This window comes from Dipteris shenzhenensis, chromosome 5, assembly GCF_047967505.1.
Source record: "Dipteris shenzhenensis isolate YYH24624 ecotype China chromosome 5, Dip_SZ_1.0, whole genome shotgun sequence".
Classification (NCBI taxonomy): Eukaryota; Viridiplantae; Streptophyta; class Polypodiopsida; order Gleicheniales; family Dipteridaceae; genus Dipteris; species Dipteris shenzhenensis.
In genome coordinates this window covers 25,005,469-25,077,557 of record NC_141600.1, presented here as the reverse complement: position 1 = coordinate 25,077,557, position 72,089 = coordinate 25,005,469, and the positions used below count along the sequence as shown (strand labels likewise).

General features: G+C 41.9%; 1 protein-coding gene across 1 annotated transcript; it reads right to left on the bottom strand.

Annotated features, from left to right (window-relative positions):
• Positions 1–40,672: 40,672 nt before the first annotated feature.
• Positions 40,673–42,427, bottom strand: LOC147901783 (UDP-glycosyltransferase 85A7-like). The gene is made up of 2 exons (XM_087374906.1): positions 41,929–42,427; positions 40,673–41,800 (listed from the first exon to the last, which is right to left on the bottom strand). Exons 1-2 carry the CDS (start codon positions 42,404–42,406, stop codon positions 40,812–40,814), a joined length of 1,467 nt encoding a protein of 488 aa, XP_087231032.1. The 5' UTR covers positions 42,407–42,427; the 3' UTR covers positions 40,673–40,811.
• Between the last annotated feature and the right edge of the window lie 29,662 nt (positions 42,428–72,089).

Below are 72,089 nucleotides of genomic sequence, written 5' to 3'. Positions count from 1 at the left end.
AACAGGTCGGATATACCCCCAACCTGTTGCTCAAGCAACAGGTTGGGGAGTAACTCCAACATGTTGCACAAATCGAGAATTTTCTTGATTTGTGCAACAAGTTGGGGGTATATCCAACCTGTTGCACAATCAGGTTGGATATACCCCAACCTGTTGCTCAAGCAACAGGTTGGGGGGTATATCCAACTTGTTGCACAAATCGAGAAAATTCTCGATTTGTGCAACAGGTAGGATATACCCCCCAACCTTGAGCAACAAGGTTGGGGGTATATCCAACCTGTTGCACAAATCGAGAAAATTCTCGATTTGTGCAACAGGTTGGATATACCCCCCAACCTGTTGCTTAAGCAACAGCTGTTGCACAAATCGAGAAAATTCTCGATTTGTGCAACAGGTTGGATATACCCCCCAACCTGTTGCTTAATATACCCCCAACCTGTTGCTTAAGCAACAGGTTGGGGGGTATATCCAACCTGTTGCACAAATCGAGAATTTTCTCGATTTGTGCAACAGGTTGGATACACCCCCCAACCTTGAGCAACAAGGTTGGATCCAACCTGTTGCACAAATCCAGAAAATTCTCGATTTGTGCAACAGGTGGGATATACCCCCCAACCTGTTGCTTAAGCAACAGGTTGCGGGTATATCCCCCAACCTGTTGCTTGAGCAACAGGTTGGGGGGTATATCCGACCTGTTGCACAAATCGAGAAAATTCTAGATTTGTGCAACAGGTCGGATATACCCCCCAACGTGTTGCTTGAGTTGGGGGTATATCTAACATGTTGCACAAATCGAGAAAAATCATAAAATTTTGATTGTATTTTAGGGTTAGGGTTTAGGGTTTAGTATTTAGGGTTAAGGATTTAGGGCTTAGGATTTAAGATTTAGTGTTTAGGGTTTAGTGTTTATGATTATATTTTTAGGGTTTAGGATTTAGGGTTTAAGAATTAAATGTTTAAAGTTTAGGATTTACGGTGGTTAAGATGTTTTGGTATTAATTATTTAAAGTTTAGGATGTAGGGTTTAGGTTAATGCCTTCTCTCCTAGTTTTGATATAGAAGTTATTAAGTAATAATAAGCTCAATGATTATTTATTAAATGTTCATTTTGAGTTGCTAATTTACTTTTATACATAAAACAGGTATTCACCCTAACAGAGGGTATGGATGTGGTGTTATATGAGAAGAATGAAGTGGTGGCTTTTGGACGAATTCATAGTCTTGATCCTATGAATGTGTGTCATTTTCAACGTTGTGGTGAGAGAAGATGTGTAGTGATAATCACCAACGTTGTAAATCCTGAAGTACATTTAAAATATCCACATGGAGACTTTGAAACATTGGGAGATATCTTACAATGTGATATATTTGATATGCAAGCACACAGAACACTCTGGGACCAAGACGAAATTGTTCCAAAGACATACTTTCAAGATATCAAGAAAACTTATATCCAGGGGGAAAAAGTACAGATGTTATCTCGCTTCGGAGAAGTTTTAGCAATTGGCAACTTTAAGGGCTATGCTCAGAGTTTTCTCTGTATAGTGGAGATAATTAAGTTGACTAGTGCAGGTGTCATTCAAAATGCAATGGATAGTACTTCACAATTAGACGTCCATAATACTACGTCTCAACTACAAGTTCATAGTACTTGTAAATGGGGGTTAGCTTTCTTGAAATCAAGTTTGCCCAAGACAGTTTCCTTCAATGTCATGGAAGACACAACAGAATATTATCAGAAGAAAAAGACTATAACACAAATGGGATCCAAATTGATAAGAAGCTATAGTAGTAATCAAGAGTATCATAGTGGCATGCTCACAGGTATCGAGGACATTATAGTAACAGATGTTGATGCAGAAAAGGTTTCTTGTGTTGCAAGTGACTCAAATATACTCACTGGTATAGAAGACTTGTCTTGTGTTGCAAGTGACTCGAACAGGCTCACTGGTATAGAAGACTTGTCATGTGTTGCAAGTGACTCGAACAGGCTCACTGGTATAGAAGATTTATCCTGTGTTGCAAGTGACTCAAACAGGCTCACTGGTATAGAAGACTTGTCTTGTGCTGCAAGTGACTCAAACATGCTTATTGATATAAAAGACAGAAGATGTGTTGAAAATAATAAGATGGGACCACAAAGAAAAATACACGCAAAGATCAATGGGATAAGTGATGCAATAACAGGAATTGATGATATTAGTGACAATGATCATGATGTTACCACTCGAATACAAGGCAAAAGGGGCAGAGAATCTGAGAATATTGTTGCTAGCATGCCAGAGAATATAGATGGGAGAATCTTGAGTTACGAAGGAGAAACAATTCAACCACAAAATTCAAGAGGCATTAGCAACAAATTGACATCAATGAACATGTCGACGAGATTGCCATTTCCAAGATATTATAAGGTATCAAATAATTCTCAAGCCTACACAGCATTTGATTATAAAGATGAAGATTCAAGGGAAATGGATTCGAGGTTTGATGGTCTTACAACTAGAAAACGCAAGACACTATTTACAAAAAGAAAGTATGTGAGTGTGAAGAGGCGAAGAATCATGGCATCAATTCCAGAACCAAAGAGACATGTGATGCTATCCGAGGAGAATATGGAAAGGATGCTTATGCGAGTTTGTTGCAAGAGACTTTGCATTAGAAAAGTTGGGAAAGATGATTGTGCAGCCATACGCCTTGGTATTTGGAGTAAGACAGCGCCTAATAGACATAACTATCTTCTTCAAGAGTTTTCATGCTTTCTTCATCAAGGCACTAATCAAGATTTGAGCACAGGACACTGTAAACCTAGATTGAAACCCATGGTTAATGGGAGACCCATTTGCAATCGAGGATATCAATGGTTAACTGGACTATCACATGGCACATATTGGACCATCTGGGCAGAGGTGAAAGAAAAAGTTATTCATACAATTCATGGAAATACGTACAAGCTTAAATGCCATGGAAGCACTATAAATGCAACCGCAACATTAAAGCAAGTTCTCGAAGACCATGCATTACCGCAGCCTCATCTTCAACAAACAATGCTAGATGGACGTGTCGAATGCCAACAACATCTTCCTTTGGGAATGACAAAGAAGGTCGTCCTAGAGACTGTCAATAAAACTTTACAAGACAGAGACGAGAGCATGATTTCACGATCAACCTTGTACAAAATTTGGCGTAGAGATTTTTGCCATGTCAAGACACCATCAAAGCAAAGGATGTCAAAATGTAAGACATGTGATGAATTAAAAAATGCCATTGAACATAGTAAATGTGAGCAGCAGCGAGGAAGATATATTAAATGGCGATCAATCCATTTACGTCATGTGCAGGATGCTCGAAAGTTGTATGCTTCTTGGAGAGAGGAAGCTATTTCACATGTCAATAAGTCCATGTGCATCACCATTGATGGCATGGACCAGAATACAACCACTTTGCCACGATATAGACGTATCCCACCGGCATTGGAGGGCAAACGTGGACTAAAAACACACTTGTGTGGAGTATTAGTACATGGATACCGAATCTTTTGTGATGTATGGATTGATAGTTTGCATGACCATGATAGTAACCAGGTTGTTACATCAATCATGAAAGCAATAAGAAAGGTCAGAGATGCTCGCGGATGTTTGCCTAACACATTGCGAATACAAGCTGATAATTGTTGGAGAGAGAACAAGAATAAATATATATTTGCTTTATGCTCTATGTTGGTTGGTCTGAAAATATTTGAAGAAGTGGAAGTTGGCTTTCTTCTTGTCGGCCATACACATGAAGACATAGATCAAATCTTCAGTGTTATCTCTGGTGAGTTGAAGGCAATGGATGTTTTGACAATGGAGGATATGCTATTTCGAATTGGGAAAAAAATTGGAGGTTCTCGTAAGGAAGAATCAGAAGTGGCTATCTTAGAGAGGATGGTAGATTGGAGAGCATTTATAGAGCCACATTTACAAACAGGAGATGATGCCCTAATAGGACACACAAATCCACACTACTTTCGGTTTCACATGCATAACAATATTCCAGTGATGCAATGGAAGCACTACTCAGTAGATGGAGATCATTTATGGAGTGAGTCATATGCTTTGTTACAACGAATAATTCCATTGGAGGAAACTAGATTTGTTCTTGCAAAAAACAAATCACTTGACATAGATGAAATGAAAGGCTTGAAAGCCTTCATTAAACATCTTCAAAGTATGATGCAGAAATATCCTGAGCAATCAACTAAGAATTTGGAGACAATTAAATCAACTAAAGCACTTATCCAATCTTTAGAAAGACAAGAAAACTTAATGAGCATTGAATACTCTGAATCCTTTTGGCCGGAACAAGCTAGGTCACCAAGTTTTCCTTTGGATATAAATATGTTAGTAGATATGGAGGAAGCAGAGGAATGCCTTTTACCTCGAAAATATTGTGGCAGGAAGGGAGACAAACCCTTACCAGAGTTTATACCATGTAATGAGATTGAAGAGGGTCTATTTGTTGCAGTTTGGGCATGTGATCCAGGTTCAGAGTTGGATGACCAAGGTGGCCCAATTTGGGTTGCAAAGGTTACTAAGATAGAAAGGGATGACAAGGGAACTCCTATAACATTTACAGCTTTATGGTATGAACCAAAGCCATTAAAAAATCTCCCGAGAAGATATACAATAAAACAACTCTATGAGGGATGCTTGCAAAAGAAACGTGAATGGGTTCCAAATAATGAGGGATTAACAGAGGTGGAAGTCAGTAGCATTATTCATTGCTGGAAATCGAGGACACGAAGTTTTAAAAATAAGCATGGATACAATGTTGAAAAATGTATCACAATCCCTGATCCAAGTCGTGTCCATATTAAACATCATTTGGCAAGACTTGACCCATCAAGCTCAAATACATTACATGAGTCTGATGACTCTGAACGAGATTCAGATGCATAAGATAATGTTTTGTATGCTTTTTTCCATACAAATGGTGTATCTATACACCACCAATAACGAGATTCAGATGCATAAGATAATGTTTTGTATGCTTTTTTCCATACAAATGGTGTATCTAATGGTGTATCTATACACCACTTATATGTTGAATTCAACAAACTCTTTTCATATGGTGTCATATTTTCACTTCATAGTGTTAAAATTGAACTTGAGTTAGGAGACTACTATTATTATTATTATAGTTATTGGATGGAGGCACCATGCATGAGTTTGGGAATTATAGCTTCAGCGAGCCATTTTTTTTAAAATTAGAGGTTACCACTTGACTTTTTACTAGCTTAATAAGGCCATATTTGTATATAAGTGACCCATTAAGTGCTCAAAAAACCCAATTTTTTAGCTCACTAAGTGAAGTTGAGTGGAAAGGATATGCTCCAAAAAAAAGTCCAAACCAAGAGAGAAAGTCCAAAAATTTTGAATAGTGTGTTAGTAATAGTTTTAATTAGAATTCATAAGTAATAGTGGAATTGATAGTTGGGAGGGTGGTAGTGGGAGAAAGGGAGAGTGGGAAAGTGGAGAAAGGGAGTGTGGGAGGGTGGTAGTGGGAGAAAGGGAGAGTGGGAGAGGGAGTGGGAATGGGGGAGGTGGGGGTGGGGGTGGGGGTGGGAGGATGGGAGTGGGAGTGGGAGAGGGAGTGGGAATGGGGGAGGTGGGGGTGGGGGTGGGAGAATGGGAGTGGGAGTGGGAGAGGGAGTGGGAATGGGGGAGGTGGGGGTGGGGGTGGGAGAATGGGAGTGGGAGTGGGAGAGGGAGTGGGAATGGGGGAGGTGGGGGTGGGGTGAGGGTGGGAGGATGGGAGTGGGAGTGGGAGGGGTGGGGAGTGGGACTGGGAGGATGGGAGTGGGAGAGGGAGTGGGAATGGGGGAGGTGGGGGTGGAAGTGGGAGGGGTGAGGTGGGAGGATGGCAGTGGGAATGGAGGAGGTGGGGGTGGAAGTGGGAGGGGTGGGGTGGGAGGATGGGGGAGGGAGTGGGAATGGGGGAGGTGGGGGGGGTGGGAAAATGGGAGTGGGAGTGGGAGAGGGAGTGGGAATGGGGGAGGTGGGGGGGTGGGAAAATGGGAGTGGGAGTGGGAGAGGGAGTGGAAGGATGGGAGTGGGAGGGGTGAGGTGGGAGGATAAGGGTGGGAGAATGGGAGTGGGAGTGGGAATGGGAGTGGGAATGGGGGGGCAGGGGTAGGGGTGGGAGGATGGGAGTGGGAGTGAGAGGTGGAGGTGGGAGGATGGGAGTGGGTGGGAGAATGGGAGTGGGAGTGGGAGTGGGAATGGGGGAGGTGGGGGTGGGGTGAGGGTGGGAGTGGGAGGGGTGGGGTGGGAGGATGGGAGTGGGAGAGGGAGTGGGAATGGGGAAGATGAAAGAATGGGCATGGGCGTGGGAGTGAGAATGGGTGGGAGGATGGGGGTGGGAGTGGGAGTGGGAATGGGGTGGGAGGATGGGGGTGGGAGTGGGAATGGGGTGGGAGGATGGGAGTGGGTGGGAGAGAGAGAGAAGATAATCTAATAGAGAGGCCAATGGGAGAGGAGATAATGTTATAGAAGGACCAATGAGAGAGAAGCACTTAAAACCCTAGTTTTTCTTATATATACTCTCCTTCTCTCATTGTTTCTCTCATTTCAACAAGGAAGAGCAAGAGGAGAAGCAAAAAGAGGAGGAAGAGCAAAAGCAAGCACAAGCATAGATTTCAACTTTTTTCCAGGTACTTTTTTTAAAATTTGTATTCTTTGAAATTTTATTATAGAGAGAGAACTTAGAGAGAGAAAAGTGAAGGAAAGATTTTTAGAGAGAGATTATAAGAGAGAGAGTCTTGCTGCCTCGGCAGCAAAAGAGAGAGAGAGAAAGAGAGAGGGAGAGAGAGGAGAGAAGGGAGGGGAAAGAGAGGGGAGAGAAAGGGAGGGGGGAGAGAAGGGGGAGGGGGGGGAAGAGAGGGGAGAGAGGGGGGAAGCCGCGAGGGGGGGGAGAGAGAGAGAGGGGGAGGAGGCCGCTGCCGCGGCAGCGGAGAGAGGGGGGGAGAGGGGGGGGGGGGAGGGAGGGGAGGGGAGGGGAGAGAGAGAGGCGGCAGCGAGAGAGGAGGGGGGGAGAGAGAGAAGGGGGGGGCACGGCAACGAGAGAGAGGGGGAGGGAGAGAGAGAGAGGGGGGGCCGCTACCGCAGCAGCGAGAGAGGAGGAGGGGGGGAGAGGGAGAAGGGGGGGCAGCGAGAGAAAGGGGAGGGAGGCCGCTGCTGCGGCAGCGGAGAGAGGGGGGGGAGGGAGGGGAGGGGAGGGGAGGGGAGAGAGGGGGGGGCCGCTGCGGTTGCAGCGAGAGAGGAGGGGGGGAGAGAGAAGGGGAGGGGGTGCAGCAGCGAGAGAGAGGGGGAGGGAGAGAGAGAGAGGGGGGGCAGTTGCCGCGGTGGCGAGAGAGGAGGGGGGGGAGAGAGAGAGAAGGGGGGGGAGAGAGAGAGAAGGGGGGGGCTGCTACCACGGCAGCGAGAGAGGAGAGGGGGGGAGAGAGAGAAGGGGGGGCGTGGCAGCGCGAGAGGGGGGGGAGAGAGAGAGGGGGGGAGGCCGCTGCCGCGGCAGCGGAGAGAGGGGGGGAGAGGGAGGGGGGGAGAGGGAAGAGAGAGGGGGGGGCCACTGCTGCGACAGCGAGAGAGGAGGGGGGGTTGCCGCGGCAGCAAGAGAGGAAGGGGGGGGAGAGAGAAGAGGGGGGGCGCGGCAGCGAGAGAGAGGGGAGGGAGAGAGAGAGAGGGGGGGCCGCTGCCGCGGCAGCGAGAGAGGAGGGGGGGGAGAGAGAGAAGGGGGGGCAACGAGAGAGAGGGGGGGAGAGAGAGAGAGGGGGGAGAGGGAGGGAAGGCGAGGGGAGAGAGAGAGGGGGGGCCGCTGCCGCGGCAGCGAGAGAGGAGGGGTGGGAGAGAGAGAAGGGGGGGGCGCGGCAGCGAGAGAGAGGGGAGGGAGAGAGAGAGCGGGGGGGCCGCTGCCACCGCAGCGAGAGAGGAGGGGGGGAGAGAGAGAAGGGGGGGCAACGAGAGAGAGGGGGGGGAGAGAGAGAGAGGGGGGAGAGGGAGGGGAGGGGAGGGGAGAGAGAGGGGGGGGCCGCTGCCGCGGCAGCGAGAGAGAGGGGGAGGGAGAGAGAGAGAGGAGGGGGGCCGCTGCCGCGGCAGCGAGAGAGGAGGGGGGGAGAGAAAGGGGGGGAGGAGAGAGAGAGAGGGGGGGGAGGCCACTGCCGCGGCAGCGGAGACAAGGGGGGAGAGGGAGGGGGGGGAGAGAGGGAGGGGAGGGGAGAGAGAGAGGGGGGGCCGCTGCCACGGCAGCGAGAGAGGAGGGGGGGGAGAGAGAGAGGGGGGTGCGGCAGCGAGAGAGAGGGGGAGGGAGAGAGAGAGAAGGGGGGGCCGCTGCCACGGCAGCAAGAGAGAAGGGGGGAGAGAGAGAGAAGGGGGGGGAGGGGGGGAGAGAGAGAAGGGGGGGAGAGAGAGAGAAGGGGGTGGGAGAGGAGGGAGCGACAGAGAGAGAAGGGGAGGGGGGGCCGCTGCCACGGTAGCAAGAGAGGAGGGGGGGAGAGAGAAGGGGGGTGGCGGCAGCGAGAGAGAGGGGGAGGGAGAGAGAGAGAAGGGGGGGAGGCACAACAGCGAGAGAGAGGGGGAGAGAGAGAGAGAGGGGGGGGCCGCTGCCGCGGCAGCGAAAGAGAGGGAGGGGGGGAGAGAGAGAGAGAGGGAGAGAGAGAGAGAGGGGGGGAGGCCGCTGCCGCGGCAACGAGAGGGAGAGAGGGGGGGAGAGAGAGAGAGGGGAGGGGAGAGAGAGAGGGGGGGGAGGCCGTGGCAAGTGAGAGAGAGAGTGGGGAGCGCAAGTGAGAGAGAGAGAGATAAGGTGAGGAGAGAGTGGGAGAGAGAGAGAGAGAGGGGAAATGAAGAGGAGGGGAGAGAGTAGACTAAGATGAGAGGAAACGTAGACTAGAGCGGAGAGGAAAGAGAGAGAGAGAAGAGTGAGAGAGATGGACGAGAGATGAAAATTTAGAGAGGGAGGACACAAGAGAAAGTATGATCGAGATAGAAAATCTTACCAACGAAGAGGAGAAATGAGTGGGCGACGATCGAGAAAAGATAAAGGAGAGATGTTTTGATGGAAGAATTTGGGAGCTACAATCAATGAGGCATATGAGAGGAGATTGGTGTGTGATTTAGTCGAAACTTAAGCAAACAAAACTATAAACCTTGGTGTTTGATGAAAATTTAGAGAGGAAGGGCACAAGAGAAAGTACGATTGAGATAGAAAATCTTACCAATGAGGAGAAAAAATGAGTGGGCGATGATCAAGAAGAGATAAAGGAGAGATGTTTTGATGGAAGAATTTGGGAGCTACGATCAATGAGGCATATTAGAGGAGATTGGTGTGTGATTTAGTCGAAACTTAAACAAACAAAACTATAAACCTTGGTGTTTGAAAAGAGAAACGTGTGGAAACTAGAATTTCAAATTTCCCGCCTTTTTTTAAACTATGAATCCTTGTGTTTGAAAAGATAAACGTGTGAAAACTTGAAAATTGTGATAAAAGACAACCTTGTGTTTGAAAAGACAAATGCGTGGATGTGAAAAGACAAATGTATGCTAAAAGCAAAACTTGTAGAAACTTAAATTTTAAATTTTTCTTTATTTTTGAATTTAAAATGAGTTTCACTTTCATTTTCAATTTACTACTTTAATTTAGACTATAATGCATTTTGTTTGGAATATAAAAAGTATAATTTTAATTTTATTACATTTTAAATTAAAATTTTAAAAGTAGTTTAACTTACATTCGTTATTATTACTTTAATTTATTTCTTTTTAGGGAGAATTAATATATTCTTCTAGGTAAATATTAAATTTTTAATTTTAAGTCTTATTTTCTTTATTTTACGTTATTTTTTCATAAACTTTAAGTTAAACTACTTTATAGATTTTATTATTTAAATTCAAATTTATTAAGATTTTAACTTCTTATTAATGTGAATGTTCAATTCTTATGAGTTGTAAGTAAATTAGTTTTTGAAAATATAAATTTTATCTTTTTTAAAATGAGAAGGGGGAGGGAGAGAGAGAGAAGGGGGGGGGCCGCTGTCGCGGCAGCAAGAGAGAAGGGGGGGGAGAGAGAGAGAAGGGGTGGGAGAGAGAGAGAAATGGGTGGGAGGATGGGAGTGGGAGAGGGAGTGGGAATGGGGAAGGTGAAAGAATGGGCGTGGGCGTGGGAGTGAGAATGGGGGAGGTGGGGTGCGAGGATGGGGGCAGCAACGAGAGAGAAGGGGGGGGAGAGAGAGAGAAGGGGGGGGGAGAGAAGGGGGGGGAGAGAGAGAGAAAGGGGTGTGAGTTTAAAAAAGATAAAATATAAATTTTATCTTTTTTAAACTCACAACCTTAGTGTATTAAAAAGAATAATGGAAAATAGATTATTTTTTGCTTTTAATTCGCAACCTAAGGATATTGAAAAGAACAATGGAAAATAAATTATTTCTTGCTTTTCTTCGCTTCGACGGTTGGTGGTCTAGATTAGCATAGATTAGTTTGTCCTTAGAGGAGAGAACTCCAAAAAAACCAATCAAAGCCATGCTCAAAATTTCCCAACTAGTTCCTAATCGGAGTCAATCCATTGTTCACATTCGGTTTCACAGTCACAACAACCCTACCATTTAAGCAACGATTAAGGTTTTTAAACTTTCAAGATGATTGAAAGTTGTATCAGTGGACATGACAGATTATAGTTGTGGAAGTTGACAAAGCATTTTACACTTATATCAGTTGCGGGAGTTGACAGAGCATTTTGCACTTATATATGACAGACTTTAAATTTGTATTCAGAGATCATTGTAAATCCTTATTTTTTTTCACATTTATGCTCTAAGCCTTGTAAAGCCTTTTAGGCTATTCCCAAAGCATTTATGCTCTAAGCCTTGTAAAGCCTTTTAGGCTATTCCCAAAGCATGAAATTGATACTTATGATTGGGAAGAATAAAAACTTGAGGTGTATTAATGGGACTCATTGTACTTTTGATTTTTCAAAGTAATTGTAGTTTGTCAAAGTACTTAAAATTTGTGTTGTGCTTGAATACAGGATGGATCTTGAGGCTACATCATTTGTCAATGGTATGACACTGAAATACAATGGAAGAATTTATGCCCCAAAGGACTTCACAAACTAGACAGTTGTTGACACAACAAAGAAAGCATGGTTCTTGGTCTTAAGTAAAGGAAATCTCATTCTAGTGATGACAAAGAGAGAGTTGGAGAAAGATGAGTGGACATCAAATGTATCTTTCTCAAAGAGCAATTTGATTCAAGGGGGCACCTTAGTAGGAATAAAAATTGAAAAAGACAGCAGTACAATGATGATTTACACAAAGTCAAGAATGAGCAACAGATCGTTTCTTCTTTCTAAGAAAGATGCAATGCACTTTGTGATGCCGCCGCCAAAAGCACCTAGATTTCCTGAATTGGTTCCTGCATAGGAGATCCTTCAACATGTGTGGGAGGAATTTCCCATTGAGGAAGCAAGAAAAATGCAGTCAAAGATTATCCTTGAATACTTTCAGGGTGTCATCGAACAAGGTTCAACTTCATTGGAGGGACCTAAGGTGCAAGAATCCACACATGAGAAAGGAAGTGATGAGACACGCCATGTAGACCTGGTTCATGGTAATACAAATGAGAGAGGAAGTGAAGTGGATGAGACAGAACACATTGTAGCAATGGATGAGGGTCTTGTACACGTGGATGCTTACAAGGGATCTACATCTGAGACAGGAATTGAATTGGTGGAGACCGGACATGCACATGCATCTCAGATAGAAATTGAATTGAGTGAGACACGACATGCATCAGATAAGACAGGACATGCACACACATCTCTTGTTCATGGTATTACTCACTTAGATGGTGTAACTCATGAAGTTGATGGAATAACAGAACAAGTGAAGCCCTTAAGTATACCTGAAGTTGAGGCAATAGAAGAAGAAGTAGGGTGATCTAAAGCAGTTCACATTGAGCCCCTAAAAAATAAACCTCGACGTCAAATGCAAAAGGCAAGTACTTCACGAGCTACAGTTCCAAGTCCTATAACTGGAAAAAGAGGTCGTTCATATACAAAGAAAGGGCAAAGAAGAGAAGAGGAAGAACATGAAGAGGATACGGAGGGTCTTGAAATGGAGTCAGATCTAGAAGCAGAAATGTTATCAATGAAGAACCTAAATCTTCGCTTGAATGAGGCTGTGACAGATGAGGATCCAGGATATATATGGGGCCAGAAGACTCAAGTTATACATGCTTCAACGGTGGTCATAGCAAGTGTCTTCACTAACAGCAGGACCTTAGATACAGCCTATGCTGAAAATATTTTTTAGGCTTTGATTGATGGAAAAAAACCAGTTGTTTCTAATTTGGTACTCCGTCCAAGAACATTTTGGCCAGTCATAAGAGATTATAGTCAATCCATCAATTTCTCTCAGCCTATAGATTTTGAGATGCAATTCACTAAGTTCCTCGGAAAACAAGTTCCCTCACTTTAAGAAGGACAGAGTTCAGTGAATGATCCAGAACGACATATAAGGGATGCCAAGAGAAATTTCTTAGCTCATTGTACATTTGAGGCAATAAATGGTTAGTACTATGCCTATGCTTGTAATGAGCGCTCTAGAGATGCATACAAGAAAGGAGGAATTACTTATCAAACCTTCACGAGTGTGCCTCAATTTCACTACTATTTTGCATGCATTTGTATCTTCAAGAACGAGAAAAAATATTTGATTGAGTCAGAAAGACTTAATCATGACATTTATGCACTACGAAAAATCACCTCCACTTCAGAGATGTTGCTCAAAGCTAGGACCATATGGAAAACTTTTAATTCTCCTTTGACCACTCTCAAAAGAACTGCAACTAAAGTGGAAGCGGATAATCTTGTTGACTTCTACACATGCTTGAGTGCCATTGTACCAAGGGGAAAGCAGGAAAGAGCAGAGGTGATTACAAGCTTTAAGACAGTAAGGGATAGGTATCAAGACTACACAAGCATACTTTTCCGTAGTGATGAAGTTTTTCATCAGATCAAAGACGTGTGTCTTGCATGTGAGAAAGGAGATGTCACATATGAGGCTCCATCATTGATTAAAGAGAAGGCAAAGAAGATTGATAAAAAAGAGATGACAGCTCGGATGTGGAGGCCTTTAAGAAACCTACCAGACAAATACGCAAGTCTTGCTGTAGAGAAATTAATGTCCAAAGAATGGTTTTTTGGCAAAAAGGATAAAGATCATTGCATGGAAGATTGCATCATCCAACAGGTCAAGCGTGATGCAGTAAAGAGTGCAATTGAATATTTATTGGGAGAAAAAAATATTCCAATTAGCCAATGTAAAATTGATCATAACATTGTGAGGCAGATGGCATCAGCTTTACCGTCAGCTAAACAGAAGGCTTGGGCGCATAAATGGGTGAAGGTAGAAGATGATGGATCTGAAATTACTCCCTCTATGAGAAGTGACATTCCGGAAAATGTGTATGCATATGCACAAAAATTCATCAATAAGCACACTCTCAGAAAAGAAAAAACTTTGAACAAGGGCTTTTTTTTCATACATGAAATCATTTCAGAGTCTGGAAAGAGTGTTGAGTGCAAGGGAGTTTCATTGAATTATTTTTTGTCCGACGACACTACTTGGGAGAGACCTCAGCTTTTCTTTGTCTATGAAATATCACCGGATGACATTCATCAACTCCTTGACAGAATATTATATACCACCATTGGTAGAGTGGGACAATGTAATATAGTCATATTTGCTGATAAAGATGACAAGGAACAAATGTCTGCTACCCTAGAAAAACAATATGGCAATGAGCTTAAGATTTACAATGGTATATACTCAAGAAAAAGGGACAAGAGAGAATGCGGTCTCAAGATACAGAGTCTAGAAACCTTTTTCTTGTGCATGAAGAGCCCTTACAATGATCACTCCTTACAAAACAATATAAGAGGGAATGCAAAGAGATTGCAACTACTGCTGGAAGAGCATGAAGCTCCAAGTCCCCTCCATCGCAATGCAAATCACTATGAAAGGCCAACAAAAAGTGCTGATCTTTTAATTAGTATGATGGAATTTTTGCTACCGTCCGAATGGGAAGTCACATTGTGTCGAATGGGACATCTGTTTAAAGCTCTTATCAGAAAAGGACACAATGTAAATATTATTGAGAGCCCTGCTTGCTTGGAATACCTTGATACCGTGGCTTCTCTCACAATAAAGTTTGATAAGAAAGGTCGGATCTCACATGAAGAGGATGCTGACATAGAGATGATCATGTATGATGAGAGCAAGAAAGATGATGAAAATGATCAAAGCTCTGGATATAATAGTGAGGACACCAATGATAGCAAGGAAGCAGAAGAAGATGGATATGACACTGACCTTGCCTTTGAAGGTTACATAAAAAGACCACGAAGATATGTAGAGGTATGAAAACTTATGTTTAATTTTCTTTATTCATTTAAAGGTCTTTTTAAATTTATAATTAATTTAAAATTTTGAATCTCATAATTATTTTATCCTTTTATAGGAGAAGGGAGAGGAGGAGGATGAGGAGGACATAGCTGGAGTAGAGAATATAGAAAGCTCATCTCAAGAAAGCAAAGCTACTCTGGCTATCCATCGGCGGATGACTCTAGAAAATAATCATACATTGCAGCAAATGGAGAAGTCATTTCAAGTTAGGTTTCAAGTTCGAGAACACCCTCTTACGTTTCTATTCGATGAAGAGGACATTTCAATCCTCATAAACTTCAAGAAAGAGGTTAATGACAAGGTCATAATAGCCATCCTCAGGTTTGACACAAACTTTTTACTGACTTTATGCTTTTGTATTTCCATTGGATCAAATGAACTAATATTCTTTTCTTTTTATTGCAGTATGGTTTTACAACAGCTTCCCCTATATATACAAAGATGTGCATATATGGTCGATCCTCTTGTTTCTAGTGTACTTAGCAATAAGCAGAAGACCATAGATGATGTTTTTAAGTGGTTGCAACCTATTGATTTGATTGCGGTGCGAGTTATCTTTACTGCATATCACGAGGAGTGAGTATCAATCCCTACCTAGCTTATCTCTTACATTGTGGAGGATTATATCAAATAATAATTATTCTTAATTGATAATGCAGCTTGCATTGGAGCTTGGTAATTGTGGACATCTTAGCCAATTAATGCTTCTTTATCAATTCAATAGCATCTATCCATGGCAGTGTGTCAGAGTAAGTATAACCTACTTGTGTCATAATTATGTCAATGAGATGCATCCTATGCAATGTGCACATTCATTTATGTTTTCTATTTTGATGTGTAGATCGGCGGCGAGAGTTGGTAGGTGCTATAGATGCACTTATGCAAATGGAGGGTGACTTGGAAGATCAAATAGAGTATATAACATGCCCTGCAGCGAAGCAGAATGATGACCACAGTTGTGGGTGGAGAGTCGGATATAACTGCTTTTTGCTCCTTGCTCAAATTTTTAATTTGAGAGGCAGTGAAACCTCATTGTTGACATATACAGACTTGCATCTATATGCATTTATATCATCTATCATTAAGGCATTTATTGATAACGTGGTGGAGCATCCAGAGGAAAAATTGGTTGCTATGCCCATAAGTTGTCCTAATGTAACCGCTGTATTGGACGAAATGGGGAGCTCTTCTGAGGTTAGGGTCATCATTAGCAAGCAACCTCGTGTTTTGACTTTTGGTAGCAAGGAAGTTACAATCCTCTCCGACCCTTTGAAAGAGGCTAATGACAAAGTCATGATGGCCATCCTCAGGTTTGATATGAACATCTCTTGGCTTGATACTTCAATCATTTGATTCAATCTCCTTCTAACATTTGTTTATTTATTGCTGCAATACGGTTATATCTCACTTTCCTAGATCAGTACAGAATCACGTCTGTATGCTCGATTCTCTTCTTTCAGCTGTACTTAGTGATACCAAGAAGACAGTAGATGATGTTTGTTCAATTCTATAACCTTTAGACTTGGATGGCATACTACTTGTCTTTATGCCATACTATGAGAAGTAAGTATGGTCTCAATCTTTCTTTTACTCTCTTATTTATAATATTGTGTCAATTAATACTTAATATTGTGATAAATCTTATCGCTCTTTATTGGTGATGTAGTTCACATTGGAGCCTGATAGTATGGGATCTTGATGACAACCATTGTTGGTTTGTCAACTCATTTACAGGCTTTCACGGGGTGTTCAGGTAAGTGTTCTTTTATCATATCATTATGAACATGCATCTTACTATTTACTACACAAATTCACTTTGTCATATGTCATGATGGACAGGTCTGCAAACAAGTTAGTTTCTGCGATTATGAAAATCAGGGAGCATCAAGACCAACCAAATTTCCAGACACGCCTCGCAGTGGAGCAGAAAGACATGTTTAGTAGTGGGTGGAGAATTGCCTACAACTTCATGTTGTATCTCAATGAAATTTTTGAACATGTCTCAATAGAAGCATATACCAAGCTCGAGCTACAAGATTTTGTGGCTAAGACTGTTCACTATCTAACTGCTACCATTGGGAAACAACATGATGGACTCAATGAAGAACCTGAGGGAGCCAAAGAAAAAGAAGAGACAATTCAGTCTCCTTCTGTATCACAGCCTCAAGTAGAAGCATTACAGTCTACACTTGAATTAGAGACTCAATGCATTCTTCCTACACAAGAAGTGGAGACTCAATGTGCATCTACAACATCACATCTTGTAAAGGAGGAAGAGATTAAGTCTATCCCGATTGCACCAGAAGTAGAGTCTCAATGTACACCATCCACACAAGTAGAGACTCAATGTACTCTTAGAGAATCACAGCCTCAAGAGGACTCATCAGACTCTATTCAGTTGTAAAACATGTAGAAAGAAACATGAGTCCTTGAAGATTTTTATCTCGTTTGTATTGATTAATGATAGTGTTTTTTAAACTTATGTTAAATGTTGCAATACATTAGGATATTTTATGATATTTATTCATTACAATACATTAGGTTTTACTTTTTTGAAAGTCTAATTTATTATGTACAATAAATATCTTATGATGAGAATCTAATAATTATATCATTCTTATGTTCCATCACTTTATTTTATAGATTTCAATGTACTCAAAATCTATCATTTATTATGTACAGCAAGTCTAACTTATATTATATTAAAAGAATATCTCATGATGACATTCTAATAATTACTAACTTATATTATATTAAAAGAATATCTCATGATGAGATTCTATTAATTATATCATTCTTGTGTTCCATCATTTTATTTTATAGATTTCAATGTACTATCACTATCTTACATGTCTCAAATGTCTCCCATTACGGTCTTGCATCCCATCATTTTATTTTATAATGTCTCGCATTACGGTCGTGCATCTAGTCATCTCGCATTACGGTCTTGCATCTGTAGTTCTATAAATTCCCTAGTAGTCGTTCATCTTCTATATCTCACCCGCAGCAGCAGACACTTCTTCCACTTTGCTCTTCTTACCTTACTCCTCTCCTCAAGCTTGCTCCTTCCTCTCCTCAAGCTTGCTCCTTCCATCTTGCCCGCAGCCTTGCCTCCTCTTCTCAAGCATACTCCTTTCATCTTGCCTTACCTCCTCTAGTTACCTTCCTCACTCTCGTTACCTTCCTCACCTCGTTCGTCTTCTATATCTTTCCTCACTCTCGTTAACTTCCTCACCTCATTCGTCTTCTATATCTCACCTGCAGCAAAAACTTCTTCCACTTTACTCTTCTTACCTTACTCCTCTTCACACTTCTTCCACTTTACTCTTCTTACCTTACTCCTCTCCTCAAGCTTGCTCCTTCCATCTTGCCCGCAGCCTTACCTCCTCTTCTCAAGCATACTCCTTTCATCTTGCAGCCATTATGGATCTTTTTAAGGTAATCGATTCTGTCGAGCAAGCCATTAGCAGCCTCAAAGAATGGATTGCCGAGAACCAAGGAAAGAGAGAGGAGAGAAAGCAAAATCCAGCTCCATTAACCCAGTACGAGAAGGATGACTTTGCTTGTCAGAAGGGCTTAGAGAAGGAAGAGGAAAGAAAAATAAGTATGGCTACTACTGAAATAAATAAATTGCAGTCATATAGGAGAGAGTTGATAGACTTTCAAAGTGAGATATCTTCGCATGTGGCTCGTTATGGAAGATTTTCCCCCGAGGAAGCGCAAGCCATTCGGAATAAACAAAGTGTTATGCAGGAGAAAATTCATCAATCCTTACTTCTCTTCTATAATTTTAACTACATCGATGAGGATGAGATGAGCTCAGCTCTTGAATGGGTTGAATTTAGGCTAAAGACTTGAAAATAGAAAATTCATCAAATTGAATGGCTGTAGTCTTGAAAATAAATTTGCCTTCCAGTGAGAGTCTTATTGTAACTTTTGGTGTAATTTGCCTTCCAATGAGAGTCTTATTGTAACTTTTGGTGTTTTTCAACACCTAAATTATAAATATTGTGAGAGTTTGCTACTTCCACTTGTAACTTTTGAAAGTGTTTCCTAAACACTATTATAAATATGAAGAGAGTTTACAATTATTGAACCACTCTTTTTTGTGTAACTTATCTCAGGCTTAACTTTTGAAGGTGTTTATTAACACCATTAAATATTAAGAGAGTTTACAACAACCGAATCTTATTTTTTCATGTAACTTATCTAGGCTGCGTTAAATTTTATAATTTTAGTTTCATGTCCTTAAAAAATATATTAAAAAATGCTTGTTTTTATGTTTCTATATGTGCTTTGAAGATTGGGTTTTTCTTAAATTTTATCTGAAAACTAGTCCAAAAGTATATGTAAAAATGAATTTGTACATTGACAAGTCCAAAATTAATGAAATAAGTGTTACTAATTGAAATCTGTGTCAAGTCATAATAAATGGGCTTGAGAATTCTTACGCACTAATTTGATGAGTGCTCCCTATGGTGATGCTTTGTAGGAATATTTCCCAATCAAGCGTCTTCTTAGAATCTCCAATGTAGTTCTGAGTGTGACATCGTTTGGGAATGCGATGCTCTATAAAAATATTCCCTGGTCAAGCATCTGCTCGGCATCTCCAATGTAGTATTTGAGACTCTGGCATACCTTCATCTACTCTTCCATGGACTAAGCAAGCCAAGAGCTTATCAAATTAGCAAACTTGTTCTTGGCTTCTAGTGCAACCACAATGTAATTAACTCCTTTGAAGCAAGCCCAACCCCCACCATCAACTATAGCAAACAAGAATTGGTTGATTGCAATTCGTAGGAGGTTGTTGCTCGCTTGAATTTTCATCTGTATCTGCTCTGTTTCCATCTTAGAGTAAGGGATCAGAATGTAGCCACTTCGGCCAATACTGAACCCGCACATGTCTCTCTTGTTGGATTTTTGATACTTACGCTGCTTTATCACTCTATGCCACTTTTATATCAAATCTCATTTGTTGATTTCATTTCTCCCACTCACATCTATGATTGCTCTATTAGACTCGGATGATTCTTAACGGATCACATGCATGTATTCTTAGGCTCACGTCTGATCTGCTACGTGGTTAGCTGATTATTGTTCTTGGATTGTGGGACACTAGGCCTTCCAAGTTTCTTTACATTCTAGAGGCTTCAGATGTTTGAGGGGCAGCTCTCTAAAAATTATGAGACATGATAGAGCTACTGATTTGGTTCATATGGCAGTTGTTACTTTCACCAATAGTTTCATGGGTTTTTACGATGACAAAAGAGTTGAAAACTTTCCCTATGCTATCTCAGAAAATGACCATCGTAGTAGTTTGAACCAAACTATAGTGTATTACAATGCCAATTCATCCCTACATATAACTTGACTATAACAAATGAATGTCTCGAGATGCGATACTAAATATATGTGATATAACAAAGAATGTAAACATTCATGTAGTGTCATGTCTCGATTGCATTTACAGAATGACAAAGAGGTAGCAGAGATATGAAATGGAATGTGCAAGAATCTACAAGTGCTATACGAGTCCGAAGCATTAAAACAAGTGTATTCATGGATCAAAGGGAATATGAGGAGAAGGATAACATACATGAAATGGAATGTGCAAGAATCTACAAGTGCTATACGAGTCCGAAGCATTAAAACAAGTGTATTCATGGATCAAAGGGAATATGAGGAGAAGGATAACATACATGAAGCTATGGAAACTCTATGCAAAATTCCACCACATACATAAAGAAATGTTCCTTATGAACCTCTTCCCACAAATTCTTCCTCACTCTAGGCTCATGCCTCTTGCAATCAAAGCTCAAACATTTATATAGTTTTACTGTTAAAAGCACGTATATCCTTTTAGTCAAGAGCTTTTGCTTTAGTGAAAAGCTTAGCATTTGGATCAAACCAAATAAAAGGACTATATTCATGACACGTGGCTTAAGGAGGGGTCAAAAAACCCACACGTGGCTTAAGGAGGGGTCAAAAAACCCAAAATTCTCCCTAGGCTACCTACCCTAAAGAAAATGGTAGTATTATAATTTACCTTTCCTTGTTTTTAGTCTCTTCAAATTTTGCACGTTTTTTCTTCTCATATTCATGATCAGCACTTATTTCATTAATTTGGACTCATATGTCTACTCTTGGACTAATCCCAAAAATCCTTCCCAATTGAAAAGTTTAATTTATGAAAATATCATTCAAGAATCAAAAGTTCACTTTTTCGCACTATCATTTCCACATAATAAATTTCGCAATCTGTCTCTATAATGGTGCACTACTAATGCAAAAACTTCGATTAAATCCTACTTTTGTACTTCTTCTTTTTAACAATCCTATTCACGTTTAAAAAAAATCATGAGTTATTAATTTAAATCCCTGAAAAATCACTTTCAAAATAAGGACTTATTAATATAATTTAATCCAAAAGAATGCACTTAAATTTAATGTAGACAACTATAACACTCCTGAAGGCCCATAAAAATTTAAAGGTTAAAATAGATAAGAGGAATAGAAGACTCTTTAAATGTGCTCCAAAAATAGTAATAGCTATGCTTGCAATTTTACAATGTCATATGTTTACAAGAAATATTGCTCTCCATGAGACTTTGTACAAAGGAGTCTGACATACAGCCTTTTCAATAACTCAGTTTTGCCTTTACAAATGTGTTAAGTACAAATAGGTAACTAGTTTGTTTGAATGTCCAATTCATTACCACTTGTTGCTTGGATGCTTGAATGATATTGTCATGGGCATTCTGCATTTGCACTATTTCCTTCTACTTCCTCCTTAGCGAGCATCTTCAAAAACTCTGTAATGTCCGAAATAATGGGTAGCAATATTCTTATTTTTTCTTCTACATCATATCCCATGTGCTTCCTTGTTTTCTTTGTCCTTGATTTCCAAGATACTATGACTGTCTTTGTGGAAAGCTGTAAAACTACTTCATGGTTTGGAACCCATTCCTTCTTCAAACAGCCTATATACTATGTATTGTTATTGTGGTTCTCCTTCCTACCCCTTGGCTCATACCAAAGTGTTGTAAATGTTGCAACTTTTCCCTTGTCATCCATGCTCACGTCCACCACTTTTGTAACCTAGAACTTAACATTCTCATGCTCTTCGTCCATGGTCGAACTACAACAAAGTAGTGGATGTCTATATCTACTTCTGGTATAAACTCTCTTCCTTGGACCACATTATGGATGTGGGAGTAGCAAATCAAACTCATTCTCAAAGACATCAAATATTGGGTGCAAGTCATTACCAACATTTGGCCAAAATAAAGGCCATTTTGCTTGGCATCATCTACTTGCATTTTCTCAAGGTCCTTTATCAATTGATAGGTCTTCTTAATTACAACAGCAGTGTGTTTCTTCCAAGAGGGCTTCCAATCAGGAAATCTACATAGCATTTCCTCTTTGTATGCAATAAAAGATTTTAAGCCTTCTATTTCACCTTTAGATGTCTCGCTGAATTCTTTTATAGGAGCCCATATTGGATGTATTTCTTTGCTCAGGATTGAAGTTAAGAGACAATAAGGTTTTTTGGGTTCCCATATTGTATCATGAGAATAGTGTTGCCACTGCATCATTGGTTTTTCATCCTTTAAGAAAAAGTGAAAATAGTGTGGAGCGCTATGACCACCAATCAAGGCATCACCACCTTTTTGTATGAAAGGTAGAATAAAGCTCTTCCAATCATACATCCTTTCAACCATAGAGCAAACTGTACCTTCCTTGCGGCCACCAACTTGCCTCCCACATTTTATTATCAAGTCATCCATCGTCTCCATGTCCTTGTGTTTTAGCTCTCTTGATAGCGTGCTAAAAACCTGATCGATATCCTCGCATGTGTGTCCAACCAACAAAAGCCCAACTTCAATCTCATTGAAGATTCGATGAGCGATTAGCATTGAGCAAAATGCAAAAAAGAGTACATTCTTTTTCTCTCATTCGCAATTGTCTGCCTATATTCTCAAATTTGCTGGTAGGTGACCTTTTTCAACGTGTACACTGTGAATTGCCTTCATAACTAACGTTACAACTTGATTGCTATCATGTAGATGCAAGGAATCAATCCATATGTCTGCAAAAAACTTAAATCCATGCACTAACACTCCACATAGATGTGTCTTCAAAAAGTATTTTCCTTGTAGCTTAGGTGGAGTGTTTATGAATTGAGGTAATGTTGTTGTGTTTTGATCCATACCATCTACAATAATGCACATGAACTCATTTGGATGAGAAATAGCTTGCTCTTTCTAAAATGCATATTTTAGTCTAGAATGCCAAACTAGTCCATGATGAAATTCTCTTTTTTTAAAAATATGATTCTCTTTGTTCTAGAGAAATTGCACTCTCAAGTGCTCGCTTTAGATCATATCAATCACTGCACTTTGACATTTTTTGCCTTTTTGGGATTTTAACATGTACAAAGCTCTTCTTTCGAAGAGTATACAAATTGTGAAAAGATGTCGGAGCATGCCCTCTTCACCTCTGTGTTTCTCCAATAGATTTAAACACTTCTTTTTTTGTCAAACCTATCGGAAGATGAATTTCAGATAGATGGGGTCGAGGTAAAGCATTTTCATGAATGTAGTCTTTTAAAATTCCTGTTGCCGAGATTGTTGAGGCTTTTGTTTTGGGCCTTCCTGTGTTTCCATGAATGTTAAACTTTATTCCATACTTTGCTTTGTTTGCCAAGTCCTAGTATGTGCCATGTGATAATCTTGTAGTAATGTGATATGCATTATTGCAAATACTTTTTCCATTTATACGAGGCTTTATCTATTGTTCGAAATTTGGCTTTTTCCTATCATTTACCAGAAAGCAAGAAAGCCTCGTGAGTAGGTATTCATTTCTTTTGCTCCCTCTTCTTTGCCACACCTGTTCTCTACATCCCTTGATGTCAAGTAAGTTAACGAAATGCATACAACTTTGTTGCTACATGTAGATTGCATTGCTTTTAGCATAACATCTTCATTCAATACTCTTATTCTCTTTGGTTTCTTTTCTACATCTGCCTGGACTCACTTTCTTTTCATGCATATGGATGTCCGTTTTTTTTGTACGTTTGTACACTTCTCCTTATCAAATTTATTGGTCACTTTATTTTCATGGGATGTTGCATCCTTCATCTTATTGCCGTCAAAGTCAAATACCGAATAGTCTTTTGTTGGTTTCTTCTGTACATCCAAATTTTGGGAAATTCTACACTTCTCCACGTTGAATTTATTTATCATCGTGTTTTCATAGGATGTTGCATCGTTTATCTTATCATTGTCAAACTCAAATACTGAAATAGTCCTTTTTTTATTTCATTCTTGCCCTTGAAGTAGTCTTCGGACCATTTGAGACAATATCCATGTCATCCATGTTTGATAAGCCAACACTTTTGAACTCTTTGTGCTCCTTGACAATGTGTATGAATTCATCCACTCCAGATGAGACATCACTTCTGAAACCTTTTGCTTTATTGGTACCAATGAACTCATCCACTCCCGACAAGATATCACTTCTATAGTTAAATGCATTGAAATCATCCAAGTCTGGGGAGACAACACAAATGATATCTTTATCTTTCTCGACATGTGTGAACTCACTGATTCTAGATAAGACATCACTTCTCTAGTCTTTTGCCTTCACAGTACCATAGAACTCACCGATGATATCTTTATCTTTCTTGCAGACATGAGTGAATTCATCAACTCTTGATAAGACATCACTTCTGAAGTCTTTTGCCTTCACGGTACCACTGAACTCATCTACTCCTGATAAGATGTCACTTCTATAGAGGATTGCATTGAAATCATATAATTCTGAAGAGACAACACTTTTGATGCCTTTGCCTTTCTCAATATGCAAGAATTCATCCACTCCAGAGTAAGCATTGCTTCTGAATTCTTTATCTTTCTCAGTATCAATGAACTCATCCACTCCTGATAAGAAATCATTGAAATCATCCACATCTGAAGGGACAAAGCTTGGCTTGTAGGCATATTCGTTAAGTCCTTTGAAATTGTAGTATACTCTATCTTTGTCATTGAAAACCACATGTCCCTTTTTAATCTTCAGGAATTGCATGCTCCATGTCAAATCTTTTCCTTCCTCATAATAGGGACCATCCAATGATGTTATGTTATCATCCATACCATGATTAGTAACTTTCATAATCCTCATCTTCACAAATGACCACTAATCCTAGTGTTCAAACCCCAAAACTTGACCTTCCACTATGTTCTTGTTTGCAAATGATATCATTTGCAAAATATCTCCCACACTGAAATCCAAAGAATTTCACTTTGTATTCCCAATGATATGTGTTGGATAAGTCTCATTTCTATCCCATGCAATAAATGATTTATTGAAAACATTATAAGGCATAACATCTCCAAGTACTTCCATATCTCCACACTTATGCTTTAGCTCAAACATGTGCACTAAGAATCTTTGATACAATAAATGCAACCTTATCTTCGGGCCCAAGTCTTTGAAAGTGACAAAGAGAATTTGGATCACTATCATGGATTGTAGCAAATGCAACAACTTCTCTTTGGCAACATAATATCACCTCCATCCTAAGAATGAAATCTTTTGCCATCTTCTTGTGGAACAATTATAGAAAATATTAGTCTCTTTTGAATATTTTTCCTATTAGATGTAACTTTTTCTTAAATTAATATCTTTTATTTTATTTTACTAAATTTTGATGGTGATACAAGGATACAAGCATTTAGCTAATAGAATCTTTAATTAAAATTTTTTATTTTACGGTTTAGAATTATAAAAGATAGTATAAATAATTTAATATTGAGTTGCATGCAATATGGTCTGCCCATCCGATAAGTCATCCCCACATGGTGCAAAAATTTACGGCATGGTGTATGGATTTATTATGCAGTGAATCAAATTTTACCACGTTACAATACTTTGCACGTGCCTCAACCTAGGTGGTATATGCTCGCATGCAAAGTGACCCATCCCATAAGTACTTGTTTAGATAACACACCTGGGAGCGTATTTTTTGACGGTTGTGCATAACACTAAGAGGAAAATGGTGTATAATGCTAGCCACAAGACTCTGCATGCACCTCAACCTAGCTTGTATTGATTTGCATGCAATGTGTTGCACCCATTTGATAAGTACTTGTTGGAATAACACTTAAGAGCATGTTTTTTTATGGATGTGAATCACACTGAGCTAAAAACGGTGTTCAATGCTTAATCGAAAATGCAAAGCCTATCCGATGGGCACAATAAATTGCACGCACCTCAACCTAGGTTGTATTGAGTTGCATGCAATGTGTTGCACCCATCCGATAAGTACTTGTTGGAATAACAAACTTAGGAGCGTGTTTTTTTACGGATGTGAATCACACTGAGCCAAAAATGGTGTTCAATGCTTAATCAATAATACAAAGCCTATCCGATGGGCACAATACTTTGCACACACCTCAACCTAGGTGGTATTTACTTGCATGCAGTGACGCGCCCATCCCATAAGTTCTTGTTCGCATAACACACCTGGGAGTGAGTTTTTTAGAGTTGTGCATAACACTAGGAGGAAAACTAAGAATAAAATGTGATCGAGCATGCAAAGCATATATGATGGGCACAATACTTTCCATGCACCTCAACCTAGGTGGTATTGAGTTACATGCAATGTGGAGCACCAATACGATAAGTACTTGTTGGAATAACACACTTAGGACAATCTTTTTTTACGCTTGTGTGTGATGCTAAGGCAAAAATAGAGTTTAATGCTTGGTCAACCATGCAAATTATATCTGATGGACATAACACTTTGCACGGGAATCTATTTAGGTGGTATTGACCTACATGCAAAGTGGCACGCCCATCCCATAAGAACTTGTTTGGATTACACATCTAGGAGCACGTTTTTTGATGGTGGTGCATAACACTAGGAGGAAAACGATGTATAATGAGTGATAGACCATGCAAATCATATCATATGGACACAATACATTTGCACACATATCAACCTAGATGGTATTGACTTGGGTGCAAAGTGACGCATCCATCCGATAGTCCTTGTAAGGATAACACACCTAGGAGCATGTTTCTGATGGCTGTGCATCACAGTGAGGCAAAAACGGTGTTTAATAAGGAAAAAGCAGAGTTTAATGCTTGGTCGACCATGCATATGATATCTGATGGCCTCAATACTTTGCATAGGTATCTACTCATATGATATTGATGTGCATGCAAAGTGGCATGCCCATCCCATAAGTACTTGTTTGGATAACATAGCTCGAAGCGCTTTTATTTGACGATTGTGAATAACACTAGGAGGAAAATGTTGTATAATGCGTGATTGAGCATGCAAATCGTATCCGATGGATAGAATACTTTGCACACATCTTAACCTAGATGGTATTGATTTGCATGCAAAGTGGTGTGCCCATCTGATGAGTACTTGTTTGGATAACACACTTAGGAGTGTGTTTTTTACGAATATGCATCACATTGAGGCAAAAACGGTGTTTAATGCTTGATTAACAATGCAAAGCCTATTTTATGGGCACAATAATTTGCATGAACCTCAACCTAGGTGATATTTACATGCTTGTAAAGTGGAGCACCCATCCGATAAGTACTTGTTGGAATAACACACCTAGGACCATGTTTTTATATGGTTGTGCATGACAGTAAGGCTTAAACGAAGTTTAATTCTTAATCTACCATTCAAAGCATATGAGATGGGCATAGGACTTTTCACGCACCTCAACCTAGATGGTGTGGGCTTGCATGCAAAGTTGCATGCCCATACGATAAGTTCTTATTCGAATAACACACCTAGGACTATGTTTTTCTATGATGGTGCATAACACTAGGGGGGAAACGGTGTATAATGCATGACTCGACCATGCAGATCATATTAGATGGACACAAATACTTTGCACGTGTCTCAACCTTGGTGGTATTTACATGCTTACAAAGTGGCATGTCCATCCGATAAGTACTTATTGGAATAACACATGTATGAGCATGTTTTTATATGGTTGTGCATGACACTAAGGAAAAAACAATGTTTAATACTTGATCGACTATACAAAGCATATCCGATGGACACAATACTTTGCATGCATATAAACCTAGATGGTATTGAATTGGGTGCAAAGTGGCATGCCCATCTAATAAGTACTTATTCAGATAACACACTTAGGAGCGTGTTTTTGACGGATGTGCATCACCGTGAGACAAGAACACTGTCTAATGCAAGAATCAAACATGCAAAGCATATCAAATGGGAAAAATACTTTGCACGAAACTCAAACGAGGTGGTGTTTACTTGCATGCAAAGTGGCTCACCGATCCCATAAGGACTTGTCTAGATAACACACCTCGGAGCGCGTTTTTTGATGGTTGTGCATAACACTAGGTGAAAAACAATATATAATGCGTGATCAAGCATGAAAAGCATATCTGATGGGCACAATACTTTGCATGCACCTCAATCTATGTGGTATTGAGTTGCATGAAATGTGGCGCACCAATCCAATACGTACTTGTTGGAATAACACACCTAGGACAGTGTTTTTTGATGCTTGTGCATGACACTATGACAAAAGCGGAGTTTAATGCTTAGTCGACCATGCAAATCATATTATATGGACACAATACTTTACACGCATCCCAAACTAGATAGTATTGACTTGGGTGCAAAGTGACGCATCCATCCAATAGTACTTGTAAGGATAATACACCTAGGAGTGTGTTTTTGATGGATTTGCAGCACAGTGAGGCAAAAACGGTGTTTAATGTGGGAATCAACCATGAAAAGCATATCAAATGGGAACAATACTTTTCATGTGCCTCAACCTAGGTATTATTTACTTTCATGCAAAGTGGCACAGCCATCCCATTAGTACTTGTTCAGATAACACACCTAGGAGCATGTTTTTTTACGGTTGTGCATAACACTAGGGAAAAAACAATATATAATGCATGATCGAGCATGCAAAGCATATCTGATGGGCACAATAATTTGCACGCACCTGAACCTAGATGGTATTGAGTTGCATGCAATGTGGCACACCAATTCGATAAGTACTTATTAGAATAACACACCTAGGACAATATTTTTTGACGCTTGTGCATGACACTAAGGCAAAAGCGGAGTTTAATGCTTGGTCAACCATGGATATCATATCTGATGGCCTCAATACTTTGCGCAGGTCTCTATTCAGGTGATATTGATGTGCATGCAAAGTGGCATGCCCATCCCATAAGTACTTGTTTGGATAACACACCTCGGGGCGCTTTAATTGATGATTGTGAATAACACTAGGAGGAAAATGTTGTATAATGCGTGATTGAGCATGCAAATAATATCCGATGGACACAATACTTTGCTCGCATTTCAACCTAGATGGTATTGACTTGAATGAAAAGTGGTGTGCCCATCCGATAAGTACTTGTTTGGATAACACATCTGGGAGCGCGTTTTTTGACAGTTGTGCATAACATTAGGGGAAAAACAGTATATAATCATGATTGCTCGAGCATGCAAAGCCTATTAGATGGGCATAATACTTTGCACATTTGCATATATTAGACCTTTTCCACTATAACTTTTTGCACACACATAGAGAAGATGCATTTCATCTTAACTTAATATTTTCTCTTGGATCACTTTAGGAGGAAGTTTAGTGAGTATCATGAATCTTCTCTTGAAATGATTTGGCCAGGTTAGATTTCCACTCCACTATTATATTATCGCACTAACTAGGCGAATCTTTGACTCATTGTTGGGGGCACATTCAAAATTTATTCTCCTCAACCACAAAGGAAGCTTTCTGCACAGCTGATCCTTTTCAAGCTTTTCATCAATAAAAGTTCTAACAAAAAACCCCACAAATTTTTTCCTATCTCTAGGTAAATGACCAACACACAAAGGATAGATTGATCCACAATCCATGTATGGGCTATAGGGGTATTGAAAAACTATGTAAAGCCTAGTACTAATGTTCACCCTCACATTGAGAATTTAGAAATAATACCAAATATAGAATAAGACCTAATCTCACCCTCTATATGGAATATCTACAGGAGGCAGTGATACATATTTGGCATGATTGTGCTATACTCCAATAAAGATAGATGTTGAATTTTCTTCTCTACTAAAGGGGCGAAAGTGTGATACTCTTAATTTTCTCAAGAGTGATCAAATTTTTTAAACATCGTTTTGCCTTAGTGTCATGCACAACCATATAAAAACATGGTCCTAGGTGTGTTATTTTAGCATGTACTTATCGGATGGGTGCTCCACTTTGCAAGCATGTAAGTAACACCTAGGTTGAGGCACGTGCAAAGTATTGTGCCCATTAGATAGGCTTTGTAGTGTTAATCAAGCAGTAAACACCATTTTTGCATCAATATCATGCACAACCATATAAAAACATGGTCCTAGGTGTGTTATTCCAACAAGTAATTATCGAATGGGTGCACCACTTTGTAAGTGTGTAAATACCACCTAGGTTGAGATATGTGCAAAGTATTGTGACCATCGAAAATGATTTGCATGTTCGATCACGCATTATACACCATTTCCCCCCTACTATTATGCACCACCATAAAAAAACATAGTCCTAGGTGTGTTATTTGAACAAGAACTTATCGTATGGCTGCGCAACTTTGCACCCAAGTCCATACCATCTAGCTTGAGGTACGTACAAAGTATTGTGTGCATCGCATATGCTTTAAATGGTCGATCAAGAATTGAACATCATTTTTGCCTTGGTGTCATGCACAACCATATAAAAACATGGTCTCTATGCCAACATGGACTTAGGTAGCACAGAATGTGTGTGTAGAGTAGCGGCAAATCTCTGCTTGTACTTGCATAAGGCTAGGAATAATCTTTCTTAGGAATGCAACATGCAAGTTCTACATGCGATTCCTACATGCATGTTCTAAATCCAAGTTCTATTTGCAAGTCCTATATGCAATTCCTACATGCAAGTTTTACATGCATGTTTTACATGTAACTCCTACATGGAAGTTGTACATACAAGTCCTACATGCAACATGCAACTTGTGACTCCTACATGCAACTTCTAGATGCAAGTTCTACATGTAGAGAGAGAATGTCTTACAATTCGTACATGCAGAGAGAGAAGCTCTCCAACTTGTTTAAATACCCCATCATCGAATGAAGCCCACACTCTTTGGGGCATTGTGTTGAGTTCTACTTATGTATTCTAAGCAATTGGCTCTAAGTGTCCATGCTTCCTTGCACTCCACATTCAAAGGCATGTCCTAACCTTGCAACTCCTCCTCCCCTCTCCTCCAACCTTGAAATCCCTCTCCTCCTCCCTCCTCCTCCCTTCTCCTCCCTCTCCTCCTCCCTTCTCCTCTCTCTCCTCCCTTCTCCTCCCTCCCCTCCTCCCTTCTCCTCTGTCTCCCCCCCCCCCATGCTCTTACACCTTCTCCCTTTCCTCCCTCTCATCCTCCCTCTCCTCTGTCTCCTTTCCCCCAATGCTCTTACACCTTCTGTCAAGATATCGAGCTCCACTCATGATATGCCAAGGTGACTGCCCATGAATAATAGCTGGATGACAGCTATCTTTATGTACTCTAGTTAGTGGCTCATTTAGTATGCCACCTTAGTTAGTTGAGTTTGGTTTGAGACCCACATATAGGGTTCACATACTCTTTTGTACTTAGAGTTCTTTTGGATTTCACAACTAAGAAGAGGAAAACTGTTTTCAGCCTCCACCTTTGTGTATATTCCCCCATTGTGTATGTGAGAAAGCTACAAGTGAGATTCCTTCCTTCTCTCCCACTCTCTTCACATGGTATCAGAGCTCGGTTCGTGAGAAGGAGCTTAAGAAAGCAAACCAAGTTCACGGTGTCCTAATAAGAGGATCAGTGTTGCTTTCCTTTTTTTTCGAGTTTGGGAGCAAATCTCTGTAGGTAGCATAGCCGAAAAGTGCAAGAGTGCACTGTCTTAGATTGGGATGCCCTTCGCGGTGTGGTGAGAGGGTAGTATATGCTACGGGTGAAATTACTTTTTTGATTCGAGGCCATTTTGGGGCACATTTTGGTGGCGGCTGTTTTCCGCAGGCACTCAGGAAAGTGCCTTGTTTTTGCTATGCGACCACTATTCTACAGGTCAGCAAAAAGTTATCACAAAAATTACATCGTATGCCTATCCGCAGAGATATTGGGAGTGACAGAATCATTCTTATTACTTGTTGATGCATAATCATCACTAGGAAGTGACTGTGTGGTCAAATACCACTCTCGTCAGTTTTGCAGATTTGCCATTGTGAGGCAAAAGTTGTGTTTTTTTGCAGTGACAATATTTTGCAATGTTTTGTAATGGCGTCTGATGCTCTTTCACAAATTGTCACTGAAAATCTTGACAAGAACAAAATTCTTCCAAGCATGGAAGTTTAGAATGATGAATTTCCTTAAGGGAAAAGGCTATTGGGAGTTCATTATTGGAGCTGAACAAGAACCAGTTATTCCTAATGTTCCCAATCAACAAGAGTTGCAGGCATGTAAAGGCTGGCATGAGAGAGCCAGAAAAGATATGTACTAGCTGTCTATCAGTATTTCAGATTCTATGATTGTGCATATTTAGGATGCAAGAATGCCGAAGGAGGCATGGGATACTTTGACAAAAATGTATAGCACAAATACACAAGCCAGGAAAATGCAGCTCAAGCAGAAGTTGCATAATGTGCAGAGAGAAAATATGAGCATCAATGACTACCACATGAAGGTGAAGAAGATTGCAAATGCACTTGCTTCTATTGGGTCACCAATGGAAGATGATGATTTAGCTTCTATGACCTTGAATGGTCTAGGAAAGGATTACGTACAATTCTGGACATCCATTGCTGTCCATGAGAATTTTCTTGATTTTGAGGAGTTGATTGCTCTTCTAATTTCTGAAGAGAAGAGAAATGGTGGTGTATCTTTTTCAGGAGGAACTTCAAAAGAAGATGTCTTCTACTCAAATGCTGGAAGAGGTAGAGGCAGAGGCAGAGGCAGAGGCAGAGGTCGAGTAGGCCCATTTTAAGGCCGTGGGAAAAATCAGAATATGCAGCAAAGTCAAGAAAACCAGTCCTATGGAGGAGGACGTGCTAACTTTAGAGGCAGGGGAAGCTAAAGAGGTCATGGTGGATGGCAGAGAGGGCAAAATGCAAGCAGCAATGTTGAATGTTACTACTGTGGTAAAATGGGTCATATGGTTAAAGACTGCTATAAAAAGTAGAATGACATCATGACTGGAAAATTGTAGCAAGGCAATTATGCATCCTCTAGTAGACAGGGTGATGACAGAAATGAGCATCTATTTATGGTGCAGCACAAGACCAATTATGTGACAAGTGCAGAAGAAAGCAATGATGTGTGGTATGTTGACTAAGGTGCGTCAAACCACATGATAGGTCATGTAGAATGGATACAAGATACAAGGAAAATGGAAAGACCAGGATTTGTTGAGACTAGTGATGATTCTGCACATCCTATTGTGCAGATTGGTAAAATTCCATTGTCTATGCAGGATGGAAAAAAGAAATACCTGTCTGATGTATTTCATGTCCCAAATATCACCAAGAACCCGGTTTCTGTTGGTCAAATGATTGAGCAAGGCTTGCAGGTTAGATTAAATCCTCATGGATGCTTTGTTGAGGATATGAAAAATAAAGGTTGCTCGATAGCAAAAGGGAAGAAGAAGGGCAGGATGTTTACGTTGGATGTGGACATGCCTGAATTGAGTACAGCAATGTTTGCACATGGGACCGATGTCATTGCAGATATTGATATTTAGCATAAACGCATTGGTCATGTTAATGTATTGCGACTTAAAAAATGCAGGCCCAAAATATTGTTGCATGATTGCCTAAGTTCAAGGTTGCAGAAATGCATAAGGTATGTGAAGCCTCTCAATTTGGAAAATAGGCAAGGAAACCATTTCCTACACATGTTCAAGAGAGTAAGAGGCCATTGGAATTAATCCACTCTGATGTGTGGACTACTAAAGCTGCATCTATTGGAGGCTGTCATTATTTTGTCACTTTTATTGATGACTACAGTAGAAAAGTTTGGATGTATTTTATGAAAAAGAAAAGTGAAGTGTTTGGGCATTTCAAAGCTTTTAAAGCTATGGTTGAAAAAGAAGCAGGCCTACAAATAAAATGCCTAAGGTCAGATGGAGGGGGAGAGTACCTCTCAAATGAGTTTGCAAGTTTCTTGCAGGAGCATGGCATAAAGTAGCAACATTCATGCAGTCATACCCCACAGCAAAATGGACTTGTAGAAAGGAAAAACACGCATATTGGAGAGGTATCTCGTGCCATGCTCAATGAAAAAGACCTGCCAGATTATTATTGGGCTGAAGCAGTTGCTACAGCAATCTACATAATGAACAGGACTCCCACTACAGCAATACATGGCATGACCCCACAGGAGAGGTATACTGGTAGGAAACCACATATTTCTCATTTGAAAGTTTTTGGTTGCATTGCCTATGTTCATGTGCCGGATGAGTTGAGATCCAAGTTGGATCCAAAAGCTGAGAAGTGCATCTTTATTAGTTATTCTCTGCAGCAAAAAGGGTATAGATGCTATAACCCTTCTACTCATAAGTTTACAGTGAGAAGAGATGTTGTTTTTGATGAGGTGAGCAACTAGTATAAACCAGTAAATGTGATTGATGATGTAGATGCACAAAATGGTAATGCTGCACAGAATTCATAGCAGCAATCACAAAATATTAGTGAACCTGAGGTGTCCTCTAGCAATGCTTCACATACTTCACCATGGACAGGCAGATTGAGATCAGGAGGATCTCCTCAAAGCAATGCAGATAGTGGTATGCAAGTATAACAAAAAGGAAAAGAGAAAGTAGATCAGCCCATGGTTGATGTGAATGCAGGTCACTCTTATGTGGATGGTGAATCCAGTGGCTCAGAACAGAGCCTTGATGATGAGTTGGATATTCCTTCTATTGTTACACCTGGAGTAAGGAAGACAAGGGATGTTTTGAGAGCACCTAGTAGTGAGCCTATTTTGCGTAGGTCTACCAGAGCTAGGTATCCTGTGGATAGGTTGAAATATGATGGATTTACAGCCATTCACTATGCCTATATGGTCAAAGTGATACATGAACCAGAACCCAGTTCTTTTGAGCAAGCCATGGTAAAAGAAAAATGGGAGAAAGCCATGGATAAAGAAATGGATGCCTTGGAAGCAAATGCTACATGGGAATTGGTGCCTTTGCCTAAAGACAAGAATGCAATTGGGTCTGATAAGATAGGATAGTATCTTGTCACTATTGGCTTTTAGATTTCCAAGGCAGATTTCTCACTTTATGTGAGAAAAACAAAGAAAGGCATTATGCTGCTTGTCATTTATGTTGATGATTTGATCATCACAGGTGATAGTGATGAAGATATCCTTCATGTGAAAATGCTATTGAAGCAGAAGTTTGAGATGAAGGATTTGGGAGCATTGCGTTACTTCTTGGGCATTGAGGTGATTAGATCCATAAGTGGGATATGGCTCTTGCAGAGGTAGTATGGATTGGACATGCTATCCAAATATGGGATGATAGGTTGTAAGCGTATTTCAATTCCTTTGGAGCAGAATGTGAAGTTGAGGCAGATGCAGGTGAGCTTTTGGAAGACCCTACTATGTACAGACGCATAGTAGGAAGTTTGATTTATATGACTATACTAGGCCAGATTTGAGCTATGCTGTTGGGTTGGTAAGTCACTTTATACAGGCTCCAAGGAAACCGCACTTGGATGCCGGCTAGATGCATACTGAGGTATGTGAAGTCCACATTGTAGTATGGACTATTTTATGAGACTGGGGTTCAAATACAAGTGCATGGATACACTGATGCTAATTGGGTTGGTAGTATTTCTGATAGACGATCTACCAGTGGATATGTGTTCTCTTTTGGGAGTGTTGTAGTCACTTGGAGCAGCAAGAAATAGCCTACAGTTGCCTTGTCGAGTACAGAGGCTGAGTACAGGGGTGCAGCAATGGCTGCATGTGAGGCAGCTTGGTTGCATAAGCTACTTTATGATATGGATCAGTCTACAGATGGGCCAGTTGTCATTTATTGTGACAAAATGAGCAGTATACACTTGGCAAATAACCCAATCTATCATGCTAGAACAAAGCACATTGAGTTGCATTATCCCTATGTGCGGGAGAAGGTTCTAGTAGGTTTTAGTGATCTAGTTTATGTCAGCATAGAGGATCAGGTAGCTGACATATTCACGAAGGCATTAGGTGTAGAGAAGCTGCGCAAGTTCAGAGACCTGCTTGGTGTGCAGGAATTGGGATTGAGCTCGAGGGGGAGTGTTGAGATATCGAGCTCCACTCGTGATATGCCAAGGTGACCGCTGTGCATTTATGTCACCGACTTGTTAGCTGTAGATGCGGTTGGTACACCGCCCAAGAATAATAGCTAGATGACAGCTATCTTTATGTACTCTAGTTAGTGGCTCAGTTAGTATGCCACCTTAGTTAGCTGAGTTTGGTTTGAGACCCACATATAGGGTTCACCTATTATTTTGTATTTAGAGTTCTTTTGGCTTTCACAACTAAGAAGAGGAAAACTATTTTCAGCCTCCACGTTTGTGTATATTCCCCCATTGTGTATGTGAGAAAGCTGCAAGTGAGACTCCTTCCTTCTCTCCCACTCTCTTCACACCTTCTTCCTCTCCCATTCCTATGATCCCCCTAAACCCTTAGTCCCACAACCCTTGACCTCCATGATCCACGAGGGAGATGAGTTCTCCGCCATGTACTCTACCCTGAACCTTGGATCCTCCTTCTGAACCCTGAACCTCTTGTAAACCATAGACCCTCTTCTAAACCCTAAAACCCTTCTGAACCTTGAACCTCCCTCTAACCCTTAAACTCCTCCTAAACCTTTCAACCCCCAATGGAGGCAAAAGCCTTCATTTCCTGAATCATGATGTTGCCCGTTAATCCTTTCACACATGCATGCACTATGTTTGCTTACCAAACTTAAGCCTACGTCTCTCACCAGAATACAACCCAAGGTTTGGTTTAGTAAAATAACAATATATTGCAAAATATATTACTGTTAATTTTTGCTCAACCATGCCATCGGGCTGGCCAACAGCTAATGTTTGTTCAATCATGCTAGTTCAGGACAATCACATCACTGGCGATTGAGCTGAACTAGCCTATGGTTGCATGATGTTCCAATCACTGGGCTGGTTTAGGACAACCACATTAGTCCAAGCCTAGTTTAAGAAAAGAAATAAGTAAACTATCCCAAAGCTCAATCACAAACAACCACCAGACTGGTTTAGGCTCCACTGACCTGCATTGTATCTATCATGTGTATGATGTGCTCCTCAAACCCCTTGTGTCCCGTTCGCTTCTTACAGATGTCCTTTCTATTTGGAGAAACTCTCATATTTTCATGCCAAAACGTCATCACTGTAGCAATGACTTTTGCACTTAGGCTCTCTCTCCTTTTCTTGCGTTTTGTTGAAGCCCACAAACTTCTCCGATCGGGATGCTCGTGCATTGCTTCTGCTCTACATTAAACCACTAGAGGCACGTTGGTCCTTCTAATTGACAACATCTTCGACATTGTGCGCCCAAGCCATTTCTCCTTTGTTTCAGGGGACACCAACATAGCTAATGTCACCCTCTTTGTAGCTAGACGTTGATCTAATTTGTGCACCCCTTTCACTTTCTGTAGGCCATTTCTCACATTAGAGAGCATCGCCTCTTGGGCGTGCATCTGTCGAGGTGTTGGTAAGGTTATTACTCTACGATTTTTAGGGTGTAGGCTAAAGCTTTTGAAGACTCGAGACTGGTAATCACAGGAATGGTTTGATGTTACTGCCTCGAATGCTCCTACCAATCATGACACCACAACTCGTGTTCTTCGCTCCGATGGCAATGATCGAATGAGTGCATCTGCAATTGCTTCTTGCTGCTGCTCTGCAAGGAGTCCTCTTTGTTCTCGTTGTTTCTCCCTTCACGAATGTTGCAAAAGTGTCTTTCGTTGCTGATTCAATACTGTGCCAGCACTTTCCTCGACCTGCACTGTGTTCCTTGTGCCTTGACCTGGCTTTTCACTTGCCATTGATGCCATGGCCATGATCAGTCTAGAATACTCCCAAAGAAGCTAGGTAGTGAGGCAAGCAAAGAATAGAAGGCAACTTACCCGAAAGAAGAAAATGGCAAACTAAAGTGTGCACAAGGTCACGTCGAGGTGTGCGGGTTGCAGGGCATTTGCAACGCGTTTGCAAGGTGGAGGTAGGTTGGAGGTACTTAAATCTTCCAAGATTTGATCGGCAAGAGATGTGAAAATTTGAAATTCACAAGAATAGCAACTTTTCAACCATCAATTTTTCCCCCTCTGACGATACATGTCAGTAGAATTGGATATCCCAAACAAGTGCAATGTGGCCTAAAATGCTTCAAAACATAAATAGGCCAAAGGGCACGCTATCAGGTTTGATGCTATGTATTATTAAATGCTATGACCTTTGGCATGCTTATGAGCCATATAGCAAGCAAGTCCATGGAAAAAGAAACAATTCAAATTTTTAAATACTGTTGGATTTATTAAAATATCTTTGCACATGCACAAATTGCACTTCTCCAACTTCTTCCATTTTAGGGTGAATATAGATACCAATACCAACAACTAGCAATGTTTTAAGACCACCATGCACTAGTCCCTATAGTTTGGATTCCAAATTTTCAATCCATTTTGGTTTTCAACAAATCAAAATAAAGTTATGGAGCATGCTGTCAAATGGGTATGCATCACAACGTTGGAGGCCCATTAACCCATGCATAATGATCTCATTTAGGTGTATCCTTGCGTTGAGGAGAAGCTCATGTAATGTACTTTAGAATGATTACTTGGTTGCATGTATGTATAGAACAAAATTTTGATGTTTTTGAATAAATTGCTATATCCTATAGTCTTCAAGATGCATGCTTCACATGCAACATAGCACTTATAATGCTTTAACAGTCTTGTTCCAAATCCTTATTCCATAATTTTTTGCTCTCATGTTCAAGTTTGGAATGTGTACTATAACTTGAAGACAAAGTTTGCCAAATTCCGCTGAGCAATGCATAAGTTATGGGTCATGCAAGATACCCATGTACAGAAAAGTCCCTGAGCCTAACCAAAAATGGCTACACCCAAGCAAACAATGACCCTTAGCCATTGGTAAATTAATGTGCTAGTAAGCCATTGATGTAGTACAAAACTTAAAATAAAATTATGTTAAGGTTCCAATGTAACATTAAGCTAAGGTTTTTTCAAAGGATTTATATTTCCAACACTATGTGCTTGAAATACTCATTTTTAACCATTTAATTTATGCCTTTTCAAATTAGAAAATTTGGTTACATGACGCCTTTTTCAATGAATGCATCTATCTACACTCCACTAGTGGTTGGGATTGAAACAAAATAGAATAAAGAATATGCTTTTGTATTCTACTAGTGGGGAGTGAAATGTAAAGTCAGTGATGGAAAAATAATAAAACAACGCATAAAAAATAACATAAGGTGGCTTTCTTTTTGAAAAATTGAGGGGGACTCGTCTGGTCCAATCGAGGGGGACTGAAGCATAGAGGCAAGCTGCCAATTTTGAGAATGATGACGGTACATATTCATGGCTGACAGATTCTCTTGATGGATTCTGAACATGGTTGACGGATTCACTGCTGACAAGGTTTGAGCACAATCTGGATTCACAGCTACCAGATTATGGATTACTTTGCCTTGTGAGCCAGAAGGCCTTGAGTGGCACAAGGCCAGAAAGTCGTGAGTGGAGTAGCGGGATGGCACAATGCAGCAAGGCCTTGAGTGGCATAGTGGGATGGCTCCAGAAGGCCTTGAGTGCAATGCAGTGAGGCCTTGAGCATGTCAGCAATGACTCAAGTCAGAAGGGTGGAGAGGAGTGCCTGCGTGTCAGTGATGGCACGATGCAGCAAGCTTCGTTGGAGGTGATGGACTGTAGAGGCAATGTTAGCGAGATTGAGGGAGGCGATGGAGAGCTCAAGCACAATTCTGCAAAGAGTGAAGAGGAGAATTTTTGAGTCATCTCTTCATTGCTCATTAATGCCCTTCACCACGGCTTTTCACTGCTTCAAGTTCTCTTCATCCATGTGGCACTCTAGACAACCCAAAGAGCCTCACCATTTTCTCTACTCTTCATCACTACTCTTTACTCAGAGCATCTCCCTCTTCTCTACTCTTCACTGCTCATCTCGTCCATGTGGCACTCCAACCTTCCACCAACCTACCACATGGCAATCGTAGAGCCTCACATTAAACAGTTGACCATGAGGTTAATTTTTTCCATCTTTAACATAATCTTTCCCTCACCATCTATCTAGCATTGACACTAGCAAGTGTCCCAAAATAGACCCAAGGGACTATTTGCACTAAAAGACAAGAAGAATATGTTAAGGGAAAAGATGGTCTCTAGCCTTTAATCTTGGCTAAAATGTTGCACTATGATGTCATACTTTATGTCTTAGCCAAGATGGTGAGATAATTGCCTTCTTCAATATAGTCTTTAAAGGCTAAGTCTTTCCTTCATTCCATCCACTTGAATGCCAAGAATAGCAAGAGTCCTTAAGTAGATCCAAAAGCCTATTTGCACTAAAAGCCAAGGAGAGTATATTAATCTTGTTTTCGAAAATGGATTATGAGGGAGTAGTACCATGACATTTCTAAATGTCTTAAGGACATGTAATAATGCTTGTACCCACCTTGAAAAGGTAGTTTCAAGACTAAATAACATTAAAGAAAAGAATGTCTTGATTGTGAAAGTGGGCATGAAGCCTATAAGTTGGAAAAGCAACTTGAAACTCTAAAGAGTACGTTTTGAAAGATTTTAAAAAGAAGACCCAATCGTGATTTTATTATCAAAGAGTGACTACGTGAAATATAGAGAAAGGACACTCCTAGCAAGAATCGAAAGTTGATATATTTTTTGGTGGCTATGATTGCAAAATACCCATTTAGATATTACCTACTCTTAATTTTTAAGAATAAACCTACAAATTACATAGTTAGACTCGAATCTGATGTAGAAAAATTGATTCAGACAAATTTGTTTTTTGCTAGTAGTGGAAAGGAACACTAGGGATGAACGAGAACATTCTCAGAGAGGAGAAGTGATTCCTTAGGTAGTTGGAATTCTATAGAAATGAAATGAGAGCCCAACCAAAATCTTGGGGTTAAACATTGGAATTTCCCATTTTCAATGTATGGGGGGACATAATGGAATTCTATGGAAATGAAATCAAAGAGAGCAAGACCCAAAATGTTTGGTCTCTTGCTCTTGCGCTCTAAGGAAGAGATCCTCAACAAGAGCTTGAAGGTGATTGTGTGAGCTCCCATGGCTAGTGCCAGCCTTCCTCGCTGCATCCCTCATTACTGCTACCCTTGCCCTCATTTCCTCTATAGCCTCCCCTTCCATCAGCTCTCGTACCGCTCTCTCTACCTCCCTTCTGTTCGTCTTGTTTTCCTCGTCCCTCCCCAGCTCGAGTCCTATCTTCCATTCATTGACTATCATCCAACAGTTAGTCATCTGGTCAAACATATGTGGCCATCCCAACATGGGTACCCCCCCGCTTATGCTCTCCAATGTTGAGTTCCAGCCACAGTGCGAGAAGAAGCCCGACACCGCTGGATGTGCCAGCACCGCAGCTTGTGGTGCCCAGTTGATCATCTTTCCTCGAGGTCCTATTTGGTCCACAAATCCTTCCGGTAACGCTTCCAAAACATTAGTCCGATCCCCGAGGCCCAGGACTGAGCCTGCTCTAATTACCCAAAGAAAACGCTGCTCGCTCGCTATGAGGCCGAAAGCGATCTCTTGGACTTGTTCAACCGACAGGTTAGTCACGCTTCCAAAGGAAATGTATAGAACTGATGAGTTGCGTTGCATATGTAACCAGTGTGCGCACTCTTCTTCTTTCCACAGACTCGTCCCAGCTTTAGTGTCACGAGAAATTCCTTCCTCGTCGAGGAAAGACGATGGTAACAAAGGACCTATCGCATGGAAGTTTGGGAGCGCTTTGCAGACTTCAGACTCCAGCCCGTCAAAAGTGTTTCCAATCACAGAAAAGGGCTCGTCGATATTGCGAATCTGTTCCTCAATCCAAATTTTCAGCCATTGTAGTCCAGGAATTCCGAAGGTAGTTTCAAAGGGGAGGTAAGCAGGATGTATAGGTGAGACTCCCGGTATACAGGTGACAAGGTCCATCGGCAGTTTGGGTCCGAAAGGCTTGACTGCACGTTAAATAGAGAGGGCAATTCGTTAAACATGCTCAGGTAACAATTTACTCATCGCTCACTCTTTCCGAATTAGTGGACAACACTTTTGAGTGCAAGCGGGGAAATAAAAGGTCGAGGAATACCGGTGCCTTCGAAAGGATTGAAGCCGTTTGAGGTGATCTCGTTGGCATGATGGTAAATCGTAAATACTGTAGCAGACTGTGGCCAAAACAGGACTCTTGGGATCTCGAGTTTGTTGGTGACTTCTCGCAGCCTTGATGTAAAGCAATCACCGATGACGCAAGTAATGGGAGGGGAATCAACTCGGAGTCTTTGGAGCACGTCCTCAATGACTCCGCCCATGCTTTCGAGAGCCGGTCCGAGGTAACCGGCCATAAGATCGCGGTTGCAGTCAGGGGGTAAGCCATCAGGGATGCCAACGAAACGGATATGGGGAAGGAGATGAGAGTGAGGGATGACAGAGAGGTGGTAGTCGATGAGGATGACCGTAACATGGACATGAAGAGCGACGAGTTTGTGAGCGAGCTGGATGATGGGGTTGATGTGGCCTTGAGCGGGGTAGGGAAAGAGAACAGCGTGAGGTTTGGGGAGGGAGGCCATGGAACTTTGGAAGGGAGGAGGAGGCGGCGGAAGAGGAGAGACGATAAGTCGTGAGGGTGTCTATTCTTGGCATTCTTTATAGCCCAAAAAATTTGTATTATTGTCGTCTCTTGCCATCGTAAGTAACGTCACATTTTATTTTTATTTTTGGCTTGCCCTCTTTAGCAACTATTTAATTTTGGGAAAGTAGAAATTAGACATTTCTTGAATTTTTTGGAAGTGCATTTTTCCTATTGGCTCTTCTTCATTGGACTTCAATGCAAACTTTAAAGTGGTTGACCTTCTCTCTCTCTCTCTCTCTCTCTCCCCTTTATCTCCTCCAATCTTTCTCCACACCATTTCCAGTGGATTCCTTTTTGTTTACTTTTTTGATCTTGGACAGGCCTTATGAATGATTGAATATCATTCACCCTTTTTTTTTTTAAATAATATTTTGTCAAGTGATATTATGGAGATTGACTCCTAAGAGTTTTTCCTCCTTAGGTAGCCTTAGTCAATGTTGTGGCTTTGAGATGGGAAAAATAAAATCATTGTTATTATTTATTCTCTATTAGGTGTTAATTTGTGGTTGGTGCACTTGTAGAGTATTGATGTTTTGGGCTCCCCTTGTATGACTTTTGGGCCATTCTCATTGACTCCTCTTTGCACACTCTTCATCTCCTTCCCTTGGGCCTCCCATTTTATGTGCTCTCTTGGGCATTTCACCCATACAGAGAGAGGCATAATGAATGATACATATATCATTCACCTTGTTTTGGCCTGCCTTGAAGAAGGGATGCCTTAGTAACTAAGTCAACTCAAAGAAAACAAAAATTAGACAATTTTTACAAAATTCTTTTGCCTTAATTTATCACCTTGTGATTCGGCATCGTTCATGTGTGCCCTTCGCTCTATGAAAGTTTCAACGTTGTCATCAATGTTCACCAAAAATATTTTTGGGTACCGATATAAAAGCCTTCAACTTAAAAAATTAAAAGGTTTTTTTCAAGATTTTGCAGGTTTTTTCACCAAAGTATAACTAAAATGGCCTCGAAATTACAAATTCAAAAACCTTCTCTCCCAAAATTTCAAGGTTTTTTCCTAAATTTAACAATTCCCATGACATTAAATCTCGATTTTTGATGAACACTGGCCGCCATGCCTTGTTGTGGCACGACTCCTGGAAGCATTCCAATTCCATAGCCCATTTTCAATCCTCCTCGCTTTGCTTCTCCGCTTCATTTTAGGTACCTCCTCCACTCCTCGTTTGCTCTCCCTCTTTCCACCTTTTTCCACACCTCTCGCCTCACTCGTGCGCAACCTCCAAGAGTTTGCCATCTTTCAGCACACTGAAACGATCCACCAGTTCTATCCTTGCATTCACTTCTTGTGGACAACGTACAAAGTTCTGCACCATTCGAGGATCCATTCCAGTAGCTCCCGCCCATAACAGCCTCTTACAATTCACCTCCACTTTTGTAGGTTGCTCGTCTGCATTGCTATTCCTTATCAATCCAGGTTGAAGGCAGCTCAGAACTTTCAACCTTGTGGCTCCAGACTATGTCTTTGAGCTCTCTCGCTTTAATCATATCCAAGGACAAGTACAAGCACACGATCAACGCAGTTGATAGTTAAGTCTTGAATGAAATGGCTACTCAATGTGTTGATTGCACATCACTTTCCCCCGTCTTCCACTTGTGGACTGACCTGATTCTAGATAGAGAGGTCCATGGAGCAGATGGAGGAGGAGGGAAAGGAAGGAGGGGAGACCCTCATCAAGACCTCTCTCTCTCTCTCTCTCTCTCTCTCATTTGGGGGCGTGCCCGATATCATAAGACAATTCTTGAAATTGTCCTATTCTATACATGCTACCATGTTTTACTATACAATCTTCTAATCTGCCCCACTGCCTTTGTATTCTAGTAAGCTTTCTAAGATATTGGTTAGTAATTATGTGATGGGCAAAAGCACTTTGACGAATCGATCAATGGGTGTACTAGATGCCTTTCAGGGAGGTGGTGAAATGGGAACTATCCTAGTTGACGAATCGGTCGATGCAAATATGGGGCGGTGGGTAAAATTGGTTGCGGAGGATGGACACTTGGGCACCTTTTGCTACAAAGCGACGTATGCGAGATTTCAAGTAAGGAAATGCTCTGACAAGCATGTAGATGGGTGAGAAGGATGATGAGAAGCTCATTGAAAAGGATCTTCCAGACCCATAATTTCCAAAATTGTGGATCCGTTTAGCGGCGGCGGCAAGAGCTAGTCCATTGTCTTGCAATATGGATTCAGTTTTCTTTGCATAAGGCTTCATCTATGTTTATGCTTTCCTGGTTATAAATGAGAAATCGCTTCTCATAAAGGAGCTAGTGTTGTTGGCATTTCCATTGGGCAAGCCCATTGAATTATAGTGGGCTGAGAAGAATTTCTTGCCAGCTTGCTCAAAAACCAAGAGTACCAATACATTATGGCCAATGGCGAACTAAAATCGCCCATGGTTGAGCTGAATGAATTCACAAAACCCATTTGCAACACAATCGAGGACCTTTATCAACTACACTAGGCAAACCCAAACCATCACAAGACCTGTGGGGACATTCACATACTGCCAAGAGAAGGAATGCCATTGATGTACCCAAAGGAAATCCCTGGCAAGCCGATCAAACCTAGATAAACAAGTCTTGTAAAAAAGACCGTATTAGATAATTTGGGAAAATCCCAATTCCGAGAATGGTAGTTTTGGAAGAAATTGTAGCCTTCCTCCATGAAAAAAACAAGAGATTCATTGATTAGATTTCCATTCATGAAGTATGAAATATAAACTACATTCTCAAATAATAAATAGAATATCAGTGCCTAAACTACATTATCATCAAAAAAATAATAAACTTCCAAAACCATTTGAGTGAGATTCATTTTGTAAGCCATAGTGGTGTTTAAACACACCTTCAAATAGCTCTCTAGAATTTCCATTGATATTGCGACTCGCTTTGTTGTGAGCATTCTCATTTGAAAATCTCCAAAACACCGTTTAAAAAATGCAAGAGTGTAATTGATAACAATGAAAATTGCAATGACAACATACGGGCTCTTTAACTTGACCAAGCGTTTTTAGAGGAGTCTAATGAATGCAAGATATGTATTTGATGGTAAGATCAAGTGGCAATGACAAGCATTTGATGTAAACTTAGGTGGCAATGACAATCATTTCTCGTGCACTTTCAATGTTTAGACTGATTAGCATTATTCCAAAAGGACAACTTTACAAGTCATGTTGATTACTCATTGCAAAGGAAAAAATTACACTTTAGGGTGAAAACATAACATCTTGTTGATGCACCATTGAAAGGCTTGAAATAAAACATGATTCCAAAGAAACTCTCAATTTTTAGCCCCGACGGGGAGAGTGGCACCAGTGCTAGCTCTCCACAATCCATTGGAAAGAATGGCATGAGTGAAACTCCTTCAAAATCCATAATGAATTTAGTTATGAACATGTTTGCATATTATTCAGACACAACAATTACGCACCAATTTACATAGCTGGCAAGAAAGTAGTATTTCCCATAAGTAATGAATGCATAAAGAAATACAATGTTGCTATTCAAAACTCATTATCATCTGTGGATTCAATACAAATGTGACCATATTCTACAATAACTATTTTCATCATGGACCAAGGTCAACGTCAGGGGAAAACACATCACAAATGTCAGGAGAAAATACGTCACAAATGTTTGGCTTTACAGTGGTATTTATGTTGCTATTAATAAACCCCGCCACATTGCCATATTGAACATCACCAACAATATGCACCACATCCTTCACAGGGATAGTAGGGTCCTCTTGGATGGAGTACTTCTTTAGCCTTGGATGAACTCTACATAATTCTTTTTAGTCTCTATAGGAGTACTTGTCACCTCCATAATGGAGAATAGTAGTCCCTATCTTGATGAAGTCATGGACAAACAAGCCCAAGCTTGTAATGGTTGCCTCATGCACCTCGAAAGCCAGACTTTTAATCCATAACACTTCATTTGATAGGGATATGTAACTTTGGTGGTCCAAATGGATCTTGTTTTCGTATGTATCTACTCAAGCATGATTTGAACGTATATCTCTCTAATCACATAGAAGACAATTCCAATTACATGAACAACAGTTATACTCACTTGAGGTAAAATAAAGAAACACTTTGACATCTGTACCTTCATGGAAAATACACATTCTGTAGTCGGTTTATGTAGGCCTTAGCAATGAGTTTCTTGATATAGTAACATTTGTACCCTAGGTCTATATTCAATCGAGAAACTTGCATAGCATTCATGCTAGAGACTTGTGGACCATTTCTTAAAAGTCTTATTTGGGATGCAGGTCAATGTTTGCTTGGGTGTAGCCAATTGCGAAACTATTTTTAGGGCCATTTTGGGGCCACGACACGATGCGCTTCTGGGCAAATATTTGAATTTTGTGTGGACCCACACTCTCGTCGAAAACTTTCCCGATGTCATGAAGGTGCACTAGTGGAATAATGAGATGCAATCTATTTGTTCAGAACATCGCATAGCTCAACACATGGCATCTCTACACTGCTTCGTGCAATGCAGTCTCTGGCATATGCCACCTAATCACTTATCATCGCACAGATTTTGCCATAGCTTTGCCACTTATCACTAGGCACACACCCATGCAAATCATTAAAATTGAATGTTGGCTTGGAGAGACCACCGCACTGGTTCTGGTCGTAATAATTAGACGCAATCTATCATTTTGAACACCTCCGCAACACAGTTGACCACCTGTCATCGTGTAGCCTTTTGCCGCTTCTTTGCCCATAGCCCATGCGACTCATAGGTTGGCTTGGAGAGACCACCGCACTGGTTTTTAGCATAATAATGAGATGCAATCTATCATTCTGAGCATCGCCTCATTGCAGTCTCTGGCCTGACCACCTTTCATCGCCCCGAATTCAAGGTTATCTTGGAGAGACCAATGCACTCATTCTTGGAGTTATAGCTCTATTATCTATTTTTACGTATTACAAGAGGAGGTTTATGACGACCAGCACGCTAGCAAACAGAATGAGATCTATGAAAGCCACCGCACTGGTTCTTGGAGTTACATATTTGTGTACCAAGGAAAATGTATTCCGTTGTGCAACCAAGCAAAATGCAATGGACGATATGGCCCTTGAGGGGTCCCCTTTAGGGGCAAGGGCCATATCGGCATGCCATTTATGTCTAGTGGCATCCTGGATATTGTATAATGCACATCGATATGGCCCTTGCTCCTAGAGGGGACCCCTCAAGGGCCATATCATTAATTGCATTTTTTGATTAAGTTTAATTGTATTTTTCTAGATGTATCTCCATGCAACCACAACCGTGGGGTCATTGGAGTTATTTTAGCGCAATTTTGGCCATAAATGAAGGAAATTGTAGTTCCTCATTTAAAGGCCAAAAGATTAGTGGCCATAACCATTCAAATACAAATATAAAAGTTAACAACAGTGCATACTGAGAGCCTCAAATTGAACAAAAAGAGATTACATAAATGCCTTAGAGACCAAAACATTACATCCAGTGAGCCAAAAGATCCTTGAGAGCCCAAAAGATTACATCCAGCCATTGTTGAGAGCCTCGTCTAAACAAGAGGGAATTCGCACAACTCAATTTTTTGCCAGTCTAGCTTGTTACATTAAAAATTTTTAGGGAGCCAAAGGAGGATACGATGGAGAGGCCAAAGACCATACACATTGCTAGGACTCAAATTAGGGCCCCCCTAGCAAGTCGAGAGTACTCTGCTTTGAAAATATTGAGGCCTTCCTCGCGACATGTAGGGGGAACCCATACAACACAGCCATAAAGAGGCCCTCTGTGAGCATGTTATCTAAGGTGATGACATTCAGATGTGTGGGGAATCACCTATGGGAACAAAGGTTCTCCACTAGTGCTAGCATTTCTACTTCTAGGTGAGGGCAACACAATCACCTTATATGAGAAGGTAGATATTATTGGCATCACAGAGCATCGAGGGGCAGTGGTACTAGGCATGCTGAAGATGAGTGGGTGAGCAACAGATGAGCATGGGAGCAAATGAAGTGACGAGAGTTGAAGGAGGGAGCATGGAGCAAAGTAGAGCAAGGGCAGAAAAGATCTAGAGGAGGGGTGTGGAGCAAAGTACAAGAGCATGGGTAGATTAGAGCAACATGGTAAAATGCCAAATGCCACGGATCTTATATATATTATAAAGTTTGAGCCACCGTGGTGGCTAGAGCCTGGGGTTCCATCCATATTAATTGCAGGACACCATAGTGGAATCCCCCAAACGGGATGGTAATCATGGTGGTTGGTAATTAACTACCAGCCTATTGGACTCTCAGCCACGACAGATGTGTTTGATGAGAGCACCAGCACTGGCCAGTAATTCTCATTACCGTGTCTAATCACTCATTACCATGCACTCTAGTTCTCTACTGCGCATGCGAGCCCAGTGACTGAATTTTTACTATAGGCGTAGTGATCATGCATGCTAAAGCATGGTGGTGGGTGGGTGGTGGCACGGTGGAATCGTAGCCATGATAGACATGGCTGATGACAATCACCACCATCAGGCAGTAATTCCCACAATAGTAACTCATGAAGTCTAATCACTCTAATCCCTCATTACCATAATTTACTGCACTCATAGTAATCATGCATGCAAGCCCAATGGTGGTAACTAGAAGCTGAGTAATTGCGGGCCAGTGCGGTGGCTCGTAATTATCTACCAACCGTCTTAGCTGCCACCACAGACATGGCTGGGAATCTTAGATGCCACCACCTCTAATCATTAATTACCATGCAAGTCAGTACTACCGCCTTGAATTATTCAAAATTCAAGCCAACCACCACCGTGGCTCTCACCTTGATAGTAGTTGGGCTACAACCACTGCAGTGGCTCTCACCTTAACAGTCTAGTTGGGCTACAAACTGCTATTCCATTCCCTTAACTGTTTGCTCTTCTATCCCTCTCAAACATTTCATTCTCCCTTGCAATCTCAAGCCTCCACTATTCCATTTCCTTCACTGCTTCATCTTCTATCCCTCTCGACCATTTCTTTCTCCCTTGGAATCGGAGTGCAAACTCAAGCTTTCACTATTCCATTTCCTTCATTGTTTCATCTCCCATCCCTCTCGACCATTTCTATCCCTCTCGCACTCTTCCTATAACTTCTATCCCCTCTTGTAATGGGCCCTGCACAATCTGGGAGCTCCTCACACAATCTTTCCTCCCTCTCAGCTGCACATTGCGAGAGCCCCTCCTCCCCTGATCTTGAAATCGTGACATATGGGAGCTCCTCTCTTGCTCTTTAAAAGCCGAATTTGGATGCTCTCCAAAACTTCACCAGGTTGGTGCAGGAGGTGAATGTGAAGGAGGGCTAGTATGTCAAGGTCAGAAGATTACCATCATGAAAGCATGATTGAAAATGCTCTAGGAATTTTTGGAGGTAGTTTGCAAGCATACTTTTTCGAGAAGCAGTGGAAGAGAAGATATTCTATCATCAACTGTGTGATGAGAATAACACCATGCTGGAGGTGGTCTGGTGCTCTATGCAAGAGGCTTACCCATGTACCAGCGAGAGTGTCTACCCATGAGAACACTGTGTGAGAGTAGCCTATAGTAGAGTGATGACAACTGTGTCAAGAGTGGCCAAGAGGTTGTACAAGGCTGATGTGTATGCGTGCATGAACTAATGCCAACAATAGTCAATAAATGTGACTGTACATGGATGGCATGTATGTGTGCAAGAAGAATGCAATAATCCTAAACTTGAGAAGGAGAACTCTGCCAAGTGTCATGCTGAGGTGCTGGAGTGCCAAATGCCAAAACACTGAGTTGGTGCCAGTGTGTGAATGTGTATCTGATGATAGAACTGCATGGATTGACACCGGTTGGAACTAATCGAGTAATGTGGCAATGGCTGACTTGGTTTGGTGGAGTTGAATCTCCTCTATAGTGATGCTAGTCTATAGCTAGACTACACGTCGAATCACAAAATGCAGTGAATGAATTTTATCTTGATTCATTTTAAGTACTGGGTACGCTACAAAGGATCAAGAGGTGGTTTTCATGATGAGGTTTTAATGATGCTGACTTGTGGAAATGTCAAAAGACAGATCTAACATGCTCAGCGTGTAGAGCGTGAGCTGGTGAGCAATTTTGCTTTTTGGATCACCCTGAACTTCCCCCTGGATCAAAAGTTATGGCTCCCGGAAGGATGGGCCAAACTTTTGATGGAGAGGTCTTATTGGAGAGCAACAAAGAAAGGGAGAACACCGAAATTGTGGGTGCTAACTCACCTAGATCAAGCTAAGCTCTTATTATGTATGTATAATACAAAGGGGTATATACTAGGCCATTGGCCTTTACCCCAACAACCTCCCACTTAAAGGCCAATGTGCCTTTAAGGGAGAAGATGGGCATCCTAATGTCATCTGACACCCAGCAATACTCTGCAATGTGCAAACCACTCTGAGGAAAGACTCTTTGTAAGAAGATCTGCAGGGTTATTGTCATCTATGTGAACCTTGACAAGCTGGATGCGCTTGTCCTCAATCACCTCTCTGATGAAGTGATACTTCACATCAATATGCTTTGTCTTCGCATGGAAGACAGGATTCCATACCAATTGGATGGCACTCTAACTGTCACAGTGCAAAACTAGAACCTCTCTTGCAATGCTCAAGTCTCCCACTAGATGAGTAAGCCATATAGCTTCCTTGCATGCCTTAGTGGCTACAACATACCGGGTCTTAGTGGTAGACAAAGCCGTACATGGCTACAAATGAGAGACCCATGAAACTGCACCTCCAGTGAATGAGAAAACATATCCTATAGTAGACCTCCTGGTGTCTACATTCCCTGCAAAATCAGCATCTGCATATCGAACAACGAATGTATCCTTCCTCCCAAAGAAAATGCACATGTTTTTTGTACCATTCAAGTATCTCATGATACCTTTCACTGCCTCCCAATGCTTCTTGCTAGGATTTGCCATATACCTACTAACAGCTCCCACTGCAAAAGCAATATTTGGACATGTAGCAACCATGGCATACATCAAGCTTCCTACTACGGATAGCCCGCTCCTCATCTACTGTCTGCTTGGCTGAGTTTCACATATGGAGGCAACGGAGTACTTATGGACTTCCCCCTCTGTATATTGAAATGCTCAAGTACCTTGCTAATGTACTCTTTCTGTGAAAAATGAAGGAGTTTCTTGTTCCTATCCTGAACAATCCTCATGCTAGGTATGTGACTGGCATCACCCAAATCCTTCATGTCAAAGGTCTCATGCAACCTTTTCTTCAAGGCATCCACATCCAAAGTAGATTTCCCAGCAATAAGCATGTCATCAACATATAAAATCAAAATAAGAAGGTTGCCATCTGATGCCTTCTTTGTGTAGAGGCAATGATCCGTCTCACTCCGTGTGTAGCCTTGGGATCGCATAAATGCATCAAACTTATGCTACCCTCCCTAGGAGCGTGCTTCAACCCATAAAGACTTTTTTGAAGCTTGCATACCATTCGTTCTTTGCCCTGCACAACAAACCCCTCTGGCTACCACATATAGATGTTCTCATGAAGATCTCCATGTAGAAAATCTATTTTTACATGCATTTGGACAAGCTCCATGTCCTCTCTAGCAACCAATGCAAGCACTATACAAAGGGTAGTCATCTTCACCACTGGGGAAAAGATCTCATCAAAGTCAATACCCTTCTCCTGCTTAAAACCCTTGGCTGTCAACCTTGCCTTATACTTAGGCAATGCATTTGCTGGAGACATCTTCAGCTTGTAAACCCATTTGCATGGCAATGCATGCTTTCCTTTGTGTAAATAAACCAAATCCCAAGTAGCATTCTTCATCAAAGAATCCATCTCTGATTGCATAGCCTTCTCCTACTTATGCTTGTCATTCCTAGATATAGCATCCTCAAAGCATGAAGGCTCACCACAATCTGTCAACATGACATAATCTAGAGATGGAGCATATCTCTGTGGAGTTTGTGAGACTCTAGTGGAACATCTCAATACTTGCTCACCATGAGCATCTTGCTATCCCGACTGATTTTCTTGCATAAGCTGAGGTTGTCCACCTAGATGTGGCTCTACCACCTCACGATCTATGGGCTTTCCATGCCTTGCATCATGTGGAATAGGTTGTGCATGCCTCTCATATGGTGGTTGTCCATCCTCTTGAAACACCACTCTGCATATCTCAACAGTCTGTTTTGGCTTCTTGTGTATCTTGTCCTCATTAAAGATAATATCATGGCTACGTACTATCTTCTTGGCCTCTGGATCCCACAATCGGTATCCCATCTCGCTTGAATCACCATATCCAAGAAAAATGCACTTCCTTGACTTTGGATCAAGCTTGCTGCATTTTTCCTTAGGGATATGAACATAAGCTTCATAGCCAAATACACGAAGATGCCCATAAGATGGTGGCTTGCCTGACCAAACCTCTTCTGGCACTTTCCCATCTAGTGCCTTCCTAGGTGATCTATTGATAAGATGTATTGTTGTCTTGATAGACTCAGCCCAGAAGCCATGAGGTAGACCGGCATTAGAATGCATGCTTATATTCCTTTCTTGAATAGTTCTATTCATCTTCTCAGCAACCCCATTCTGAGAAGGATTCTCAGGAGTAGTCAACTCCCACTTGATGCCATGTAGCTCACAAAAATTCTTAAATGCATGAGAGGTATACTCTCCTCCATTATCAATGCGCAAGCATTTGAGCTTCTTGCCCGACCGATTTTCAGCGAATGCTAAGAACTTTTGAAATGCATCAAATACATCACTCTTCTTCTGAAGAGGATAGACCCACACTTTCCATGTAGCATCATCAATGAAAGTAGCAAAGTAAGAAGCACCACCCAATGAGACAATAGGCATAGGTCCACACACATCACTGTGAACCAACTCCAATGGTTGAAGCCTCATCTTGCCCAAAGATTTTTTATGTGAAGACCATGTTTGCTTCCCATATATGCAATGCTCACACATGCTAAAATCTAAAAAATTAAACATGGGAACATACTGCAAACCATAAAGTATCTTCATTCCTGTCATGCTCATGTGTCCCAACCGATGATGCCACAAAGAGACGTATGGCTGATCGGTCACATTGATTACATTCTCTCTTATGCCTGACACATGCATTGAGTACAACATTCCATGCTTGGAACCTCTAGCAATCACAAGTGACCCTTTGCTAATTTTCCATGTATTGTTGCCAAAAAACACATGATAGCCATCATCATCAAGCTGTCCCATACTTATCAAGCTCTTTTTCAGATTTGGAACATGCCTAACATTCTTGAGTACAAATGTAGAACCCTTAGGAAGAGATAAGTGGATATCTCCCATTTCAACAATGTCACATGGATAATCATTTCCAAGTCTCACGGTCCCTTTCCTTCCTGAATCATAAATGGTAAGCCACTCCCTATGTGGAGTGACATGGAAAGATGCTCCTGAGTCTAGTATCCAATTCTGTGACAATGCATCATCACTAGTCACAAGAAAAGCATGCTCAAACATAAAGGCATAAAGAATGTCACCCTCATCACTATTGTTACTTATGGCATTCACTTCCTCTATATTGACCGTGGATATCTCTTCCTTCTTGGGCTGCACATTAGCTTTGCCTTTGCCTTTATTGTTCTTCTATTTATAGCAATCCTTTTTGAAATGGCCTTTCTTCCCATAATAGAGGTATTCCAGATCCTTTTTGGCATGGAAGAATATGACCTCCCTCTCACATTGAGAGCACTTGAACTTTTAGTTCCAGCATTGTTCTTTCTATTTACCTCCTTAGTGAGAAGGCTACTCTTAACATCATTGCTTGTTAGGCCTCCTGCATTGGCTGAATTGCTTATAGCAGTCCTAAAAGTGTCCCAACTTCCTAGAAGGGTGACCAATAAGAACATTGCCTTAACTAAGTCATCAAAGGCAAATTTCTGAGCTAAAAGTTGATTAAAAATTGTGTTAAACTCATTTAAATGGCTAGACATTGAAGTCCCTTCTTCCATGCGAAGATCTATGAGTTTCTTTAGCCAATAGACTTGACAAGCGGCACTGTGCTTCTCATGAAGATCATGCAACTTTGTCCAAACACCATAGGCACCACTTGCAGTATCTTTCACATTGAAATACACCAATTTTGAAAGTGTGAGCATGATCGTGGAGCATGCAAGCTCTTACAATTCCTTCCACTCTTCATCATCTTCCCAATCCTCTAGCTTTATGCCTTTGCATTTTATAGGCTTTACTTGCTTCTTCTGCACTTGAACATTGTAGATTTGCTCCTTCTAATAGAAGAAGTTTGTGCCATCTAACTCCTTAATGTTAAACAATGCATTCTTTGATGCCGAAGCCATCACAATGGATGACAGAACGACTAGGATACATTGCAGCAATGTACCAAACTCAAGCCCAAAAATGTCAACTGCAATGACAATAGCCACCTGCTCACTTTTTACTATGGTCATAAGACTGCAAACTGCCAATCACCAACTTTTCTTGAAGCGTTTGAGGCATAAACTCCAATGAAATAGCCCAACAATTCTGAAAATTGTTGTTCAAAAAATTCTCTTAGTGGGAAGAGTATTGCACTCACAAAAATAATCCCTTCCTGGGATACAAGATAGCTTCAGAAAAACACTACTCACTTATGCTCACTTTCTCAGCTAAACAAAGGCTCAAAATGCATCAATTATAAGCACTCACTTTCAGCCAAACTTTGGCTTGATATGCATCAACTTGAAGGCATAAACCCAACTGAAATTTGAATGTGCCAACCGCCTTTGATCAACTGGAGTTTGCCACAAGAAAAAGACGTTTTTGCTTTCAAGCCCCAAAAAAGCAACTTCTAGTGGGTGGAATTGCAGAGCAGCAGGTCATTTTTGATCGTGGATGGATAATATTCCTCTCCCCCACTCAAACAAGGCAATAGATTGCTGAAACAGTCGACACAACCTCATATATATGGATGAAATAGTAAAAACGAGCTAGTATATCTCAAAATACAGCTCCCAGGGGTAGCCCACGGGCAGTAGGAGACTCCACGCAACAAGTTTGGGCTCTTGGCACAGCAACACCGCAATGCTATAGTCTTCTTGTTGGCTTCGCTCAACCAAGATCTGATACCAGTTGATGGAGAGGAGGTCTTATTGGAAAGCAACAAAGAAAGAGAGAACACCGAAATTGTGGGTGCTAACTCACCCAGATCAAGGTAAGCTCTTATTATGTATGTATGGTACAAAGGGGTATATACTAGGCCATTGGCCTTTACCCCAATAATTTTGTCCAAGAAGGGGGTCCAAATGGATGATGTTGCTTGAGGAGATCACATGCAGAATACAAAGAGGGTGCCTGTGAGGCACTGTGTGCTGAGGTGGTAGGCTGCGGTGGCCAATGACATGGCACTGCTTGGTTGACATGGCATTTGTGTGAGTGTGCATGCTGACTGGATAGAATGCTTACATGGTAGGATGATGTGGCTACTTTGACAGTGCCACGTGGCATTTAGTTAGCCAAGATAAGATGCTGACATGGCAACATGGGTCTCTTCTGATGTGGCAGTACCTATGTGGCATGTGACATGGCACCCAGGTACATTTGCTAACGTGGTAGATAATGCCATGTGTCACTATTTTGTGGAGGTAAAGAAGCATCGCAATAGATTCCATCGACGGACGAAAGTCCGTCATCTTCTCTGGAGCCACTCGGGTTGGAGACTTGCGGAGTGTTGAGTGTTATTGAATGAGGCATTGTTGGAGTGTAGGTGTTGGAGAAGAGCCTCGTTTGTTGACTAGCTATGGCAGTAGTGTTGAGATATCGAGCTCCACTCGTGATATGCCAGGGTGACCATTGTGCATTTATGTCACCGACTTGTTAGCTATAGATGCGATTGGTACACCGCCCATGAATAATAGCTGGATGATAGCTATCCTTATGTACTCTAGTTCATGGCTCAGTTAGTATGCCACCTTAGTTAGCTGAGTTTGGTTTGAGACCCACATATAGGGTTCTTCTGTTTCTTTGTACTAGAGTTCTTTTGGCTTTCACAACTAAGAAGAGGAAAATTGTTTTCAGCCTCCACCTTTGTGTGTATTCCCCCATAAGCCGCAAGTGAGACTCCTTCCTTCTCTCCCACTATCTTCACATGGTATCAGAGCCTGGTTCGTGGTAAGGAGCTCAAGAAAGCAAACCATGTTTGCGGTGTCCTGGTAAGAGGACCAGTGTTGCTTTCCTTTTTCGAGTTTGGGAGCAAATCTCTGCAGGTAGCACAGCCGGAAAGTGCAAGAGTGCATTGTCTCAGATTGAGATGCCCTTCGCGATGTGGCAAGAGGGCAATATATGCTGCGGGAGAAGGCGAAGCCCTTGGTGACTTTATTTTTTTGATTCAAGGCCATTTTGAGGCCCGTCTTGGAGGCGAAATTTCTCCGCAAGCACTGAGAAAAAAGCCCTTTTTTTGATGTGCGACCATTGCTCTGCAGGTCGGTGAAAAGTTGCTGCATAAATTGCATCGTATGCCTGTGCACAGAGATATTGGGAGTTACAAAATCATCCTTATTGCCTGTTGATGCAAAATCGTCACTAGGAAGTGACTGTGTGGTCAAATACCACTTTCGTCAGTTTTGCAGATTTGCCCTTGTGAGGTGGAAGCTATGTTTTTTGTAGTGACAGAATATTTTGATGTGTTAGACTGTAATGGCGTCTGATTCTCTTTCATAGATTGTCACTGAAAAGCTTGACAAGAACAATTTCCAAGCATGGAAGTTTAGAATGACAAATTTCCTTATGGGAAAAGGCTATTGGGAGTTAATTACAGGAAATGAAGAAGAACTAGTTCTTCCTAATGTTCCCAATCAACAGGAAATGCAGGCATTTAAAGGATGGCATGAGAGAGCTAGAAAAGTTATGTACTAGCTGTCTATCAGTATTTCAGATTCTATGATTGTGCATATTCAGGATGCAAGTACGCCAAAGGAGGCATGGGATAATTTGGCAAAAAAGTATAGCACAAATACGCAAGCCAGGAAAATGCAGCTCAAGCAGGAGTTGCACAATGTGCAGAGAGAAAACATGAGCATCAATGACTACCACATGAAGGTGAAGAAAATTGCAGATGGACTTGCTTCCATTGGGTCACCAGTGGAAGATGATGATTTAGTTTCTGTGACCTTGAATGGTCTAGGAAAGGATTATGCATAGTTCCAGACATCCATTGCCGTCCGTGAAAAATTTCCCGATTTTGAGGAGTTGTTTGCTCTTCTAATTTCTGAAGAGCAGAGAAATGGTGGTACATCTTCTTCAGGAGGAACTTCAAAATAAACTGTCTTCTACTCAAATGCTGGAAGAGGTAGAGGCAAAGGTAGAGGAGGCCGATCTGGAGGCCGTGGTAGAAATCAGAATATGCAGCAAACTCAAGAAAACCAGTACTATGGAGGAGGACGTGGTAACTCTAGAGGTAGGGGGAGCCAAAGAGGTCGTGGTGGATGGCAGAGAGGCCAAAATGCAAACAGCAATGTAGAATGCTACTACTGTGGTAAAATGGGTCATATGGCTAAAGACTACTATAAAAAGCAGAATGACATCATGAATGGAAAATTGCAGCAAGGAAATTATGCATCTTCTAGTAGACAGGGTGATGACAAAAATGAGCATCTGTTTATGGTGCAGCACATGACCAATTCTGTGACAAGTGCAAAAGAAGGCAATGATGTGTGGTATGTTGACTCAAGTGCATCAAACCACATGACAGGTCATGCAAAATGGATGCAGGATGCAAGGAAAATGGTTTCTGTTCGTCAAATGGTTGAGCAGGGCTTGCAGGTCAGATTTAATCCTCATGGATGCTTTGTTGAGGATATGAAAAATAACAGTCGCTTGATAGCAAAAGGAAAGAAGAAGAGCATGATGTTTACGTTGGATGCGGACATGCCTGAATTGAGTGCAACAATGTTTGCACATGGGACCAGTGTAGTTGCAGATATTGAGATCTGGCATAAACGCATTGGTCATGTTAATGAGGCCCAAAATATTGTTGTAAGATTGCCAAAATTCAAGGTTGCAGAAATGCATAAGGTATGTGAAGCCTGTCAATTTGGAAAACAGGCAAGGAAACCATTTCCTAGACATGTTCAAGAGAGTAAGAAGCCATTGGAATTAATCCACTTTGATGTGTGGACTACTAAAGCTACATCTATTGGAGGCTGTCATTATTTTGTCACTTTTATTGATGACTACAGCAGAAAAGTTTGGATGTATTTTATGAAAAATAAAAGTGAAGTGTTTGGGCATTTCAAAGCTTTTAAAACTATGGTTGAAAAAGAAACAGGCCTGCAAATAAAATGCCTAAGGTAAGATGGAGGGAGAGAGTACCTCTCAAATGAGTTTGCAAGGTTCCTGCAGGAGCATGGCATAAAGCAGCAATTTTCATGCAGTCATACCCCATAGAAAAATGGACTTGCAGAAAGGAAAAACAGGCATATTGGAGAGGTATCTCGGGCCATGCAAATGAAAAAGACCTACCAGATTATTATTGGGCTGAAGCAGTTGCTACAGCAGTTTACATAATGAACAGGACTCCCACTGCAGCAATACATGGCATGATGCCAGAGGAGATGTATACTGGTAGGAAACCAGATATTTCTCATTTGAAAATTTTTGGTTGCATTGCCTATGTTCATGTGCCAGATGAGTTGAGGTCCAAGTTAGATCCAAAGGCTAAGAAATGCATCTTTATTGGTTATTCTCTGCAGCAGAAAGGGTATAGATGCTATAACCCTTCTAAGTCTCATAAGTTTACAGTGAGCAGAGATGTTATTTTTGATGAGATGAGCAGCTGGTATAAACCAATAAATGTGATTGATGATGTAGATGCACAAAATGGTAATGCTGCACAAAATTCACATCAGCAATCACAAAATATTAGTGGACCTGCAGTGTCCTCTTGCAGTGGTTCACATACTTTGCCATGGATAGGCAGATTGAGATCAAGAGAATCTCCTTAAAGCAATGCAGATAGTCGTATGCAAGTATCACGAAAAGGAAAAGAGAATGTAGATCAACCCATGTTTGATGTGAATGCAGGTCACTCTTATGTGGATGGTGAATCCAGTGGCTCAGAACAGAGCATTGATGATGAGTTGGGTATTCCTTCTGTTGTTACACCTGGAGTAAGGAAGACCAGGGATGTTTTGAGAGCACCTGGAAGTGAGCCTATTTTGCATAGGTCTACCAAAGCTAGGTATCCTGTGGATAGGCTAAAATATGATGGATTTATAGCCATTCACTATGCATATATGGTCAAAGTGATACAGGAACCAGAACCCACTTCTTTTGAGCAAGCCATGGGAAAAGAAAAATGGGAGAAAGCCATGGATGACGAAATGAATGCCTTGGAAGCAAATACTACATGGGAATTGGTGCCTTTGCCTAAATACAATAATGCAATTGGTTGTAAGTGGGTTTATAAGGTGAAGCACAATGCAGATGGTTTTGTGAACAGATATAAGGCAAGATTAGTTATCAAGGGGTATGCACAGACATATGGCATTGATTATGAAGAAACATTTAGTCTGGTTGCAAGGATGGCAACTGTAAGAGCACTCATTGCTATGGCTGCATCAAAGGGATGGTCTTTACATCAGATGGATGTAAAGAATTCCTTCTTGCATGGTGATTTGCAAGAAGAGGTCTTTATGGAGCAGCCACCAGGTTATGTTCATGATGTTCATCCTGAGTTTGTTTGCAGGTTGAAGAAGGCCTTGTATGGCTTGAAGCAAGCACCTAGAGCATGGTCTGACAAGATAGGACAGTATCTTGCTACTATTGGCTTTCAGATTTCCAAGGCAAATTTCTCACTTTATGTGAGAAAAACAAAGAAAGGTATTATGCTACTTGTCATTTATGTTGATGATTTGATCATCACAGGTGATAGTGATGAAGATATCCTTCATGTGAAAATGCTATTGAAGTAGAAGTTTGAGATGAAGGATCTAGGAGAGTACGTTATTTCTTGGGCATTGAGGTGATTAGATCACTAAGTGGGATATGGCCCTTGCAGAGGCAATATGGATTGGACATGCTGTCCAAATATGGGATGACAGGCTGTAAGCCTATTTCAGTTCCTTTGGAGCAAAATGTGAAGCTGAGCGCAGATGCAGGTGAGCTTCTGGAAGACCCTACTATGTACAAGCCCATAGTAGGAAGTTTGATTTATATGACTATTACCAAGCCAAATTTGAGCTATGCTATTGGATTAGTAAGTCAATTTATGCAGGCTCCAAGGAAACCGCATTTGGATGTGGCTAGACACATACTTAGGTATGTGAAGTCCACATTGTAGTATGGACTATTTTATGAGACTGGGGTTTAGATACAGTTGCATGGATACACTGATGCTGATTGGGCTGGTAGTATTTCTGAGAGACGATCTACCAGTGGATATGTGTTCTCTTTTGGGAGTGCTACAGTCACTTGGAGCAGCAAGAAACAACCTACAGTTGCCTTGTCGAGCACAGAGGCTGAGTACAAGGGTGCAGCAATGGCTGCATGTGAGGTAGCTTGGTTGCATAAGCTACTTTATGATATGCATCAGTCTAGAGATGGGCCAGTTGTCATTTATTGTGAAAACATGAGCAGTATACACTTGGCAAATAACCCACTCTATCATGCTAGAACAAAGCACATTGAGGTGCATTATCACTATGTGTGGGAGAAGGTTTTACTAGGTCTTATTGATCTAGTTTATGTTAGCACAGAGGATCAGGTAGCTGACATATTCACGAAGGCATTGGGCACAAAGAACCTGTGCAAGTTCAAAGACCTGCTTGGTGTGCAGGAATTGGGATTGAGCTCGAGGGGGAGTGTTGAGATATCGAGCTCCACTCATGATATGCCAGGGTGACCATTGTGCATTTATGTCACCGACTTGTTAGCTACAGATGCAGTTGGTACACCGCCCATGAATAAAAGCTGGATGACAGCTATCCTTATGTACTCTAGTTCATGGCTCAGTTAGTATGCCACCTTAGTTAGCTGAGTTTGGTTTGAGACCCACATATAGGGTTCTTCTATTTCTTTGTACTAGAGTTCTTTTGGCTTTCACAACTAAGAAGAGGAAAACTGTTTTGAGCCTCCACCTTTGTGTGTATTCCCCCATTGTGTATGTGAGAAAGCCGCAAGTGAGACTCCTTCCTTCTCTCCCACTATCTTCACAGTAGAAGGAGCACCGATCTGCTCTTTGTAGCCCGTATGGAGCCAAGTCACTAGGCGCCTTGTGAAGTCTGGTCGTGGCGGGAGCCGGTGAAGGAGGCTGAGAGCCGTTGTCATTTCTTGAGGGTCACCTTGAAGGATGGCTTCGGTGAGGTCGCATCTTGTATGGAAGCATTGGCAGAGGAGCTAAAGCCGAGTAGGCTTGATGAAGTCGGGGGCTTGGCGCTCGTGGGCTTTGTAGAGCTAGAGGTAGTGGTCGGTGGAGGCCATCTAAATCACAGAGCATGGGTTGCTAAAGAAGGTGACAAAACTACTATCATCATTGGTGGTTTGCTACTGGCCTGCATGCACGGAGGTGAGTGTTGTTGGAGCGTCTTTACTGGTTGCTCATAGTGGAGTCTCCATCTGCTGCTGGATGGAGCCTTAGACATTGAAGGCACTAGAGCCTTGAGTGCTGTTGTGGTTGAAGGTGGTGTCTTTTCAAGAGGCAAGAGCCATTGGGGCTTGTTGCTTTATTGGTAGAGCTTTGCTAGCAAAGTCAAGGCGGTCGGTTGCCTATGTCGAGTGTCTTTCAGTGGCTAGCAGAGTAGGTAGGTGTGCAACTTCTTTCTTCTCAGTGTGTGAGGTGTCAGAGGTACTAGAAAGGATAGAACTAGAAGGAATGCCTCGACAAATAGCATAAAACCAAAAGCTGAAGCTGAGTAGAAAACCTCAAAACCTCCTCTCATAAAAACCGTGCAATCTCCTAATCAGATTAACCTCACAAGAGAACTCAAGAATGAATAGCAAGACTAGAATCAACATATCTAAAGCTCCTAAAATCAAAATCGGAAGCTTTTTGTCTCAAATTGACGATGAGAAGGAGCTCTATGACAAGAGCTAGAGATGGAATGAAAATGCCTTAAGGAGGGGGCTTATGCCTTGACTGAGAAAGGGCTTGTGTGCCTTGATTGAAGAAGGCCTTTCATTCTCTCTAACAGAAATCTCTCTCAAAGGAAGATGCCTCATGGAAGGAGGGCTTGACACTCATGAAGGGAGTGGGAGCACCATCGGCTCTGATACCATGATAGCGGAAGTGAGAGAGCAAGAGAGAGAGGAGTACACATGATATAGCTATCTGTACACTAAGTGTATTAACAATGAACATGAAGATATACATTTGAAACCTTTAGGGTTAGGGTTAGGGTTTGCCCCTATGCCCTATGTGGATAGTGGCCCCTATGCCCTATGTGGATAGTGCAATTTACACTATCTTTAACATAGACATATACCCCAATGCTCAAATTAGTAAAGATGGTGGAGTCAAGATTTTGAGCTTGCCAACATACCTCCAAGATGTGCTGAAGAAGACCATTCACTTCTTTCTTGATACGAGAGGAACCTGCAAGTTTTGGGAGGTTCAAGCAGCAGTAGATCAACTGAAAGGATGTGATGTATCTTTCTCAAGGGTGATCTCCAAGAGTGTGTTAACCAAGTTAAAGAATTGCATGGATGGAAAATCCCAATTTTCATCTCAGTCCACTGGAGTTGTAATGCACCTAATGGCATCTACCTTTAAAGGGATTTTTGAGAAGGTGAGTTTTCTACAAGAGAAAGCCACCGATGCAGCAAAGGCAGTACAACTTGAGAAAAGACTCACGGAAGGTGCAAAAGACAAGGTAGAGGAGGCACAAGCAAGGGACTTGCAGGCACAAGAGCAAGCTGAGGCTGTTATAAAATTGGTCGACATGGAAAGGAATAGACAAGAAGAAGTAAAGAAGCACATGAAGGAGCTCCGAGATAGGCTCGAAGAAGTGAGAAATGACGGGGACATGGCAGACAAGGAGCTAGAAAAGATGCGAAAGGACCTTGGAGATCAGAGAGCCAAAAAGGAGGGTCTTTACAAACAACTCTGCAACATGCAGAATGCATTGAACATTGAAAAAGACTAGATGATGGAGGAGCTGAAAAGGGAGAATGCAAAAACAAAAAAGGTGATGCAAGAATTGTGAGAAAGCTTCAAGGCAAAAAAGGATGGGGCACAGAGCAATCGGGGTGGAGAAGACAACAAGGCAGCTCCCCAGGCCAAGAAGCATGCAAAGAGCAGCCACCACGATGGAGCAAGTTCCAGCCACCGCGGTGGAGTAGTTTGTAGTAGCCACAGTGAGGGTTGTTTTTTTGAAACATTGTTAGAAGTCCAAAGAGCAAGCTATAAGACCCTACAATAACATCAGGATAGATGTTTACATGAGCTTGCCGTTTCAATAGTTATGAAAAGCAGTCCATCATCTTTCGAGATTTCCAAACTAGAGTGGTCATCTTGAAAACCACCCATGAAAATGTTTTTCAACAATTTATGCAGCTTCAATAGATGCTGAGGAATTCAGATGAAGCTATTGCACAGAGAGGAAAAAGTGGAGGAGATGAAGGAGAACATCCTCAGCCTTAGGATAATGATGCCTATCCTGCTATGCACCAGGGTCCGAAATGCATGATCCACCATATCCCCATCATAGGTGATTGCTGTATCCGATGGCTTGTGTGCTACCACCCTATGCAGGTTTCTTGCTTTAGAGTGTTTGTGCATACAAAATCTGGCTGTAGAGAATGCCATTTGCCATTTCCCAAGTCATGGACAGATCAAATGTGCCTACCTGCTACAGCTATCTATGACGAGAGAGTAGATGCTGTAGCTCAATTTGCCATTTGGGCAAAAGATCTTAAAGACAAGGAGCTCAAATTGAAGAAGGCCAAGATCGAACCTGGCTGCGAGGAAAAGGGGCCTGAAGAAAGGAACCAGCCCCCTTCAGAAAAGGAGCAAGAAGGGCCAAGCTTGTAACCAGGAAGCTCAACTCAAAGAAAGAGGAAGCAGCATGAAGGGAAGGGCCAAGCCCCTACAGTAAGGAACCAGCCCCATTCTAGAAAGGAGCAAGGAGGGCGGAGCTTGCAATCAGGGAGCTCAACAAGGAGTCCTTGATATGTAATCTAAAGTAAAGGAGTCTTTGAGATTGTAATCTATGTAATCTGATCCACACCAGTGTAGTGATAATAATGAGATGAAAGATTTTGATTTGACAAGTAATGTGACGAAAGATTTCAATTAGATCACTAATGTGAGGCTGAATGATTAGTGAACTAATGTGAGACGAAAGATTTCAATTAGACAACTAATGTGAGACGAAAGATTTTGATTAGACAACTAATGTGAGATGAAAGATTTAGATTAGACAACTAACATGAGACTGAAGAATGAGAAGGTCGAGCTCAATGAACTCTCTCCCTATTTAAGTGCAATGCAGACACAACTAAGAGCCCATTACGAAATCTAGCCCCAAAACTCTATACACCTATCCAAACTCTATACACTGATCCACCTACTACAAATCTATGGTATACCCAAAAGACTTTGGAATGCTTTTGTTCTATCTAAAAACGATGTTGGATGAAATCCTCATAGAAATAGACCTAGAGAAGAAGGAGGAAAATAGCTGCACAAGGAAGTCATGCTTCAGTGGTGGGTGTATTACTTGGAGTTGACACAGGCGGTGAATATGAATTTTCCTGGCTATTATTTTTCTTGCTCCATTAAGGTACTTGTCAAGCTCATGATGTAGGTTTCTTTTCGCATGACATGATAGAGGCGCGAAGAGGTATAGAGTGCAAAGAACAGGATAAAGAGGATCCCTAGTGAAAGGAGGTGTTACTACGGACATATAAGTCAGCAAAGTCAAGCAAGTAGTGTCTGATCCAAGTGTGTGAAGAGGTCTGCCATTGTGCAGTAGACTGGCCTCAAGAGCTAGGAGATGCTTGCTATAAAGAGGTTGATAAAATAGTTGGGAGTTTCGAATTTCCTTGAAAAAACAAAATGTCATGTTTTGAAATAATAAAAATCTTGCAAATATTTCTTGAACTTGTGGATATTCTAATACCTGATTTTATATCAACCGGCTTCCATGTTAATACTTAAATGTTTTATGTAGCCCAGTGGTTGAAATCTGATGATTAACTATAACTAGTCTAAAGGGCACTAGCACGGTGCAACAAATTTTAGGATAGCACGGCAGTAGTGTAGGGATAGCACGACAGTGGTGTAGGATAAGCTATCACCAGCGTAGTGGTTGGTTGCACTAGAATATGAACAGCCATCAACGCGATGGTTTGCTTCTATTATTACAAGATGAATGCATTCATTATGGGAAACTGGCATGGTGAATGTTGGGATATACTAAAAGCAAGCATGGGATGAAATCTAACGGTTAATGAAATGATAAACAGTCTAAAGGACATTGTTTTAATATAGCACTATGCAACAAATTTTAGAATAGCACAGTAGTAGTATAGGGATAGCACGGTAGTAGTGCAGGATAAGTTATTGCCAGCATAGTAGTTGGTTTGCATTAGGATATGAACAACCACATCGTGGTGGTTTGTTCTATTATTACAAGATGAATGGATTTATAGGATGTGTGGATTCGTTATGGGAAACCAGTGTGGTGCTTATTGGGATATACTAAAAACAAGCATGGGTTTTATCATTTGGGATTTAGAAAAATAATTTATTAAAACCAGCACAGTGGTTCTTTGGGATATACTAAAAAGAAGCAGTCTCAATACAAATTCTAGTTTGTAGGACAAGTGGACATATTGTTTCCCTACAATGAGACTACATACATTTTCTTAGTACTATCTCAGTCATCCTCATACACCACTCCAAGACACCCCAAGATGTGCTCATTCGTGTCTAAATCCAATTTGAAGACACCCTTGCCCTTCTTTTATTGTGGTATAGATTGCATCTAGAACTTAATAGCTCTTACTAGATGAGAGTACACACATGTTTTTGGACTCTTATGTAGCAGTTCGTAATTGCAACCTCTCTTGGATGTTTTTTTGTACCAAAAAGCTTCGACTAATACATCCCACTTCTCATAGGTTGTTCCCCAATTATCCTTAAATGTTTCCTCAACCTTGTACTTAGGTTTTATGCACTGCAACAGAAGTATGGGTAATCCTTGTTTAATCTTCCTCATTCTCCCCAGAATCTACGACAACTAAAAAGTTATCCCCTCTTCCAGACAGTTAGTGAGGTCATCGAAACTCCCCCCAAACTGTGGCGAGTCATTTGTCTCTCCATTGTTTGTCACTCCATCTAAACGTAGAGGGAAAACTTGAACTCGCTCCCATGTCTTCGCACTTGCAATGTTCTCACAATCATCGTGATTTCCTATGATGCATGCACTATAGAAACAAGAAATTTTTCTCACTTTAATTAGTTGGTTGTTTAAAAAGCACCATATGCTGTGCAGACCATGAACTCCTTTAATTTTTCGTGCAATCGTGCCAACTTCTCCTTTGCACTTGATCCACTTTCACTTCATGGAATAGTCTTAACGCTTTGTTTATTGTATGTTGAATGCACGCTTGTGGAGAGGTTGGCTATAAGCCATGTTACAACATCATGGGCATCATTGAGTTTTTCTTGAGGACATGCTAATTGGTGTTTAAATAGAGCTTACTTAATAACGTCTAAACCAGTTAGGGATTTGAATGTTGAGGTGAAGTAGAATCCATGTGCTAATTTAAATTGAGAGGCAGCACTATCTGACCACACCCAATGTTGTTTTATATTTTTTGCATGGGGATTTTCCTTTTTCAGCCATTCCCAATGCAGTAGAAAAGCATGCTACACAAATAGGGTGTCATGTTCCCTATCATCTAAAATGTAGAAATGGTAAGTGTGTTGCACTGACATGGACTCCTATGAGTCAGCAAGCAAATTGGCATCAGGCATGGAAGAATCAAGCAAATGATTATACGTGATATGCACAAGAATTGTTATCTACTTGTTGTACCATAGAGCACTTTGTATCTCATCTTGTTCTTGAAAAGAATAATTTTTCACAAAATCTATCACAGATACAATAGTGTCACGAGGAAAATTGGCAAGGCACATCCTGAACTACTTATCCTGCTAGTTGCATCTGAAATTGTGAAGCACATATTTCGGGATGAACTGAAGCACGTGACCTACAAGCTCTCTTTGCTGGGTGCTCTTATATGATAGTAGCCATCTCTTTTTATTGAATCCTTCAACATTGACATTTTCAAATCTCCTCCATTTTAGAGGAACGTGGTTGTCTTCCCTCATTTCATTTGGACAAACATTGAACGTCAATTGCTAAGTTTTTATTACATTTATGTAATCTCTTTTTGTTCAATTTGAGGCTCTCAGTATGCACTATTGTTAACTTTTATATTTGAAGGGTTTTGGTCGCTAGGTGTAATCTTTTGGCCTTTAAGGCTCTCAGCACAATTGCTGAGTTTTTATATTTAATGTAAGATTCTTTCTTCAATTTTTGCTCAGTATCAATTGTTAATTTTTATATAACTTGTTATTGGATGTAGATGTACATTGTAATATCTTTTGCTTAATTTTCACTCGATGAATTGTAGTTGATTATTTGGATGGCATTGCATTTTGCTTAGTTGCACAAGGAAAAAAAAAATCCTTGGTACACAAATATATAACTCTGAGAACGAATGCGATGAATGTCATAGATCTCCTTCTCTTTACCAATGTGCTAGTCATCATAAACCTCCTCCTGTAATACATAAAGATAGGTAACAGAGCTATAACTCCTAGAACTAGTGTGGTGGTCTCTCCAAGACATCCTTTAATTCTAGGTGATGACAAGTCGTCAGCAAGCCAAAGATTGTGCCGAGGTGATGTTGAGAATGATATAGTGCATCTCATTAGTACGCAAAAAACCAATGCGGTGGCCTCTCTAAGACAACGTATGATATGGCATGTCGATATGGCCCTTGCCCCTAAAGGGGACCCCTGAACGGCATATCATTAATTGCATTTTGCTTGGTTGCACAAGGAAAAACGAATTCCTCGATACGGAAATATATAACTCCAAGAACCAGCACGGTGGCTGTCATAGATCTCCTTCTCTTTGCCTATGCATTGATCATCATAGACCTCCTCCTATAATACATAAAGATAGGCAATGGAGCTATAACTCCAAGAACTAGTGTGGTGGTCTCTTCAAGACAACCTTGAACTCTAAGCGATGACTGTTCTGAGGTGATGCTTAGAATGATATAGTGCATCTCATTAGTATGCAAAAACCCACCCTGGTGGTCTCTCCAAGACAATGTATGATTTGCATGGGAGAAGTTCTGATAAAAGGCTGCACGATGACAGGTGGTTAGGCTGAAGATTGCATTGCGATGATGGTGTTCAGAATGATAGATTGCATCTCATCATTACGCCAAGAACCAACACGGTGGTCTCCCTATGCCAACCTTGAATTTTAATGATCTACATGGGTGCGGTGCCCAATGACAAGTGGCAAAGCTACATCTAAAGGCTGTGCGATGATAAGTGTTCATGCGGCTCAGAGGCCAAAGACGTCCATGCTGTGTGAAGTAGTGCAAAGACTCTCTCTCTCTCCCTCTCTCCTTCCCCTCCCCTCCCTCCCTCCCTCCCTCCCTCGAACCCACCCTCCCCTCCTCCCCTCCCCTCCCCTCCCTCCGCCGCCAGAACCCCTCCCCCCCCTTTGCGCGCCCCCTCCCTCCCGCTCGCCCCCCCTTCCCTCCAACCCCCCTTCCCCCTTTCCCTCCGTCCCCCTTCCCCCCCTTCGCCCCTCCCCCCTTCCCCCTTCCCCCCCCCTGATTGCCAGCCCCTGCCCCCCTTCCCCCCCCTCCCCCCCCCAGCCCCTCACCCCCCCTCCCCCCTTCCCCTTGCTGGTGGCCACGGCTGCCAACCCCCCCTTCCCCCCCACCCCCCTTCCCCCCCCCTTCACTTTGTTGGCGGCTGCGGCTGCCAGCCCCCCCTTCCCCCCCCCTTCCCCCTCTTCCCCCCCACCCCCCTTCCCCCCCCCTTCCCCTATTGGCGACCGCGGCCGCCAGCCCCCCCTTCCCCCTTCCCCCTGCCCTCCACCCCCCCTTCCCCCCACCCCCCTTCCCCCCCACCCACCCTTCCCCTTGCTAGCGGCCGCGGCTGCCAACCCCCCCCTTTTTCCCCTGCTGGCGGTCGCGGCCGCTAGCCCCCCCTTCCCCCCCCTTTTCCCCCTCTTGGCGGCCGCGGCCGCTATCCCCCCCTTCCCCCCCCCCCTCCCCCCCCCTTCCCCTGTTGGCGACCGCGGCCGCTAGCCCCCCCTTCCCCCTTCCCCCTGCCCTCCACCCTTCCCCCCCTTCCCCCCCCCTTCACCCCCACCCGCCCTTCCCCCTGCTGGCAGCTGCGGCCGCCAGCCCCCCTTCCCTTCCCCCCCTTCCCCCTCCCCTTCCTACCCCCCCTTCCCCCCCCTCCTTCCCCCTGCTGGCGGCCGCGGCCGCCAGCCCCCCCTTCCTGCCCTCCCCTCTCTCTCCCCCCCCCTTCCCCTGCTACTGGCTACAGCCGCCAACCCCCCCCTCCCCTTCCCCCCCCCTTCCTCTTGCTGGCGGCTACGGTCGCCAGCCCCCCCTTCCCAGCCCCCCCCTTCCCCCCCCTCCTTCCCCCTACTGGCAGCCGTGCCAACCCCCCCTTCCCCCCCCCCCCCTTCCCCCCCCCCTCCCCCCCCCTTCCCTTGCTAGCGGCCGCGGCCGCCAGCCCCCCCTTCCCCCTTCCCCCTACCCTCCCCCCCCCCCTTCACACCCACCCGCCCTTCCACCTGTTGGCGGCCGCGGCCGCTAGCCCCCCCCCTTCCCCCCCCCCCTTTTCGCCCCCCCCTTCCCCCTCCCCTTCCCCTCCTCCAAGGGAGGCTGCCCCAGCCCCGCCCCTTCCCCCCCCGTCCCCCTTTCCCCCCTCCCCCTCTCGACCCCGCCCCCGCCTCTCCCTCCCCTCCTCCTCCCTTCTCTCCCGCCCATCCATCCTCTCCTTCTCCTCCCCTCCTGGCAGGAACCTTTCTCTCTCTAGTTTCTCTCTCTTCAAATTTTTTTAATCCTCTCCTTCTCCTCTCCTCCTGGCAAGAACCTTTCTCTCTCTAGTTCCTCTCTCTTCAAATTTTTTTTAAAAAATCTAGATAAAGAATTATTTAAAAAAATTTGATCGTTCTTGCTTTCTTGCTCTTCCTTCCTTGCTTTCTTGATCGTCCTTGCTTTCTTGCTTCAATGAATGAAATGAGGGGAGAATGAATGAAGAAGGAAGACTATATATAAGAAAAATTAGGTTTTCCTCCTCCTCTCCTATTGGCTTTCCATTCCTCCCCTCTCTCCTATTCGTTTTTCATTTATCCCCTCTCCCATTGGCTCCCATTACTCCCCCTCTCCCATTGGACTCCCATCCCTCATCCCAATCTTCCATTAGCCCTCCCCCCATCGATTTCTTCTTCCTCCCCCATTGCCACCACTCCCATCCCACATTTCCACCACGTCCCATACTCCTCCCATTTCCCAAAATCCCATATTTCCCCATCTCACCCTCCTCTTTTTCATCCCCTATTAACTCCCCTCACTCATTTCACTCCCTTATTATCCTACTCCCCTATTACCTTCCCCTCTCCCATTCCATTCTTCCCTCCCCACTCTCACTTCCACTTCCCATTACTCACTTGCTATTTGAAAACTATTAATATATTATTATACTATTTTTTATACTTATTATCATACACCCCTATTACTTCCCTCTTCCATTCCACTCCTCCCTCCTCACTCCCACTTCCACTTCCCATTACTCACTTGCTATACACATTTGCAAACTATTAATATATTATTATATTATTTTTTATACTATTTGCAAACTTACATGTGGGCAAAATCACAGGTGTCAAAGGTCATACAATAACTGTGCTTTTATTCAAGGGCGTATTTATCCTCATCAACAAGCTTATTTACTCAAGGTATGAAGTGCATAATTTGTGCACTAGGTGTTTACTTTGTTGTATCAAAATTGTTTGCCACACACACACATATACACATACCGAGAATTTTTTAATATCATCGCATCTACATTTCTCCGATGGGCACAAAACTTTGTACACGCCTCAACCTAGGTCGTATTGACTTGCATACAAAGTGGTGCACCCATCCCATAAGTACTTGTTCGGATAACACACCTCCAAACGTATTTAATGACGATTGCGCATAACACTAGGAACAAAATGGTGTATAATGTGAGATTGACTATGCAAAGCATATCCAATGGACACAAGACTTTGCACGTTCCTCAACCTAGGCAGTATTGACTTGTGTGCAAAGTGGCATCCCCATCCGATAAGTACTTGTTTGAAAAATACACCTACAATCGTGTTTTTTGACGGTTGTACATGACACCAAGGCCAAAAACGGTATTTAATACTCAATCTACCATGTAAAGCATATCCGATGGGCACAATACTTTGCATGTGCCTAAAAAGCGGTGGTATGGTATTCCATGCAAAGTGGAACGCCCATTCAATAAGTACTTTTTAGAATATCACACCTAGGACCATGTTTTTTATTGGTTGTTGTCCATG

Excerpts from the sequence above, each read along its gene's own strand:
- LOC147901783 (XM_087374906.1), bottom strand. The coding sequence starts at position 42,406 with ATGGCCTCCCTCCCCAAACCTCACGCTGTTCTCTTTCCCTACCCCGCT. Across the intron at positions 41,801-41,928 it reads CAATCCTTTCGAAGGCACCG|TCAAGCCTTTCGGACCCAAA; the intron begins GTATTCCTCGAC and ends TTTAACGTGCAG.